Raw genomic sequence first — 71,604 nt, 5'->3', positions numbered from 1 at the left:
ATTGACTATTAATGACCGGGGGCTAATAATTTTGGACGTTTCATTTTTGCCCTTTCTTGTAAACGGCAATAAGGGATTTAGCTAAAGAAGGGTGGGATGGTTGTTTTTTTTTGTTTTGTTTTGTTTCTAGACCAAATTTAAGGTTCCATCAGATCTGTGACTGGTACATGCCTTTCTACCTTAACGACGCAAGATGACCAAAACATAACGGTGGTGGAGCCTAAGCCATGTCGGACAGTGCCATGTGTATTTTATTTGCATATTTGATTATGGAGGAATGTATGCGAGTGACTGGTGTCATTTTAAAATGTTCATCTTGAATCTGACTGCTCTAAACTTTGTGTGTGTGAACATGGAAACAAGGCCTTACTCATGTGCAGTATTGCCTATACGCAGTACATAATCCTGTGGCCTCTTTATAAGACATCAGACGAGATGCTTATTTTCCTAGCGTTTTATACGTAAGTAGAGTTTATGGTAAAGCAGTTACACAAACATAAACAACCTTTGCAGACAGAAGCTTAACACATTCCATAGTTATGATCTCATTTTACTGTGTCTTATGTACATGTATACGCAAATGTGCTTTTTACATAGAAAAAAGGACGACACAAACAAAGATAACTATGCATGAGCAATCTTTTTTTTTTTTTTTTAATTTGTTATTTAAAGCAATACAATCCTGGGAATTTGAGAAAAACCTAAACTTAATGAACGCTATTAATATTAAAAAGGAAAAACTGGGAAGCTATAAAAAAAAAAGAGGTTCAGTATGAAACTTGCCTTTGTGGGTTTGCTGAATGGTAATGTGGGGAGATAAAACTGGAAATGCCTGGATTTATTGGAGCATGTTGACTGGATATATAAGACAGAAACATGTAAAAATGTCTTGAAACATGACCATCTGCATACTGAAAATAAACCAGTTCATACCATTTCCTTGATCTGTTTGTTTTTTTTTCCCTTCAAATGATTTCTTTGTGCAGCAAACAGCTGGAAGTGTGAGTTTGAATAATAAGAGATCAGAAGGTGACCGTTAATGAGAGAAGAACCTCGCTGACCTCGTGATGGGGAGGAGACGTGTTAGACGTGTGCTCTCATCTCTGATTTGACAAAACATTGTGTTTGTGTGTTAAAACTCTGGGCACATATTTGGTTTGTGGAACTTTGTCAACAGCACTTTCTGCCCTTTCCCTTTGTCTAACTTTTTATTCTGATATTGAAAGTACCTTCCAGTTGTACTTTTCTCTCCCTATATTTCCCCTTTCTCCAAGAAAAGAATGAACCCTGCATGTCATTTTTGATTCTCTTTACTCTTTTAGCACATTTAAAGATGCATGTGTGTTTGCGTGTGTGTATGCGTGTGTATGTATGCGTATGTGTGTGTTTGCATGTGTGTTTGCGTGTGTGTATGTGTGTGCATATATATGGTGGAACATGTGGAACATCCTTAAAACAAGTTCCTGTTATCACTAACATTTTAGCAGCTGTAACAGTCTTGCCTTTACATCTCTAGAGCATCTCTCTCTTTTCTTTCATGCAGTTCCTAAGATAAAAATGCAGCTTGTCTTATCCGGAAACCTGAGATAACAAACTCCTCTGTCCTGATCAATCTCCTGTGGTTAAAAACGTCTAGTGGAGACTCCTTCCATAAATGTAAAATAAAACAAACATATAATAATTCTCCTTACCCAAATCTTCAATATATACAATTCTTATTTTCTTTGTTCAATATCAACACATTATTGTGTGCATTATTGTAGATGTGAAATGCCTAAAAGAGAATTATCTGTTACTATAGAAACTGTTTCTTTAGTTTAATGATTCGCATTACAGCTCTAGTGTCCGATTTGCTGCTATAGAAAATGAATCACCTTCTGACGAATCAGATAAACTAATTCAGTAGCACTCTGAATTAAAAAAAAATCTATAATAATCACGACCTAGTGTTTCAGACCATGTCAGCGATCCTCCATCGAGATGATGCTCGATGAGCTGAGGATAAGTGTTTGTGTTACATCAATCATTAGAGATAGATGACCGTTTTTTAATCCTTTGTGAACACAAAAGGAATTGAAAGTGTGTCCAGTATGATTAGAATCTGTGTCTGAAATGAAAAGATGGTTTATAGATCCTGCAGAGAGTGTACATAATCGTCTCAAAAGCAATCAAGTGTCAGACAGGCACGCTTTCGGAAAAACGCCACTCCTGTGCAATCAGCACACTTCAAAGAGACGAGAGCTTGGATGAATTACAATGAGCTCCGTCCTACAAAAGAGCTGCCGTCCCTTTGGCATGGCACACTTAGAAACCTTTTGCTCACAGATTGAGGTGCTTCTCAGTGATCAGGAGGAGATGAAGTAAAACATAAAGCTGGATTTGGCCCGTTTCCGACATTTTGCACTTTTATACACCGTGGACTGAAATGTGATTGGGGGATGGAGAGGGGTGTGCGAGATCTGAAGTGCAGTATGGTAATGGCTCTCATCTCATCCTTCTATTCTCCTTGTCCCCTACCCACTCTCTGTCTCCTCCTGCCCTGGTTTGAGTTACACGTTATTCAGGCTTTTAGTGGCAGATCACGGTGAGAAAAATCATCTTGACAGAGAAAACACACGCAGCAAGATGTACGGATTAATCAAAAACTTTCTAGGATGGAGGAAATTTTGATAGATTAATATCTGATCAGCAAACCTTGTGACAGACAACAAAGACAGGTGAGTCACTGAATCAGTCACCAAGTCTGTGTCTCAAGTCCATTTATTACACAAGAACTTAAGTCACCATTCGTTCTCAAAATGTAGATATTTTTTCAATTGTTGTATTAGTGACAATCAAAACCCAGGATTATCAAAGTTGTTTTGTAGATATTATTGAGCTCCTACAGTTCTGGCCATAGTTAAATGGTGATTTTTAACTATTTAATATACGTTTACTCCTAAAAATATGTTTATGACTAAAGTCAGTTCATTGGTAGTCAAACTTGTTCTCTACTAGTATGTTTTGTTGCTGGAAAGTTTCTATGGCAGCATTAAAGAGACAAAGTTTTATTGTGCTCATTTAAATAACGTTATTCATTCATTCATTTTCTACCGCTTATCCGAACTACCTCGGGTCACGGGGAGCCTGTGCCTATCTCAGGCATCATGGGGCATCAAGGCAGGATACACCCTGGACGGAGTGCCAACCCATCACAGGGCACACACACATTCTCATTCACTCACGCACTCCCACACTAGGGACAATTTTCCAGAGATGCCAATCAACCTACCATGCATGTCTTTGGACCGGGGGAGGAAACCGGAGTACCCGGAGGAAACCCCCGAGGCACGGGGAGAACATGCAAACTCCACACACACAAGGTGGAGGTGGGAATCGAACCCCCAACCCTGGAGGTGTGAGGCGAACGTGCTAACCACTAAGCCACCGTGCCCCCTAAATAACGTTATATAATGTTTTATTTATTTAATGTTAACGTATTATAATGTTAATAGAAACCAAGCTAAGAGGGAATGTAAAGTTGGTTTTGCTCTTAATGGGGTTTCTTGTCGTAAAATGCAAAGAACCTCTGATATATTCACTAATACTTGCATGTGTTAATTGATGAATATTGAACCCAACGTTCTAAAGCAGTGACTGAGTTACGATGCACACTGATGCTCTGCATTTCTCCAGACGGTTTAATCCCAATATCTTTTCCTTTTTGAGCATTGGTCAGACCACATCAGATTCAGAACGACTTTAATGGCCGGCAACAATTGCACCTAGGTGTCTGAGGTGTGCCGTCAAATCGGATCATTCATGCTATGTGAAGGCACAAGGAACCTAGAGTCTATCCCAGGGAACTCAGAGCACTAGGCAGGAGACACCCTAAACAACATGGCAACTCATCACAGGCCAACTATTCACACACACAACAAACAAGAGATGTATAAGATGCATGATTTTGGAATGGGGGAGAAAACGAGTACAACGAGGAAACCTCTGAATCATGGGCATAACATGCAAACTCCACACACACACAGGATGAAGGCAGGAATCACTCCCCATTGACTGCCAATATCTGATTAACTCAATTCAATTCAATTCAGAATTATTTGTATAGCACTTTTAACAATGGTTATTGTCTCAAAGCAGCTTTACAGAACATAAGAAATTTTGCAAAAAGTACAAAAAGTTTAACATTATACAAATATTTATACAAAAAAAATCAAGATTAATATTATATTTATATTAAAATGTGTTTGCATTTATCCCTAATGAACAAGCCTGAGGCGACTGTGGAAAGGAAAAACTCCCTTAGATGGAAGAGGAAGAAACCTTGAGAGGAACCAGACTCAAAAGGGAACCCAACACCATTAAGGTGACACTGGAGGGTGTGATTATAAACTGTTATTAACACCAGACAGTGTTATTATTAATAATCACCTTCCTACAGTCATATACACACTGACGATGCATTGATTAGGAGGTTGTTGTCCTCAGAGACCACATAGAGTTGGTAACTTCTCTTTGAATGGTCGTGATCTTCAGGAAGCGAAACACAACTGGATCTGATACAATCAATGGATGCTTTCAAATTAACATAGCTGCTGTTCATAATATTAACCAGAACTAAATAAATAAACTAAAATAATAATGTTAATTTACTGGAGCACACGGTTGTAGGATGTGTATACCTGGCTAAAGAGATATATGTTTAATCTACATAAACAGGAAGAGGGTGACATTTAGAGAGAGGCTTGTATGTAAGTAGCAGTAATTTGTAATCAATTCTAAACTGTTTGTCAGAATTAAGCCACAGCGATATCTGGTCTGTTTTCCCAGAGCATCTCAAATAAGAGAAGGACCACCAAACAATATGTGTTCTGTTGTACTCCTGAAGTCCATAGACATTGTGTCCATAGACATAAAAACTAATTTTTAGACTCTGGGGAAATTACTAATGCAAACATAAGCAAGCAGGAGCAAGGCAAACAGTCATGGTAACAAAAAATATGGGTCAGAAAAAAGGCAGGAGTGATAAATCTGACAAATGTGACAGTAATATCTAAAGGAGGAATGATGAGATACTGGGGAAATGAAGAGAAAAATGAAAACATTGATATGTGGGGATAAAAATATATATATTTCACATATCTTCCCTTTATTTCTACTTCTGATAGAAGATATTTTTCCTACATTACCCCTGAACTTTGGTATAAAGATCCACTGGAGTTTCTCATAGACGTTATTAGTGATCTAGTGGTTATTGAATGTTTTTTGAATGTAAACCAGGATGTTCCAGTGATTAAAATTTTAGTGAGGGGCACGCTGCAGAAATGTGCTACAGTTAATGTATCACACTGCAGAATATGTACTAGATCAAATTATTTCAAATCCCAGTTAGATATTGAGAATATAAATATTTTAGGTGGGGAGAGTTACTCAGTAGTTAGCATGGTCAGGGGTTTGATACCATGTGTGTGTGGATTTTGCATCTTCTCCTTATGCTTCAGGGATGTTCGGATTTGCTCCACAAGTCCGAACACATCTGTTATAGGATGATGGGCATCTCTGATCTCTGGCCATTGTGTGCGAACAAGTATGTGTGTGTGTGTGTGTGTGTGTGTGTGTGTGTGTGTGTGTGTGTGTGTGTGTGATTGTGCCCTTTGATGAGTCTGCACCTAATCCAGGGTGTCAACTGCTTTTTGCTCTGTCTCCTGGAATAGACTCCAGGCTATCTGCAGCCCTATGTAGGATAAGGGGTACAGAAAATGGATGGATGCTATGCCATTAATAGTTAATAATGAAGTTTACCTTTTAAACACTGGCATGTTTTTTCTGCATACTGACGATTTAGGAAATCAATGTTTCCACACTAAATTTGGTGTCTAGGAGGTAAATAAAAAAGAGTAACAAAAATCTAACCTTTCAAAACTGTCAAGGTCCAAACTTACTCTATACTTAGTCTAGTACTCTATAGTTACAGCCAAGATCATAAAGACTCTGTAAAGCACTACAAGACCAAACTCCGATTTTGAAACCAAATAAATAAATGGTATTTATTCCTGATGTAAAACTGCATAGTTCTGTTCCAGCATGACAGGACAAGTGCTGGAGGAGAGTGCAGATTTAAAAGCCCACAGGCTCTCGGTGAAGACCTCCATGGAGGACGATTCAGAGAGAGCAGACAGCACCCTGAGTCGGTGAGAATCACTCTGCTTTATCTAGATCATTTGGAAATACATTAATGTGACTAGTGTAGATCTCAAGCTTATAGCACAGGTCTGATTTTAATAGCACAAAAAATACACAATGTATACTGACTACAGCTTGTGTGTGTTAAAGCGGCCATTCTATATGTGATGACACATCCTCAGAGTTACAGAGGATGGCCACACTGGAGCCTTGTGGCCCAAACTCTCAGAATTCCTTCCGTGGACGTGGAGCCCTGTCGAGGTGAGAACCCTGCTCAGTTTGTGTGATTTCAGTGTTGCCTTCAATCAGGTGAAAAAGAAATCACTCTCAGGAACTTTATATTAGCATGTCTTATAACTGGTAAGCTGGTTTTGTTTAAAAGAAACAGAAATGCTCATGCTCATGTTTATTCTAGGTTAATATCATCTTTTATATGAACTTTAAAAAACCTTCACAAAGCAATATGCTAAAGTGTAACACTGTTATGCTCCAGGTTGGTGAGTATGGTAGTGACACTCCGAGAATGGGCTCATAAGAGTCTTCAGGAAGAGGAAGAAAGGCCAGACTCCTTTCTGGAGCGTTTCCGAGGGCCTGAACTTCGCATCACGCACAGCCGCATCAGCAGCAATCATCCTGATCCGCAAGACAGCAGCGTCAAAACCAAGTGAGAAACTTAGCTAGGCATCTCAGAAATAATCATCTTGCACTTTCTACCACCAGATAAAATACAAATACAGTGTACAGATGATATAAAAAAAAAAAAAAAAAATGATATACACTATATAAGTACATCCTCACCAGCCACTTTAATAGAAACACCTGTATTGTTCATGTAAAATCATGTAGAACTTCAGTTAACGTTCGCATCTGACGTCAGAATGGAGGAAAATGTGATCTTGGTGAATGTCTGAATGTAAATGCACTTAGTAATGTAATAAGGTAAATACTAGAAATGTTGTAGCTTTAAAAATGAACTAGCAGCTCACAGTGCAAAGGACAAAGACTAAATTGTATTTGATGTCCAGTTATTTGTAATTTAACTGTCTAGTGCACAATTTTGACTTTTAACTAGACTTCATTAAATAACAGTCATAAATTACGGTAATTTACCGTCATTAATGTCACAGCACGAGAATGCCTTTTTATTTTTAAATCAACCAAACTAACATTAAGCCACAGTATTGTGTCCTTGTTGTATTAGTCACACGCGCTCTTCTGAAACTTTATTTCATTAGGAGAAGGTCTATTAAATTTTATTGATTTCTTTGATGCAGTTCTTACAACACTGTACCAGTATGTTCAAGCCATGCACACTACTTCCATGTATAAAGTCACATAACACATAGCAATAGGCTTAGTAGGTAGCATGTCGCCTGGCGCATCTGGGGGTTAGGGGTTCGAGTTCCACCTCCACCCTTTGTGTTTGGAGTTGCATTTTCTCCCTGTGCTTCAGGGGTTTTCCTCCAGGTACTCCAGTTTCCTCCCAAAAACATGTGTTGTAGGCTGATTGGCATTTCTAAATGGTCTGTCCTGTGGGAACGGATCCAAGGTGTCCCCCACCATCGTGCCCCAAGTGGTTTTTGGTAGCTTCACCAATCAGATTCAAAACACTGATGCTTGCCCACAAAGCCAAAAATGGACCAGCTCAAGCTAACCGCAAAGCTCTTAATCACTCGCTCCCTTAGTTCTACTAGCACTGCTCGACTGGTCCCAATATCTCTCAGGGTAAGAGGTAGGTATACATCAAGACTCTTTTCTGTTCTGGCACCAAGGCAGTGGAATAAACTTCTCCTAGATGTCAGAACATCTTCAAATGACATGTGAAGACCTACCTCTTTCTGAAACACTTAAACTAGCACTTATTTTCCCTGTTTGTTCTATGTGTATATTAAAAAAAACCCTGAACCAAGTTTTAGGTTGATGGTATCCTAAGGCTGTAACCTAGAAACTTAAAAGCACTTTTGTTCGTCGCTCTGTATAAGGGCATCTGCCAAATGCCATAAATGTAAATATAAATGTAAAAGTTAGACTCCTGGTTATCTGCAGCCCTGTTTATGATAACAACAAATTGCCTTTAGTGACATGAATAATACAATTTCATTACAGGATGTTTTTTCTACTCTAGTCGAAAAACAATGGAGATATAAAGACTACACCAAAATGTAATGAACTTTGCCAGTACATAATAGTTCGATTTCTTTAAGTTTTATACATATAGCAGTTTAGCACCAGCTCCTAATTATAGTCCTGTGGACACATTGCACAATCAAGTGTCTTCCTGTGCTTATTAGCTATTCAACAAAACATGGTACAAGAAAAAAATGAACCTTACACAGCCTTTCTCTTTGTAAGTTACTACTGTATAGGACCTTTGGGGGAAAAATAATTACAATGGTGAAACATTCAGTGGCATTTTTGGAATTCGTCAACAGGAAGAAGTCAGACGTGTTCATTCTTGCGCCGGCCGATGACATGTACTACCACTGGCTGTTCGTCATTGCCGCAGCTGTACTCTACAACTGGTGCCTCCTGGTGGCAAGGTAAAGTGCACCATCCGTACTCTTTGTTTCTAATAACAGCTGCATTAATTATATGAGATTCATATCCAGACATCCAGCTGGTTCCTTGTTGAAAAAAAAAAAACGTTTTAATAATTGCAGATCTAATGAAGCCTAATTTAGACTCTTATTTTAATGATGATTTATGTAAATAACTGCAAATGTGCTGAGGGCACAGGGGCATTTCCCTCCTAGGGGCTCACATTTTAGCTATTCATATTTTAAACACAGGGCCTGCTTTGATGAACTTCAAACCAACAACTACATTCTGTGGCTGGTTTTGGATTACCTCTCTGATCTGGTCTATATTCTGGACACCTGTGTGAGGCTGAGAACAGGTCAGAAGCTTTGGTCAGCAATCAAATGTCTCTTAATAATGCATCAGTATAGAATAAACCAATGAACCAATGTGCTGTTATGGGAAAATAATCATCAACAGGGGAGTGGGAAGCAGCTAAGATATAACTGAATGTAACTATTTTTAATTATAGCATGCCCTGAAGTGTTTTATTCTTCTTATACCACATCATGTTGCTAATTTTCACATGTCAAAAAACATTTAACATTTATAGATACATTTAATACTGTGAAATGTCAAATAATTTGCTGAAAATGAGACCTAAAAACCCACAAAAACTACTTGAATTTTTCATACCTCTGAACATTACCTACGTACTGCCACTAGAGACTCCTTCCAAAACATATACACTGTTTAAATTAGTTTATTTGGAGCATCTGCTCTACAACTGCCTGTCTAGGTTCTAATTATAGAAAGGCTACTTATAATTACTCACTCTCACTCATTTTCTACCGCTTATCCGAACTAACTCGGGTCACGGGGAGCCTGTGCCTATCTCAGGCGTCATCAGGCGTCACTCTCATTCACTCAAACAATCACACACTACGGACAATTTTCCAGAGATGCCAATCAACCTACCATGCATGAAACCGGAGTACCCGGAGGAAACCCCCGAGGCACGGGGAGAACATGCAAACTCCACACACACAAGGCGGAGGCGGGAATCGAACCCCCAACCCTGGAGGTGTGAGGCGAACGTGCTAACCACTAAGCCACCGTGCCCCCCTACTTATAATTAAACGACTGGATTAATATGATTTACTAGAATCATTGTCCAGGCAAAAAAAAAACAAAAAAAAAACATGAACAATCAATATCAAGTATTTGACTTGAATGTGGTATAAGTTGGAACTTTAAGGAACGCCTTTATCTCTTTTACTTGCCTGAGATATTACTTTCCTTACTAACTAATACCTTTACATGAATGACTGCCACACTGCAGGTTTCCTGGAGCAGGGTCTTCTAGTGAAGGACCTCAAAAAGTTAAGACAGCGCTACATCAACACTCTCCAGTTTAAGCTAGACCTATTGTCCATCCTGCCTACAGATCTGGCCTACCTTGCTACAGGTATCCATGTTCCTGAGCTACGATTCAATCGCCTGATGCGCTTTTCTCGCATGTTTGAGTTTTTTGACCGCACTGAGACTCGCACCAGCTACCCAAACACGTTTCGCATAAGCAACCTGGTGCTCTACATCTTGGTTATCATCCACTGGAACGCCTGCATCTACTTTGCCATTTCCAAGTCTCTCGGCTTTGGGTCAGACCAATGGGTCTATCCCAACATCTCGCATCCGGAGTTTGGCACTCTGACTAGAAGTTACATTTACAGTCTCTACTGGTCTACACTGACACTCACCACCATTGGTGAAATGCCTGCACCGGAACGTGATGAGGAATATATCTTTGTGATCTTTGACTTTCTAGTAGGCGTCCTAATCTTTGCTACCATTGTAGGCAATGTGGGAGCTATGATATCCAACATGAATGCCACACGTGCCGAGTTCCAAGCTCGCATCGATGCCATCAAACACTACATGAAGTTTCGCAAGGTTAGCAAAGAGCTGGAAGCCCGGGTCATTAAATGGTTTGATTATCTTTGGACCAACAAGAAGACGATTGATGAGCAAGAAGTGCTCAAAAATCTTCCCAACAAACTGCGGGCTGAGATCGCAATCAACGTACATCTGGAAACCCTCAAGAAGGTGCGAATCTTTCAGGACTGTGAAGCAGGGCTGCTAGTGGAGCTTGTCCTAAAGCTGCGTCCTCAGGTCTTTAGCCCCGGTGACTACATTTGCCGTAAGGGTGACATTGGGAAAGAAATGTACATTATCAAGGAAGGCCGGTTAGCAGTGGTCGCTGATGACGGAGTTACTCAGTATGCTCTCTTGACATCCGGCAGCTGCTTTGGTGAGATCAGCATTCTTAACATCAAGGGAAGCAAAATGGGGAACCGTCGCACAGCCAACATCCGCAGCATTGGCTACTCGGACCTCTTCTGTCTCTCCAAGGATGACTTGATGGAAGCTGTGATGGAATATCCAGATGCCAAGAAGGTGCTGGAGGAGAGGGGCCGGGAGATCCTCCGGAAGGAGGGCCTGCTTGAGGAGCTGGGACTTGGGAGCCTTACAGGTGTACAAATGGAGGAAAAGGTGGAGCAACTTGAGGCCTCACTGGACACACTGCAGACCCGCTTTGCTCGGCTCCTGGGGGAGTACACCGCCACTCAACAGAGGCTCAAACAGAGGCTCACTGCCCTGGAGTGCAGGCTGCAGCGCTCTGGAAGCGGCTATCTCTCTGATGGCAATGAGAGCACTACTGACGGCGACGGCACTCACAGTGAAGTGAACATTCAGCTGTGACCACAACTGTTTCCCAATAAGCTGAGAAAAATAAAGCCAGTGAAAACATAGAAAAAGTGTACCATATGTTAGTAAGAGCATTTATTTTAGCTCAAATATAACCCGTTTTTCTATATTACTCGTTTGGGAATTCTTCAGTGAATTGTTTTAGCTACAGTTTTTAATATTCATGTTTATTTATCTGAGAGGAAATCACCAGCATTTGTAGGCTGTATAAACAATCTAAGATAAATGACAGATTTGATCATTTTTAGATGAATCTTTATCATTAGAATTAGCATTGCATACATTTTAATTCCTAAACAAATGAACAAAACAATGTAGCTTTCAAAGCAAACAGCTTTTACTACAGTAAAGCTCAGCCAACTTGCCATGTCAGCTAAACAATTCTTTATCATTTTTATTCTGATTTGCCTGTGTGTTCAGTGCGTATTTAACATTAAAATGTATTTCTCACTCACTCATCTTCTACCGCTTATCCGAACTACCTCGGGTCACGGGGAGCCTGTGCCTATCTCAGGCGTCATCTGGCATCAAGGCAGGATACACCCTGGACGGAGTGCCAACCCATCGCAGGGCACACACACACACTCTCATTCACTCACACACTATTTTTCCAGAGATGCCAATCAACCTACCATGCATGTCTTTGGACTGGGGGAGGAAACCGGAGTACCCAGAGGAAACCCCCAGGCACGGGGAGAACATGCAAACTCCACACACACAAGGCGGAGGCGGGAATTGAACCCCCAACCCTGAAGGTGTGAGGCGAACGTGCTAACCACTAAACCACCGTGCCCCCCAAATGTATTTCTCTACAGCATAATTTATTCTTGAAAACAATATATTTATGCTTTAATTACCAAACAATTTATGCTTTAATTACCCTTAAACATATTTCCTTGTATATTCTTTACATTTTGCTGTATGTTTGCTCTGTATGTATAAAATGATCATTTGGAGTGTCCTATAGACTGTTGTACTATTTAAGATTATGAATAATATGTCTTTTTTGTGTATTGATTTTTTCTTTATATTTATATTTTATACAATATGCACTAGTTATCAATGCTCTCTGTCTAAATAAATGCTTTAAAGGTTAAGCATAACATTTTAAGAGGAAGCCTATGTGCACATGCCAACAACCTGATTATTGATTTGTCATTTGAGAAAGAGTCAATTCTATGAGTCGACTCTTCTAGGGAGTTACTTTTGCTGTGCAGTTTCATCAAAACGCCTCCATAGAAACCATCCCCACGGTTGACTAATATGAATGGTGAGTGTGTTTGACTGATATACAGTACAGTATATTATGGGAGTAATAATCAGGATTAATTGAAATGAATCTTCTTAATGTAGCACAGACACCAGGCACAGGCTCGTCTGACCTAAAAACTCTCCCAAGTACATCTTCAGTACATCTACACATTAGACAATACAGAACGGATGCATGGAACAGATGCAGTTGTTTTTATCATATTCTTCTATAATGGAAAAAGACATAATGCATTTTTCTTTTTCATCACGTTGAGGGCTTTTGTAAAAGAAGCAATTTCTATATGACACGCATAAAACGTCAGTTTCACCTTCAAGGTCACGTTGTGTACATAAAATTTCCCCAGCAAAAGGATATTTTCAACCAAGAAGTCATCATTTGTCTACTGTTCTTTAGATAATGTCCTTCCTGGTGAAGTTTCCAACATGAGATACCTTTAGATAAAGCCATTCATGAATGTTGGACCATAAGGCATTCAGATACATACAATGAAAAAATAAATGTTCTGTGGTTTCCAAATCATCACAAAATATACATTTATTAAAATCAAATCCATTGAATCAAATGATTGATGGTCTCACACACTGCATCACAGATTATATAAATTTCTGTGTGGAGAATACAGAAGCATCTAGGAGGGTACGTTGTTTCTCCAATAAAAAACCCTGGGTGACCCCTGAGCTCAAAGACCTGATAAATAAGAAGAAGGCTGCTTTTACTTCAGGGGACAAAGTGGAGCATAAGAGAGCTCAGAAAGAACTCAAATATAAGATGAGGCGAGGCAAGGACAGCTTCAGGAGGAAACTGGAGGAGCGGTTATTGCAAAATGATGTCCAAGGTGTGTAGAGAGGACAGAAAAACATCTCAGGGCATGGACAGAGTGGCAAGAGAGAATCAGTAAATGGTGATTTGCTCTGGGAAAATGAGTTGAATCTGTTTTTCTCCCTCTCTATCCTACTCCAAACCAGCAGTACCAAAGATCGCATACCCCAGGGAGCTGAATCACTTCAGACCTATTACCTTAACCTCCCACCTGATGAAGACCATGGAGAGGATCATCCTCTGTCACCTCTGTTCCTAAGAGAGCACAGTACTCGACACACTGCTGTTTGACCTGGCACCAGCACCCGGTTCTTTTTGGTGGAAAAGGGGTAAATCTGCCATGGTGGAAAAGGGGCATGTGTGGACAATGCAGTGATCTACCTGCTGCACTGGGAACTGACTCACCTGGAGACCATAGGGAGCACTGTGAGAGTCTTATTCTTTGACTTCTCCAGTGCTTTCAACACGATACAGGCAGCACTGCTCCGTGGGAAGCTGGAGACTATATAGTGGGAATGAACAATAATGTTTGACTGGTGTGAGTTTAGCCACCTGCACGTGAACACCAGTAAGACAAAGGAGATGGTGACTGACCACCGAGAAGGAGAACACCACACTACACACCACACAGGGCTTGGAAATTGAGTTGGTGGATAGTTGAGACTACGGTCCTTTGGGGTGTGCAAGACATTATTAAGGACATTTTTCGATACAATTCTCTATGCCGTAGTCTGCTGGGTGTGAGGCAGTACTGAGCGGGATAGGAAGAGAATGAACAAGCTGGTTAGGAGAGCCAGCTCTGTCCTGGGCTACTCATTGGACTCTGTGGAGGAGGTGGGTGAGATTAGGATGTTAGCCAAGCTGACATCTAAAGAAACAACACCTCTCACCCCCCTGTATGGGACTGTGGAGACCCTGTGTAGCTCTTACAGCAGCAGACTACTACACCTGCAGAGTAGGAAGGAGCGCTACTGCAGGTCATTCATACCAGTGGCTGTCAGACTTTATAACACTGCAATACGGTGATGTTATTGTGTAATATTTTATAAATATATAATAATCTTTTTTTTTTTTTAAATATTTTTAATATTAAACTTTTTTCTTCCTATGTAAGTCTTTAATACCTGCACTTTAACTGTCTGTGAGCTGCTGTGATAAGTGAATTTCCCCACTGTGGTATGAATAAAGTTTAATCTTATCCCTATCTTATCTTATCTTATCTTATCTTATCTTATCTTATCTTATCTTATCTTATCTTATCTTATCTTATCTTATCTTATATACCTTATAGAAGGCAATGAATAAAACTATCAAATTAAACTCCTGAAATTGCATATCAGCAGGAGCTGAAGTGGCTGGTGCTATGGTGAAGTCAGAGCACACTCAAAACTGTGGAGATGATAGTGGACTTTAGGAAAGACCCCTCAACACTACACCCCCTCACAATATCCAACATCCATGTGTCATCTGTGGAGACCTTCAAGTTTGTGGGCACTACCATTTCCCCAAGACCTGAAATGGGATTGCAACATAAACACCATCATCAAAAAGGCCCAGCAGAAGATGTACTTTCTACACCAGGTAAGGAAGTACGGTCTGCCACAGGAGCTGCTGATGCTGTTCTACACTGCAGTCATTGAATCTGTCCTGTGTACATCTATCACCATCTGGTTTAGAGCAGCAACAAAACAGGACAGGAACAGACTGCAAAGCACAGTAAAAACAGCAGGAAAAATAATTGGTGCCCCCCTGCAGACTCCCCAGAACTTAGTATCAGTACGATACAAGAACAAGAAACGGGGCAGGAACAATCACTACTGACCCTTCACACCCTGGACACAACCTCTTTCAGCTCCTCCCTTCTGACAGGCGCTACAGAGCTTTGCTTACTAAAACTGCCAGACACAGGAACAGTTTCTTTCCCCAGACAATCACCCTGATCAACAACTCACCATAATTATATTCCCTGCTTCATATCTATAAGTACTGCATTATCAGAACTGCCTGTCATCACATCATCAGTATATGTTACACACACTACTGCTGCTGTATATTGTACAAAAGTTCTAAAGTAACTTCTTTATTGTACCCTGATGCACAATACTGTTATTTGCACTACCATGCACTCTCCCTCTTTATGTACATTACTGATCTGTCATATATTCTGTATTCATATTTAATACTTAAATACTAAATATCTAATATTTAATACTCGTACTGTCTATATTTTCTGTCTATTGTTTTTGTCTTGTATAATCCAAGCTAAATGTATAGTGTTATTTACGTCTGTACTTTTGAGCATCAACAACAGCTGGAACCAAATTCTTTGTCCGTGTCAGCACACTTGGCCAATAAATTCTGATTCTTAACTTCTATTAGCTGTCTGTAATCTAAAAGTTCAAACACTAAACGAATCGAATAGGATTTGTCTAAAGACAAACTACCTATTGCTTTATCCTTATTTACTGCTTTAACTCATCAGAAGTAATATTAGCATCACACAGCACTACAAAAGCATCATCTATAAGGGGAATACAATCTTTAATATGGTTATATCAATAACAGAATAATTATTATTTTATGGATTCTTTCAACTGGGCTATCTAAATGGTTTAGCTCCTATGTATCTAACCAGTCTTCTGCAATCCTTCACGCTCTTTTTTCTGGTAGTTTCCAGAATAAAAGTCTACTAAAGGCGGTAGTGTGTTTTTGTTTTTTAGCTCTTAAACTCTGGAACAGCCTTCCTGACAGTGTTCGGGGCTCAAATACACTCTCCCAGTTTAAATGTAGATTAAACACATATTTAATATTTACATTATTTAGATTAACTAGTAAAATAGTTTTATCTTTAACTATTTCTCTTTAGCCAGGCATACACATAATACATCCTACAACCATGTGCTCCAGTAGACAAACATTATTATTAACATTCTGGTTAATATTATGTTTCCACTCGCTTCTCTTTTTCTACCCACCCTGAAGGCATCCATTGATTGTATCAGATCCAGTTGTATTTCGCTTCCTGAAGATCGCGACCATTCAAAGAGACGTTACCAACTCTATGTGGTCTCTGAGGACAACAACCTCCTAATCAATACATTGTCAGAGTGTATATGACTGTAGAAAGGTGATTATTCGTAATAACACTGTCTGGTGTTAATAACAGTTTATAATCACACCCTCCAGTGTCACCTAAATGGTGTTGGGTTCCTTTTTGAGTCTGGTTCCTCTCAAGGTTTCTTCCTCTTCCATCTAAGGGAGTTTTTCCTCTCCACAGTCACCTCAGGCTTGTTCATTACGGATAAATGCAAACACATTTAAATATATGTTCCAATATTAATCTTGATTTTTTTTTTTTGTATAAATATTTGTATAATGTTAAACTTTTTGTACTTTTTGCAAAATGTCTTATGATCTGTAAAGCTGCTTTCAGACAATGTCCATTGTTACAAATAAATTTGAATAATAATAATAATAATAATAATAGTGACTTAATTAAGTTATTGTAGAAAGAGACACCTTCCTAAGTGACTGAAGCTTTATTCTTAATGATCTGTATATCTATAGAAAAATTATCAACATCATCTATCCAATAAGAAAAGATCCTGTGCTTTAAATAAATCTACCCTAAATGATGTAATACGCCTGTGTCACCAAAAAGACGTGAATAAATCGTTTACACTCTCAAACATGTGCGTGTAAACTATTGCAACTATGGCAACGCTATGTTTTCGAACAGGCACTTCAGTTGACCACATGAACTAGTCTTCGGGGTCCTTGTTTGACAGCCGGCGCTAAGATTTGACGTGTTTGTTTTCCGCGCTCTGCTCGTATTGGGATGGCGCTGCGTTTCTTCTGAGGTAACTTCAGGCTCTTAAAACAAAACAAATATTAATTTGGATTTAATCTCATGACGTTATATTTTATTTACATGGAAAATAAGCTGTGCTAGAAGGGTTATTTATTAATACTTAGCTACAGAGAGCCAGCATTATCTTAATAATAGCTTTCGGGTTGAAGCTAATTGCTAAAGCTAAACATGTCGGTGCTAATGAGCTAATGGACTTTGAAGTTCTAACGCGCGCGAGGCGTTAAGGTTGTGTTTATATTTGTGTGTGTGTGTGTGTGTGTGTGTGTGTGTGTGTGTGTGTGTGTGTGTGAGAGAGAGAGTGAGAGAGAGAGAGAGAGAGTGTGAGTGAGAGTGAGAGTGAGTGAGTGAGTGAGTGTGCGTGCGCGCGCGTGTCTGTCTGTGTCTGTGTGTGTGTGTGTGTGTGTGTGTGTGTGTCTGTCTGTCTGTCTGTCTGTCTGTCTGTCTGTCTGTCTGTCTGTCTGTCTGTGTGTGTGTGTGTGTGTGTGTGTGTGTGACTTTGGACCCCTGAACAAGGCCCTTTAACTCTTAATTACTCAGCTGTATAAACTGAAATATAAATGTAAGTCAGTGTGGATATAAAGGTGTCTGATAATAATGTAAACATGACTTCTGTGGGATGTGATGGTCTAATGCTGAAGGTCTTGGAGGTCTGAGACATCTAGAGATGTTCCAGCTCCAGTTAGACTCTTCTATACTAAAGAGGAGACACCAACCCCATGTGGTCAAGAACAACAATCTCCTCATCAATACAACATTTATCAGACTGTATATTTATAATCACACACTCCAGTGTCACCCACATGAGGATGAGGTTCCCCTTTGAGTCTGGTTCCTCTTAAGGTTTCTTCCTTTACCATCTAAGGGAGTTTTTCCTCCCCACAGTCACCTGAGTCACCTCAGACTTGCTCATTGGGGATAAATACAAATACATTTAAATATATCTAATATTCATCTTGTATTTTGTCTGTTGGACCCCTGAGCAAGGCCCTTAACCCTTAATTACTCAGTTGTATAAATTGAATTAAATGGTAAGTCACTCTGAATAAAGGCGTCTGCTAAATGACAGAACTGTAATGTAAATGTAATGCAGATTTGTCAATTCTGAGTATAATCACTTGCTTGATAAGATGCTTTTGTTATTTTATTTTATCTCAGTATTAAAGGGTCTTGAGAGAGAAACCATGTCATTCAGCTTTGGACAAGCTGCTCCTGGGGGAGGCTTTAGCTTCGGAGCCCCAAAAACCACAGCATCAGTCACTGCAGCCCCTGGATTCTCCCTGCAGGCGAGCAGTCCTGCACCAGGAGGATTCAGTTTCGGTGCGGTGCCTCAGCAGCCATCCCAGACTCCAGCAGGGACGTCTCAAATAGCAGGGCTTCTTGCACAGACCACCACAAGCGCTGGAGCCCCACAGGGTGGATTCAGCTTTGGTGCATCAGCACAGAGCAGCACTACTGGTGGAGGGTTTAATTTTGGGCAAGTGAATTTACAGGCACATCGTGTCAGTGATGTCTTGAATGATTAAACCTGTTTTTGAGATATACTTAAATATGTTCTCAATTCATTTCTCCTTCCAGCGGTGCTCCAAAACTTGGTCTCAGCCTGACTCCAAGCTCTCAGCCGGCCACTTCAGCAATGACTCTGGGAGGCCTGGTGAATTCCACCACCTCAGCCAGTGGTACAGGCTTCATGTTCGGAGGCCTCGCACCTCAGACTACAGCTCCAACCCAGCAGTCCACAGGAGGCTTTGGCTTTCCTGGGGCCAAGGTCCAAGCTCCTGCTGCAACATTAGCACAGAGCACTCCGTCTTTCTCGCTGGGAGGCCAAAGCATGGGTAAGTCAGCTTAGTACAGCCAGGCTAAAGGATTCTGCACTGATACAGAAATGTTGCCTGACATCTGTGCAAGCAAAAACATGGACACTTCATTAAGATTGGGAAATTTCTTTCATTACTCATTGGTAATTACTTTGATATGGATTAAATAGATTTATTATTCTAATTCGTTTGAACGAGTCTTACAATGTTATCACACTATTCAGCACAACCCTGGGGAAGGGGCCTATATTAATATCTTATTTTTATTAATTTTATTTTATTTATTTATTTTTTTCTCAGTTTGTGTTTTTCTCAGTTTGGGGCTTCCATTTCTGCCTTCAAAACTGAAATAATTCAAACACTTATGGCAAAGTTTCCCTGCTCTATAATTCACTACATGGTCTTTTTTTTTTTTTTTTTTTTTTTTTTTAATGAAAGCATGATGGAATTACTTTAAGGGTGGAAATAGTATTCATTAAAATGCAGTGTTTCAGAGGTCATACTGGAGTGAAAATTCATATTGTAAGCTATTAAAAAAGCTCTATATTTTCCGGAGGCCTAAAGTAATAGTTTTGTAATTGTAGCACAATACAGTCTGAAATAGAATCGGTTTGTCCCTCAGGACAAGTACTACTTTGGGTAATGATGTTTTTTTTTGGATGGCCATACACCTACAAAACCTAATCATTTCTGCTGAAACTTCCAGGTCTCACACTGGGAGCTGTTGCTCCAGCTGCTGCAGCCACCACTACAGGGATTAACTTTGGGATCAAGCCTGCAGGTGAGGGCATGGCTTTAGATTTCATTCAGTGCAATATAAAAGATCAAGAAAGGAAAGTTTGAGATTGAATTTTCTTTATTTTTTTCCCCCAGCTACTCCAGTTCCTGCTAGTACTGTTGCTGCTGTTGCTGCTGCGGCTGCTGCTGTTGCTAGCCAAGCTGCCCCTGGCCAAGCTGCCCCTGGCCAAGCTGCCCCTGGCCAAGCTGCCCCAGGCCAAGTTGCCCCTGGCCAAGTTGCCCCAATATCTTCTCTGTTTTCTTCCCCAATCCCCTCAGCAGCTTCTACAGGCTTCACGTGTAAGTATGTGTTCTGGACAGACTTTTACACTGAAGGCTACACATCATATATTACAGCTAAGTCAATATGAGTGCATGTGTCAGTTACTAAATCAAGCTTGAGACTTTAGATTTTATTTATTTGTTTATTTATTTATTTATTTATTTGCCAGTGGGCGGCTCTATAACTGCAGCAGCTCCGGTAGCGTCTTCTGCAGCTACAGTCTCCACTGGCTTGACGCTCAAACCGCTAGGAGCTGCTGTGACCGCAGGTAATGTTAGTGTTACAGCACCACCTCTGAGGATGATTGCTCTGTGACCACAGACACACAACTTGCTTACTTTGGTGTGGTGACCAAAGTGCTGCTTGTGCTAGAAGAACAACACCATCCACCACTCATTATTATTATTATTAGTGCTTGTAATAATATACTTGCCCTGTTGGTACCATAATTCTTGCTGTTTCTGTTCACTTCTCCTATCTATCTATACATCGCTTTCACCAAGATCTACAAAGCTTTGCCATGTTGGCTCACCTTTACATAATGTAGTTTACGAGACTCGACCAGATGAGACCATTTGCAATTCAAATCAAATCAGAGCTCTGCCACCTTCATGCAACAGTCAGCCACTGACACTGATGTAAAAGTAAAGTTAACTTGAATCATTACTGGGTCACTACAATCACTTTAATCACTCTTACTGCTCTCTAATCTGTCATTTCCTCTTCGCTCAGTGATGTCGGAAAGACGTTCTTTATAATAATGCAGGTTACGTTTTGAACTGTAGATAGATAGATGCTTACTTACTCACTCACATACTCATTTTCTTACTTACTCACCGACTTACTTTTATCGGTCCTGGAGAAAATTCAAGCATCCTGTAGCAACATACAGAAAAACAGCATTATCACAACGCACTAAACCCCCAAACTAATTCTCAGCAATTAAACTATAAGCAACAGACATTTTTCCTCAAGACCGTACAGATTCAAATCTCAACCTATGTAAGTTACATGATGATAAATAATTTCAAATAAAACAAACCAATAAAACGAACAATCTCTTTCTTTTAGCTGCAGCTACTACAGCAGCCACCACAAGCTTTTCTCTGGGCCTGAAACCTGCCGCCTCCACTGCACCGGCCGCTTCTACAGCCGTGTCCACCGCTGCAATCAGGTTTGCTCCAAAGCACATCATGTAGTAATTACAGATACATGTACAAGATTAGGATGGTGTGAACTCTAAAGGATTCCGATAGCACTGTTTTAGGCATTGCAGCATTTTTAATTGTACTGGTTTGTTTAACGTTGTTTGAGTGTGTTCACTCAGTGCTGCACCGGTGATGTCATATGCTCAGCTGGAGTCCCTGATCAACAAGTGGAGCTCAGAGTTGGAGGATCAAGAAAGACACTTTCTGCAGCAGGCCACGCAGGTCAACGCCTGGGACCGCATGCTGGTGGAGAACGGAGAAAAGGTACTGCAAAAGAACTGCTAGCTTTCTGTGGCACATTCTGTGTCCGAGCTCAAACCACTTAACATTGCAGTACACTGCTACGAGTCATCACTCAAAAAATCTGCGTCAACCCCTTATTTGTTTCTCCTCACTCACCGACAGTTGTGTTTAGTGTTGTCAATGCTCCAATATTAAGTGATTTATGGAAGCTCATGTGTGGGGTTGCCAGGTTTTTTTTTTTTTTTTAATAGATTCCCACCCCATAGATGTTTTTTCTAGAAAAGATGTTTCTTTTCTTTGTCACTATATTCAGGTTGAACGTTAACACTGGTGCACATTTTTGATTTCTGAGACTCAGGGATTATCTAGTTGGCAGCACTGCTCACAGATGCAGTACATTTGCATTACATTTACAGCACTTGGCAGACGCCTTTATCCAGAGAGTCGTACTAGGAATCGTATTCATCGACAGAGACTTAAAAGCAGGAACACTAGTTCACCAGCTTACAGACTTAGCTTACCATCAGCCTAATACTCTGTTCAGGGTTTTTGCTACAGGAACCAGAACCTAAACACTGAACTACTATTGTATAGTAGTATGTATAGTAGTATAGTAGTAGTATTAGTAGTATATAGTAGTATTTAAATGTATATGTTTTCTTTTCATGAAAGTCATGAAAATCCTGGGTCAGGGACTAAAAGTACTGTAGAGAATCTGTTGCGAAACCCAGACATTATATATTATTTATTAAAAAATAAGCAAGCCAACACATCCAGAAATGAAGACTAATTATTTTGCTATAACAAAATAAATGCAACCATATAAATGGAGTAATAATAATTATTAAAAATAAATAATTAATAAGTCTCAGCTGACCGAGAATTTAGCACTGGCTTGTGAGGGGAAGGATGTTTAAGACCTGTATGATTTTTCTGGTTTATTGTTTGTCGGTCTTCCTCAGTATTTTGACCTGATCATGTGCTGTTACACTGCTAAAGATTTATTTATTTATTTATTTGGCCATAGTTGTCAAAATAACTTCCACTTGTGCTTTTCAGCTTTTACTTTCGTTGCTCATTTCGAGTCAAAATCACGTGTCTGAATATCTTAAAGAGACAGATGGCAGCTCTGTCCACAAGCATGTGCTAATTAAAGTGTAACCATGCACATAGGCTGATTCTAACTTGGACAAGTAAACACACAAGTTCTGACTCGCTTAAAGCTGGGGTGTACGATGTTCGAAAGCCAATGTTTACATTTGAAATCACTAAAACAAACACGCCCCTAACCCAAATGGGTCCCACCCCTGTATTGATAGCTCCGCCCACACATACATATGTAACCCAGGCAACTAATGGAAAGAAATGTGTCTTTATCATAGCTGAAGGGAAGAACAATACGATTGCAGATAAACAAACAAGCAAAAATGACACACAAACATAATCATGCAAAGGACGGCATATATTAGTTCTGTGAAACAAAGCAAAACCAACGTTACTCACCTATCGAGAAGGAAAAAAGCGACCTTGGAGTCCCATTGCAGGCCTTCCTGCTCCTTCAGGTCTCTCCAGAGCTGGAAAGATGACCCTATATTTACACAGGTCCTGCTTCTTGCCTTATTGTAAGCCTTTTTTCGCTTTTTGATTATATCCACCATGTCAATCTTTCAATCGCTTTTGGCTAACGTCAAACATGCGCACTGAACTCTCTCTCCGCCCATATTGACAAGACACGCCCCTTTCTGCTCATTGGCTACACGTTTGTTTTGTTTGTTGGCCCGACTCCGTTTTCTGAAGCATTTCTCAAACATTGTGCACCCCACCTTTAAAATAATAATATAAATAAACAGAATATATTTGAACTAAAAGGTATCACATTATAGCTTTTAACGTGAAGTCTGCTGTTTTAGATTACATCCCTTCACAAGGACATGGAGAAAGTTAAACTGGACCAAAGAAGGTAAGATTGCTTGAGTTTGCATATTTGGTCCTTTCTGACATATCTGTAGACAGGTTTTATATCTGAGGTTCTTTTTTTTTGTGTGTGTCAGGCTCGATCAGGAACTGGACTTTATTCTGTCCCAGCAAAAGGAGCTGGAGGATCTTCTCACGCCATTGGAGGAGTCGGTGAAGGAGCAAACCGGAACCATCTATATGCAGAATGCTGATGAGGAGCGAGAGAGAACGTAAACAGCTCCCTCACTTAAAGATGCTTTCATTGCTTTGCCTACATGCAGATGAAATGGGAAACGAAAGTTGTTGTTTTTTTTGTGCTCTACTAACTCTCTGTGCTCTTCTTCTATAGCACTGTGTCCATCTTGTTTTGTATGTACATTGTAGTCTGATCACTGATTACTTCAGGATAGCAGATTTTGAATGGAATGTTTTCCAGGGTTAAAAGTTCATCACTAATCTGATGAAGGGAAAATTAACAGTCATGTTATTTTATTGTATATATATTTTAAGGCAGGTTATGTTTAATTAGGGAAAGTGGAGCTCAGTGAATAAGGTGTTGTTCCACTGATCCAAAGGTTGTGAGATTGAATCCTACTACCACCAAACTGCCACTGCTGGGATCTTGAGCAAGGCATTTATTCCTTCATTTGCTCAGATGTATAAACGATATAAGTCAGTTTCTGGCTGCCAAATACCCTGAATGTAAATAACTGTTTTGTTTCTAGTTCAGATTAGAGGGCAGAACAGCAGCAGTATCATCCAGCTAACTCTTTCAGCAAGGAGTAGGGACAGATGTTGATCAGGCTTGTTTTAAAATTTAGGATTTAGTTAAAAGCAAAAAAACAAAACAAAACACATAAGTACCCATATTATTCATAAATAAGGAAAGCAAAGTGTTTAATTACAGTTTGTCCTTGGTGAGATTGTCATTTATTTATTTAGCTTGTAATGACTTAAACTGTTTAATAAGTGCTACATTACTGATAATCTCCTACATTGTTTAATATGTGTCTGTTTACAAAATCTCTTGAATAATCTGATATATAAAGCTTAATAGTTTGCATACAAAATAAACCCATTTTCATGCATCTGCTTCTTTTTAAAATGCTTCTATTTTTGAAGGTATAAGTTGGCAGAAAATGTTGATGCTCAGCTGAAGAGAATGTCCCAAGATCTGAAGGAGATTATTGAGCACCTCAACACATCCAACAGGCTGGCTGACACAAGTGACCCTGTAAGAATCGTACTCTCATCCTGCACTTCATAAAACACACTGCTGTTATTTCAGTCCATACGGTTTAGATTGATTGTCACTGCAAGAGTGGGACCGTTTAGTTAAGAAGCGGCTGATTTTAAACGAACACGTAAGAGGAAGGTGTTAGTGTTTTTTAACTTCCTGTCAGCTCAGAGCTAACGCCAGTCTGTTCATCTCTTATCTCTCTCATCAACAAGGTGTTTCATCTTGCTGATCCTCTGCATACAGGATAGTTTTCTTATTTCAGTTTCAGAAATACTCGAAATAACCTATCTGGCACAACCAGCCATCGCATGGTGAAAGTTTTTCCCCTCATTTTGAACGTTAACTGAAGTTCTTGACTAAAAAAACAACATATAGAAATGTGGTTGCTGTTTGACCTTTTTGAAACCTTTTTCACATCAGGGTAGTTACTGTCATGGTTGGGTTAAATTTCCCCTTTTAATTAACTTGAGTTTTATTTAAAATTATGATTATTTTTTTTAATAAATTTCCCATTTGTCCCGTCTTAACATTTCAGCTCCAGCAAATCTGCAAAATCCTCAATGCACACATGGACTCTCTGCAGTGGGTCGAGCAAAACTCTGGTCAGTATCTTGCTAGTTTTTATGCCCTACCATTTTGAGTGCTTTTTAATTTAAGTGCTTTGGAATGAAATACTTTGTTTGGTGTCCCTAATGACTTTTTTTCAATAAACAGTTCTGCTTCAGAGGCGTGTGGAGGAGGTGTCCAAGCTGTGTGAAAGTCGCAGTAGGGAGCAGGAGAAGAGCTTTCGTCTAAGTTTCCAATGAAACAGGGCGTTGTATTGTAAATGAAACTTGTTGTTTTGCTAATTCTATTTGAATAAAGAAGTGTACTTTTTACTTTCAACACATTTTTCTCTGAGCTTTTTTTTTTTAATTTTAATTTAATGAGATAAATAAATATTTGGCCAAATTCCGTAAAGATGTCAACACATTTAGCTTATTTACTGTCCAGTGACACCCAAATGAGGATTGGCTCCCTTCTGAGCCCGGTTCCTCTAAATCAGCGGTGTCCAATCTTATCCGCAAATGGCCACACCAGATTCCACCTGTTTAATCAGTTGTTCTTGGCTTTTAATAGACTCTGGTGTGGCTTCTGCTTGGTTGGAATAAAAACCTGCACCCACACTGACCCTTTCTGGATAAGATTGGACACCTTTGCTCTAAATGTTTCTTCCTCATATCTTCTCCGGGAGTTTTTCCTTGCTGCCATCGCCTCAGGCTTGCTCATTAGGGATAGATATAATTATAGTATTTAAAGTTAAGTTAATCTTTTTTAAATTCATTTGAAACTTTAATTGTATATTTTCATTTGTTTATTTTTATCCTTATTTTTACTTCTTATTATTATATATTTATTTCTTTTTCTCTCTCTTCTGTTTCCATACTATATAAAGCTGCTTTGAGACAATGGGAAACTTTTAAAAGCTCTCTACAAATAAATAGAATTGAATAGAATAGAAAAGACACAGTAAGAAATACAGCTTAGTGAAATGAATCATGCTGGACTAAAGGACCATAAAATAAATAATTGGTTCCGTTTATATGATCATTCTGAAACAATAAGGAGGTTAGTTATAGGTACAAGTTGATTCACTTCACTTAATGGATGTGAATCTTCACACTGTTTTGGGACTGAACCAGGTTGAGTCGCTGATATTCATCAACCAATGAGATTCACTTCCTGGTTTGAGCGGAACGAGCCAATCAGCGTGTCTCTCGCTGTCGGAAAACATGGCGCCTCGCTTTGTTTGATTTCTCTGGTAGCTTTCGCTTTTTTCTTTTCCTCCGTTTTTCCACTTTTACCGCTAAAACCAGCGTCATTTTTCTTGACGTCGGAGATGCTAAGAAACCGCGTGTTCCTTACTGTAAGGAAATGAGCACGGAAAACGGCAGGTATGTGCGTCCATCAGTGGTGTTAATGTGTTCGCTTTATATTACAGTGTGAACACAAACCCGGCGCGGTCCAAACGCACACAAATTAGGCCCCAAACTCACATCGTCACGCTGTATAACGTGTTAAACACGCAGCTTACGCCTGTTTTTACCGAATAACACACGGACATAAGTCAGTCGTGACGAGAAATTCACTGGGGCGCCGTTTAAACGTGCAAACACACCGAAACGCGTCTGTTTTTAGCGTCGAATCCGCTTTTTTTTTAATTAACGGAAATCTTCCAATGCGTGTAAACAAGCCGAATGGCTGATTATTTAAACACAAAAAGATAAATAACCTGTTAAAAGCGACACAACGAAAAAAAGCTAAGCGGAGTGACGCCGCATCGCGTTCATAATTAGGATTAAACTAATAATACTAATAATACGCGCTTTTGCGTTACAGGTAACAGATCGAATCGGTGTTATTTTAGCGCGTTTGTTTGTTGTAAAAGCGCCCACGGTTATTAAACGGGATAAACGGCGGTGTTGGTGTCCAGCGCCCTGATTAACGCAGTCTGCGCCATTTTAGTGCGCCAGAGTCGTCCGGCAAGATGGCGCTCTTGCTTTGTGTCCTCAGCTCTCAGGGTATGAGCTGCTACAGCGGCGTGTGATTCAGTACACACGTCAAAAACAAACTAGACGTCTAACGCTAACGGAGGGAACGTTTACATTTATTATTGGTGAGGTGTGCGTGCGTGCGTGCGTGCGTGTGTGTGTGTGTGTGTGTGTTGCACAGTAATACAATATAATCCAGTGTAAATCCGGCGGTATTCAGCATCTGTCGTGTAAAGAGCAGAATTATTATTATTATTATTATTATTACACACCGCATGAATGGCGACTGAATCTCGATTTTCAGTTTTTTTTTAAACAGACAGACATCAAAGGCCTTTTTCATGGAAAAAAAAAACCCAACAATTTTTTTTTTCTTTTTTTTTAGCATTTTTTCATTCACTTTAAAAAAATTTTGTTTTTTATCCCTGGTGCTGATTGACACGTCACGCGTCCCGTTAAGTGATGATAACGAGTTCTTTATTATTACACACGGACCGGTTGTGAACACATTAGCCGGCTAGCTTCCGTTTGCTAGTTTGTTTCTTTGCGTGTTTCACACGACGATTAAACCCGGACGGAGCAGTAAAATCGGTGTGATATACTTTTAAAAGCAGCTTCTTAAATGTTTCTCAGCGTTTGCTGTGTGATTCTTTTACCGGTTACCTTCAGTCTGTATTTATAACTAGTGCTAACTGTCTGAGAGGCCGCTGTGCGTTCCGAGGTGAAGTGCACTAGATGGGGCGCAAAAAACCACTTCTCATGCATGAATATAGGGCGCTTATGAAGGCAGTAGGCAGCTATTTGAGAAATGGCCCGAATGCTCTCGGTCTTTCACATGTATCTGTAGAAGCAGTTAAAATGGAAGCAAGTGCTTTATATAATGACCTATGACTTTTTATTAGGTACTTAAAGTCAACAAGAAAGTGGTGTTAAGGCATAATTTAGATTTTTTTTAATGAACATTTATTTAAAATAACAAAATTATTACCACATCAGAAGGTAGAGAGTTCGAATCCCTCGTCGACCAAACTGTTGGGCCCCTGTGCAAGGCCCTTATTAACCCTCAATTGTTCAGATGTATAAAAATGAGAATGTAATACGTGTACCTCAATGTGCGTTTTTTTTTGTTTGTTTGTTTGTTTGTTTTTCTGTGTTTCACATACTGACTATCATAATTCAATTCCCATTAATGTTGGTATTTACACTTTTTTATCCCTTTATCCTTGTAACTGTTTAAATCCAGCAAGCTGACTGCACTGGTGACAAAACTTCATGAGTTCTTGGATCATTCTTCAGAGGAAGAAACTGCTGCATCCCAAGTTAATGATACCTCCAGTGGTAAGACTTGCTAGTGTTACAGGTTCACGACAGCATTGCTGTGTTACTTAGATAAAATGTGTGCTTTTGGTTGTATTTTGGAAAACTGCTATGTCTGGGGGTCATGTTTCATACATCGTACGTGTCACGATGTCTCGGGTGAGGACGATCATGCTGCATTCACACGCAGTGATTTTTATTTTTTTGTCTCTGCCTGTTCCCAGTTGCTGTATACTATGAAAACTATTCATACCTGCACATGAGTGTGTTCTGTAGAAGGCACTGAAGCACGAACCACACCAGAATTTCTCAAATTGCTGATTTTATGGGGAGTTTTAAACACGTGTGTCGCCATAACTGATCCGCAGTTGTGTCTAATACAAAGTAAATACTTTAACTACACCGCCGTTACTAAGTTGATGTTTACTTCACCTAAACTGGTTTAGTATTTGTGATCCTGCAGGATTAAGCTGGTCATTATACTGAACTTCTAACAGCCACTGACAGGTAAAGTGAACGTTGATTTTCTCAGAAATATGGCACCTGTCAAGGGTGGCAGTGAATTAGGCAGCAAGTGAACAGTCAGTTCTTAAAGTTATTTTGTTGGATGCAGGAAAAATGGGCAAGCATTTGGTCTTTATCACACCGGTGGCCATGTTAACAGCTTTAGAGCATTGACGCTGTAGGCAGAGGCCTTTGATCAAAATAAATTTGGCAATATTAAGAATTTTCTATATAAGTATTAAAAAAAAAGCATTTAAGTGATGTCTTTTTCACACAGTCGCTGTAAGACATTTAGCAGTGTGAAAAAAGAGAAAAAAAATTTCCACCTTGTTGCCAGGTTTTTAAACCACCCCCCCCCCCCCCCAACCACATAAGCAGGTCTACCATAAGTTGAAGATTAATTCTATCATTAAGCCTCATGAAGTGATTTCCTCCAACATGCAGTAATTTTAACATTGTTTGCATTTAAAATCCAGAACTACAAACGCAGAAGTATAAACCAGGCTTGTTACTGCCGCAATATCTAGAATCAGAACAGTATTCGCTTAAAATTAAAATTAAAAATTTGTTTAAAATATGGTTTGTTCAGCATGCGTGTGTTCATGTTGTCTTTCTATTCTCTTCCCACTTCAGGTAAAATGGCCTCCAGTGACTCAAACATCAACGATGAAATAATGGAAAAGGTTCAGGTGACAGTTTTATTCTGTTTCTTTTAAAAGTAGCTGCTCACACCAAAGTTAAAAAAACAAACAACCTTTTCTTCATGATAGTGTTGATTACGTTCAACTTAAAGGTTTATTCTACATCGCCCACGTGAATTACTTGACTGTGGTTTTTAAAAAGATGAATTGTGTCTTACAGCCCGGTTGTTCCAGTGAAGTACCGAAGGCCACAGCACGCTCAAAAAGGTGAGTCTTGTTCGAACCTCTTTCACAGTATAAACCCGGCTCAAACCTGCAGCTACACGGTGCATCGCAGATCGGATCGGATCGCCGCTTGTTTAGACTGAGACCAGATCAAAAAGATTTTGAACAGATTGAACACTCCAGAACCAACACCGATGGTACTGTTGGGTTGAGTGAAATGGTGGGCCGTGCTTTTATACTGTCACAATGGGGTAGTGTGATGTGGCAAGATTTGGTTCTCACTTAGGTACAACAGATTTGGATTTGATTAATTGATCAGCTGTTTCTTTGTCATTTTCTTGACTATTTATTTATTTATGTATGTATGTCAATTTTTGTTGCACTGAATCTGTAGTTATTTAACCGTAGTGCAAAATGATAAAAATGGTTATGATGTTTGCACAGTGTAGACTCAAGCAACTCGATTCTATTTCTGATATTCCCCCTTAATTGCAGGAAGCCTGCGGTTGTAACGAAGCACACCGCTGTAAATGAGCCCGATTCTGCAGACGAATGTGAGCAAGATTCCGTCGCCGGGAATCCCAATGATGCCACGATTGAAATGGAAGAGATACCAGAAGGTACCTGCTCTGTCAAACCTCCAAGTAAGATGTTTAGTCTACTGTAGGCATGTGCGTTTACTTACTGCCCCGTGTCTGGTTTGTGCAAAGATGTAGTTATCGTGAAGCCAGAACCCGTCAACAATGAAGGAAAAGATGAATTCAAAGGCCCCGAGTTCCGGACCAAAGGAGGGAGCAAAGTCAAAGAAGAGAGTCAGAGGAGGCGTCCTGGTGAGGCACTGTTCCAAACATGTGTTTTGTGGGTTTTATTTCCTCCTCTTTTGCTTTATTTGTTTTTCTGTCTTTTGCCCAGATGAGCACTTTGAAGAGATCAGGTGTTCGAGAGTTAATTGCACTGCTTGCGGGCAACAAGTCAATCATTTCCAGAGGGACTCTGTGTATCAGCATCCTATACTCAAAGTTCTTCTCTGCAAAGTAAATATCACAGAGTATAACTCCAAGCATCAGCATGTCTGTGACGTTCAAGCTGAGCGTCTGGGATTAACACTTTGTTTCCCTTTCAGTCCTGTTTCAAGTATTACATGAGTGACGACATAAGCAAGGATGATGACGGAATGGACGAACAGTGCAGGTAAGCCTGCAGAACCGCTTGTGACTTGAACACGTAGTGCTCAGGGAAACACGAACTAGCCTGAAAGTGCACACCTGTCAGTGTGGATACGTGTTGGTAGTGCTGTAAGGTGAGTCAACTAGCGCTAGTGTGGCCATTAGCAAAACAAGGTTATACTGTGTCTTAAAACGGTAAATTATGCACACACTACTTTTTTTAAGCAAGTTTTTATACATCTAATATAAAATGAGTAATTGCCCTAAGCAGGCATCAGAATGCCTGGTGGGTTTGAGAGTGTTGGCGGCTCTTTTAGTGGCTCTTTCACACTGGCAGTTTAGTTTGAATCACCCAAGCAAATGGGAAGTGCAGCACAGTGCCAAACTTGAGGCTGGAGCTGATTCCCGTGACCGCAGCTTGCACCCTGGTCTGCACATGTTTAGGAAGTAGCCTGCACTTACTGTGCATAATTGCACCAAAGAAATTCCACCAAGAATACGGTGAGTCATGTTGCGTTCTCTGATGAATGTAAATGCACAATAGAAGCAAGTGAATCTGAAAGCCATTGTTATCCCAGTTCATTTAGCTTCATGTGTTCTCAACATGTTCACGTGGGATTCCTCCAGCTTCTCCCGTTTCCTCTGGTACCTAATAAGCTCAAAACCAATAAATAATGTTTGCTTTACAGGTAAGCGTCAGTCTGTTTGCTGTGTATTGCTGACCAAATTTAAAAGTAAGACGTCTTTGTTTATTAATCCTAATAACCCCATTTTTATCATCTTTTAGGTGGTGCGCTGAAGGAGGTAATCTCCTTTGTTGTGACTACTGCAGCAATGCATTTTGCAAAACATGTATTCTCCGTAACCTTGGAAGGAAGGAGCTCTCTGGAATCATGAACGACGACGATAAGTGGCGTTGCTACGTGTGCCTGCCCGAGCCCCTCCACGACCTCGCCACAGCTTGTGAGAAAGTTCTGAGAAATCTGGAATGTATGAAAAAGCCAAAGGGAGAGCAGGACAAACCAAAACGGGACGGCATGAAGCACAAACAGGGAAAGGTTAAAAATACAGCGTTAAACGGAAAGGACGTGAATTCTGACGGATCAGGGACGCTAACCTTTTCCTACAAAAAGCTAAAGGTTCCAAAAGAACTGATCAAAAAGACAAAGAAGCTGATTGAGACCACAAACGGCTTGAACAGCACTTTTGTGCAGTTTATCCAGCAGGAGCCGGTTTACCTGGGCGATAACATCGTCCGGCACAGGCATTTGAAAGCCTTCAGATCTGTTTTGGCTGACTTGAAAAAGGTCCACGTGACTTTGGAGGAGGCGCTAGATGAAGAGTTCAGAGACCTTGAGGTCCAGAACGGAGAGGGGAACGGGGTGGCAAATAATGTACCTGTAGCCATCTCCGTCCCAAACTCTGAACCTGCTGACCAGAGTAAAGATCTGGATGATGAGGTGGTTCAAGATGACACCACAGATCAGGTTCCAGCATCTTTAGAGGACGATGCGGATGAGGAGAACGTAGTTACGGCCGATATAGAAATGACTGAAGAAGTTGTTGAACCTGTAGTAGAAAATCCAGAGGATGGGTTTATTGAAAGCGAAGCTAATGCAGAGATTGTTAAGAATGAACCTGACTGTAAAGATGATGCTTCAGCAGCTGGTGAAGCCTCTCTCGACAAAGACATCGTGTCTATTCCACCATCTGTTCCTGAGGAGCTCTTCGAGATGGTCGAGAGTCTTTCAGATTGTGTAAAACAAGAGAGTGAAAAGGATTCGGTTGATACAGACAGCACGTCAAGTAAGACCTCGCTGTCTGAAAGTAAGTGTACAGAATCCGGTAAAAGGTCTTCAAAGGTGAATAAAAAACTCGTCGTAAAGCTCACCCCAATTCCTCTGAAAATTACCATTAAGAAAGACGAAAGCAAGTCAAAAGAGAAGGATGGTGCTCTGTCACCAGACGAAAGCAGACGTTCCCCCAGGATGAAGACCACTCCTCTTCGCAAATCATCTGAAGGGAGGAGTAAGAGTCGGTCCAAGGGTAAGAGAGCGAACAACGAAGACTGCAACGCTTCACAGATTCCAGTCAGCGCCGATCTGTCGGACTCGGACTCTGACGAAGTCCCCGAGGTGCTGCGGCAGGTAGAAGGCATGGAGGCAAGTTCAGAAGAACCGGACACGGAGCCTAACGGCAAGGCCGTGGGCAACAATGCAGCTAAAAAGTCGGCCGAAGAACCGTCCGAAAAGAGTGTGAAGCGCAAGCTCCTTGCATCTTCCTCAGATTCAGATGATGTGAAGGCATCGACAGCAAAGAAACACGCTTCCAAAAAAAAGAAGTGTAGAGAATCCGATTCATCTAATCACGACTCAGAACTTGAGAAGGAGATCAAGAGTTTAAGTAAGCTCAGCACCACAAAGAAATCATCTAAACGAGGCAAGAAGCAGGCGAATGAGGGCAAGAAGGAGGAGAAGGAGGGTGAGGAGGAGAGTGAGGGCGAGGAGGAGGAGGAGGGCGGCGAGGGCAAGAAGAAGAATAAGAAGAAGAAAAAGGTGGAGGAGACCAAAAAGGAGGGGAAAAAAGGTCCAAAGAGATCTTTCGAGAGGAAACGGAGGTCACAGAAAAGCAAAGAAAACGCTGCAAGAGATTCATCCTCCAGTGATGAAGAGGAAGAGCAGGCAGCAGACTCTGGAGAGGATAGCAGTGACCAGCAGAAGATAAAGCCTATTCTTGAGTCTGCCATGCCCCATACGGATGCTTTCCTTCAGTCATCAGGTCAGAATAACGATCAGTTTTTTTTAGTCTTTGCTTAAGAGTAGAGTAGATTTGAGTAGATTGTTGATGTCTCAAGAAGAACGTCTTTAACAATGAAGGGCAAACGGTATGTTTTAAAATGAGTATTTTGCAAAATGTACTAGGTTTACTGCTAAAGTTTGATTAAAAAATTTACAGACAAAGGTCTTTCAGCGCATATGCACACATCACTGTTGTCTTTACTAAACACTGATCTAAGACTTTTTGCTTTAGGTTTATTAGATGAACGAGATGATAAGAATCCCAGCTTTCATTTCCTGATATTTACATCTAGTGGTGTTTAACAACCGTGTTGAAGAACGTGGCAGCTTTTGTAGAAGACCACACAGTTTAGGTGAACTGATGGTCTTCAATAAATAACACTTAGTATTTGGTTGCATATATCTCGCGATAACTACGGCAAGCTAGTGATGCACTGACCTATCTAAAATCGTTGCATTCTTCTTTCTGTTTCCTTTTCAGGAAGCAAAATGCTGCTCGGTTGATTTTTAGGTCTGGTGACTGACTTTTCTAGTCTAAAACCTTTCAGATTTGTTGTCACCAGTGTGTTTTTTTTTGGGTGATTGTCTTGCTGCTAGTGTCATGGCAGCAGATCCTTTCTTTCCTCACATTTTTCTCTTTCCATTGCTTTATAGATTCATTTGGTTTTCGAAATGTCGTGGCTCATTCCTGTGTTACTTTTTTTTAATTCTGAGTCTTGCTGATGAACAAGCTGTATCTTGTGCTATAGATTTTATATTTCTGCGTGTGAAGTTTTCTTTAAACAGCGGATCGTGATACACTGACTTGCTAAACGTTTTGAGACGCCCCTCTAAATCGTTGAATTCAGGTTTTCCAATCACTTCCATGGCCACAGGTGAATAAAACCAAGCACTGTTCAACTGTTAGTGGTATTATAACAAATTGGGAGCAACAGCAACTCAGCCACGAAGTTGTAGGCCATGTAAAATCACAGAGCAGCGTCAGCAGGTTGGCAACTTTCTGTAGAGTCAGTAGCTACAGACCTCCAAACTTCACGTGGCCTTCAGATTAGCTCAAGAACGGAGTGTAGAGAGCTTCATGTCATGTGATCCCATGGCCGAGAATCTGCATCCAAGCCTTACATCACTAGGTACAATACAAAGTGCCAGGTGCAGTGGTGTAAAACACGCCGCACCAGACTCGAGCAGTGGAGACGTGTTCTCTGAAGTGACGACTCGCGCTTCTCTGTCTGGCAATCTGATGGACGAGTCTGGCTTTGGTGGTTGCCAGAAGAACTCTACTTGTGCTGTATTGTGCCAAGTGTAAAGTTTGGTGGAGGTGTGGGGTTGTTTTACTGGGATTGGGCTTGGACCCTTAGTTCCAGTGAGAGGAACTATTAATGCTTTAGCATACAAGACATTTTGGACAATTTCATGCTCCCAGATTTGTGTGAACAGTTTGGGTGTCTCTCCTTCCTGTTCCAACATGACTGCACACCAGCACACAAAACAAGGTCCATAAAGACTGTGAGTTCTGTGTGGAGGAACTTGACTGGCCTCAACATAATAGAACACCTTTTGGGATGAATTAGAGCGGAGACTCACAAATGTGCTTCTAGAGGAATGGTTGAAAATTCCCATAAACACACACTTTACGTTGGGGAAAGCCTTTTAGCAGTATGCAGTACAAGTTTACCTTTTGCAGATTTTACTGACAGCTGTCATCAACCGCTGTTTTTGTTTTTTTTTGTTGGCTGACCTGTTGGGTGTCTGCTTGTTAAGTCTACCAGTGGTTTCCAAATTGTTGTATTGGTTATGCCTGCTGCTTGCACCTTGCACCTCTTTTCCCAGCTTCAGAATGGCTCAATTTATAGCACAGACAGCTCTCTGGTCTTTTATTTGATTTATCCTCCAAAAAAATAAAAAAAAACCCACAGTACTATGTGCTCCAATAGTTTTGATCACCTTAAAGTGGGTGGGTTCATCAAAAGCTGCCATGTAGATGTAAACCTAAGGAAATAAAAGCTGAAATTCTGCTCCATCATCTCATATTCAGCTTTCTGTCACAAACCCAAACGTGTTCAACTTTTAATTAAAACAACAAAAAATTGGCCTTTCCCTTTGTGTACTTGTAGAGATTATGTACATATAAATATATATAAATGTGTTTGTTATTTTTGAACCCTGACCATAGCATGGTTACAAGCTTCTTAACATACCTCAGTGATGGACACAGGGACTTTTATACAGCAGAGCAAGTCAGCCTCATGTACATTCATGGGTGTATAAATCCCTCTTCCTAGGTCAGTGTACTGTACATTTAACAGCAATGATTTCTTCATCGAAGCAATTTTTTTAAGGAAATGTCCAGCTCAGCAAAAATGAAAATAACCCACGCAAGAGCATACTTTTTTTTTTAAGATGCTTCAGAGCATAATGGGTTTTATGCATCCTTGCTAAAATTCAACCCTTGTGCTATTATTGCTATTGCTTATATATTCTTGTCACTTCTTCCCTTTTTCCCGACTCCAGTGAAACGGAAATTTTCACTCTTTCTATTTCTTGACAGAATGCGACAGATTTGAACTTAGCACCTCATTCTTGTTTGTTCTCATGTATCACCATGACAGCATGATGCTTCCAAGTCCTACATTATATCAGCTTTCTTTTGGTTGTAATGGTTTTTACGTGCACTGGTTTTCCTTCAAACCCGTCATGTTTTCTGACGCTAATGGCTTATTTATATCTTGCACAGGAGATGAAGCTCAAGCGAAGCAGGAACCCTCCCAGATTGTCGATGATGACGACGACCCTGAGAATAGGTAGGAATAACGTTTCCCTTTTAACTGGTTCCATTCAAACCCCATGTTTCCAGTGTGGACTTTTAAGCCATTTCCACACCTGAGTCAATTAAAGAGAGAATCGCTTCTTAAATCAACATGCCACAAGCTCGTAAGATCCTAAGTGCTATTTATTTCCAGATGTGCATTTACAAAGCCCTTTCAATATAAAAACAAGTAACCCTGCTTGTTCATGTGATTATGATGAACATGTAGTTCGATTTTGGTGAGCTTGGACACCACAGTCTTGTTCCTGGCTGACAAGTGTGGAGACCTGACGTGGTCTTCTGCTGTCGTAGCTCCTCCACCTCAAGGTTCCACATGCTGTGTATTTTGAGGATTCGGTCGATACACGCTTCCACCAGACAGTCAGTCTGTCACAAACAGCCAGGGAAGGATCAGCGATACAGATCCTATTTTTCCCTAATATTTGATAAGAACGTTTAACTAGGGTTGCAAAGGGGCGGAAAGTTTCCAGTAAATTTCTGGAAACTTTCCATGGGAACATAATCTGGGGAATTTTGGAAATTTATAGGAATTATTTGGAAATATAGGGAAATTTATATAAACTATATCATGTACAAACAAACATTTTGTTTGGTCATAAGCAGACATGCATGCAAGGTTATACAAATTTTAAAAATGACATCTTGACTGATTTATTTGTAAGTAGAACTTTTAATTATTATTTCATTGAGTAACACAAAATCAAAATAAACATTATGCTATAAAAGGTTTTTTTAATTTTAGGGGGAGTGTGTGTGTGGGAGGTCATCAAATTATCTGTGAATGTGGTAACACTCCTAATTTACTGGAGTAAATTAAACTAAACTTAAGTTTAGGTATTGGGTACTATTAAGAATGTAGAATAAGGTAATGCAGAATAAGGCATTAATATATGCTTAATAAGTACTAATAAATAGCCAATATTCTGCCCGGATGTTAAATGACCCTAAAATAAAGTGTTACTGTGCATGTTATGGAAGAATGCAAGTACATGCAGGGGGTTTGGCCTCAATGGCCCTCCAGTAATCAGTGTGCTGTGTGCAAGTGACCGAGGAATGCAGGGTACAAATTCAACTTAAACTGCATTAAATCTTGTTGTTTTAAACAAAATTATGCTGCAAGATTTTTTTAAACTACATTTAAGTTCCTTGTTGTAGGCAACTCTTAATTTTTTTTTTAAATTCCCAGTTTATTTCCAAATATTCTTGTTAATTCCCGTTAATTCCCATGGAAAGTTTCCAGCCTTGAAAATTCCCGGACTTTTGCAACCCTACGTTTAACTGAAGCCCCTGACCTGTATGTGACTAATGATATAATGTGTTGCTGCTGCCACACGATTGGCTCGGTGAATAATTGTATGGATGATTATATGTGTATACGCTTCACATGTGAGGAGTGCTCTATATCTGTAAATCATAGAGGAGATAACATGATCAGAAGCAGGGGTGGGTGATATGGCAAATGTTCATGGACACCTTTTTCTGGGAACCCCATATGTGTTTCCCCAAAGCTGGAAGTAGACAGTTTTCTCCTTGCATTTCACTTCCCTGGGATTAAGAGGCTCATACATTTCCGTCATGACACTGTCCTTCTGCCCAAAGTGAGCTTGACATGAAGTTCTGGTTTGCCAAGTTTGGAGTGGAAGAGCTCCATATTCCGTACACATGCACACGCAGTTTGTAATACAAAGTAAAATTTATCAATTGAAAAGAGACTAAAATCCTGCTGATACCCTGGTATTAACTACCCAGTATTCTACCCTATGACCAACCTTTTTAAATCTCAGTAGCACAAAATGGCATTTGTTTCCTGAATTCCTGATTTCCATTTTCATTCTTTTTTTGAAGAATTGCAAAGAAGATGCTATTAGCTCAGATCAAAGCCAATTACTCGTCAGGGGATGACAGCTCTTCAGAAGACGAAGACTGCAAAAAGGACAAAGAGGAAAGCTCTTCAACAAAAGCGAAGAATGATGGTAGCTCCGAGGGTGAAGGTACGGGTCCTGATGGTAAAGAACTAAAGCAAGCTGTGTAAGAGCATGCACTGTGGATTTGTTTGGAAGCTAATTGACGCTATTGTCTTGTTTAAAGTGTGATTTATGTCTCAAGCTGCTCGAACTTCCATGAACGTCCAAGCTCGGTTTGTAGAAGCTTCTAGAAGATTTTGGCGAAGATTGTTCGGCAGTTTCGGGAAAACCTGTCCGCCATCTGACTATAATGTACTTTTGACACAGCATGTTTAAGAAACTATAGATCTAATTGTGTTATTTATAAAGCTGACCTTTTTTTCTATATGCTTTCTTCAGCGATCACATTAGATGAATAAGGAGACAGTTAACAGATATCAAACATGGCAGCAAAACTGCCTGGTTGATTAAAGGCTAGTATAAATATAATAAAGGCTAGAATTTTACATGCTTATTATTATAATGTATCCCACTGTGCTGATTGGTCAGAAGGAGTTGATTTGAATGTAATCACAGGTGTGTAATAATATATGTATATTAGTTATTTACCATGCTATCTAAAAATATAATCACCTATATGCTGACATTTTATTAAAGCAAATCAGTAATGAAGACATGTTTACATCATAGTTTTCTGCTGGATTCTGGGCCAACGTGGCATTTTTGATAATGAATGCCGACACAGACGTGACACAATAGTGCAGAATTTTTAGCCCTAACCCTTAATCATCTGTTATAAGATGGTTAGCAGAATGGGAAGAATGTTAAAATAACAAATGTACTGAAACAAATCCTGTAGATGGGGAAAAATATGCAGCTACCCCAATAAATCTAGACAAGTGTTCCATTTAGTGACGGCAGCAGAGCCACCAAAATGTTTATATTGCAACACTCCTATGGCTGCAAAACGAATTTTTGGTCTGAATTTAAAATGCTAAAGTTTTTCTTGTGATTTGAGATGCGTGCAAAAGAAAAACACATCCCAGTTCAGGAAAATAAAGATCAGAATGGGTTTTTTCAAGGCTATGCAAATGCATTCATCCTTTATAGATCAGCTTTAAAAGCTTGTGCTCATGTCTTCTTTCCCCTGACAGAAGAGGAAGAGGACTCGGACTCTGGGTCGGAAGTGGACGTGAAAAAGGCCGGGCGAAGACACAAGCTGCTTCGTAAGAAGCTGACCCTAAGCGAGGGCGAGTCTGATAATGACAAACCTGCCAAGAGCAATAAAGAGGCCAAGAGAAGAGGAAGACGAAAAGGTCAGAGTTGATCAAACCTTACACATGTACTTTGTCAAAAATCCAAGTCGTGTCATTGATTAGCTTCACACTCACAATGTTAATTTGCAAATCAAGCTTGTAATAACATGTTTTCTCACAGTTTAGAGGCCTGTGTATTAAAATTGTAGGTCATATGTGCTCTCTCTTCATATTATTGTGTGTTATGCTGATACTTCTGTTTATTTTTTATTTTTGCAGTGAGCAGTGATGACTCTGATTCAGACTTTAAACGCTCAGGCTCTGGTTCTCCGAGCGAGTCAGCGATGAGTGCCTCAGTGAGTGAGGATGACGACGACGATGATGACGACAGCAAAAGTAACAAGCGGCGAACGCGGTGAGAGATTTCAGCCTCAACTATGTAGATTTAATCAGTTTCTTACAAGACCAAGTCTTTTGTTCTGGTTGTTCCAGTTAAAATTCCCTTGCCAGATTTGATCGATTACAATTATCAAATGTACCACGCCATATAAATTTATTTCCTGTTTCTTTTTTCCCCTCCTTTGCTAAATGTGATGAACGCACTCTTGTAGGTCCTCAAAAAAAGCTGAAAAAGATAGTGAGAGGAGTTACCAGAAGGAGAAAAAGAAAAAGCGACGGCGGATTAAGGTTCAGGACGATTCTTCCAGCAACAAGGTACCGTGTGGCTGTTGGTGAGCCGAGCTGTGTGTTTTATCCACATGCTCGACTGTGGCTTATTTTTATTTTTTTCTCCCTACAGAGTGCAGAGGAAGAGGGTGAGGAAGATGATGATGATGATGGGGATGATAAAGGTACACCAAAGGGCCGCAAGAAGATTCGCAAGATCCTAAAAGACGACAAGCTGCGCTCCGAGACCCAGAATGCTCTAAAAGAGGAAGAAGAGAGGCGTAAACGAATTGCTGAAAAAGAGCGCCTGAGAGAAAAACTACGAGAGGTGAATAGACAGAGAATGCAGACTTATGGGTAGCGGTGGTTTTGGATATAGATTATATGACCAAGTTCAAATGCCACCTCCACCAAGTCTCTTAACCCTGCAGCACTCAGCTGTGGTTTCAATGCTGATAGTTTTTTTTAATCATCTTTGTGGGGAACTTGATCAGATTCAATTACATTTGAAAGTAGACGCCTGAACGTGTTTTGGGGTGTTTGGTTGTCACATGTACCTAATGGCACTCACTCTTGCTCGTTTAGACAATAGTGGTGGAGGAATCCTCGCAGGTCACCTGTCCCATTACTACTAAACTGGTCTTGGATGAGGACGAAGAGACCAAGGAGCCACTCGTCCAAGTTCACAGAAACATGGTGACAAAGCTGAAGCCCCATCAGGTGGACGGTGAGTCAGAATCTCCCAGATAGGTCACTTATGTCCTGTGTGCTACGACTATTCTTCATCTGGATGCTGGAAATGTGTACAAACCTAAACACATCTTAACACTGCCGACTGAAATGTGTTTGAGTGTATTGAGTGTAAAGCAAAGGCTTGTAACCATGCTATGGTATTTATTATAGTTAGCCAGAACTGTATCTGTTTTTCGGAATATCCAATAGTTGTGTATGGTGATTGTTTCCATCTGTTTCACGTCTGCAGGTGTGCAGTTCATTTGGGATTGCTGTTGTGAGTCTGTTAAAAAGACTAAGACTTCATCTGGCTCAGGCTGTATCCTCGCACACTGCATGGGTCTGGGCAAAACCCTTCAGGTACAGTAACGTGGCCTGCTTCATCATGCTTCGTTCTCTATATTGGTTAGGGAATGTAGGGGGTTTCCTTTAGCTCCCCTTGAAAGTGACCTCAGAAAGCGTATCAAATTGAAGCAGTTGTTGTGAGAAGAACAAAAAGGCCTTCTCAGGCATTACAGTGCTCCTTATTCACCCTAGATTTCTCTTAGTCACTATTCAGAGGTAGAGGAGTGCAGAACAACTAGAACAAATTGCAGAACAAATAGAGGATTCATAGTAAAAGTGGCAGTTAAAAACATCCTGGTAACGTTTTAACGTAAAGGCTCGTTTAATTCAAATCAAATGTTGTGACACATACATACAGGGTACGACATGCAGTGAAATGCTTTTTGCATCTGTCCAGTATATAAGCATAAAAAAAGGAATGCAATTTAGGATAAAAGAAACAAAAGGAGAGGGATAAATAAAGTATAAACCATATAAATAAAGAATATAAAATATGAAAATATATTCCATAAAGTAGAAAAGATTATGTATATACATATACATAAATATACATGTACATAAATGTGTATGGTTTTTAAAGATTGTCCTTAAAGTGTCCATGTACAGTAAGGTGTGTGTGTGTGTGTATAGTGTATAAAGTGGCACTGTGCTTTGCAAGCCCAGAGTTAAAGTGTTAGTGCAAAAAAGGTGTGCATAAAAACAGTGAAGATGGAGAGAGAGGTCCAATTAAGGTGACTCCGATTAAGGAAAGAAAATTCACATGCGCCGGTACACAGATGTGTAGTTCTGTGCAACAGCTTCTCTGCATGTTCAACTTAAATAACCTTCTGTTCTTGCAGGTTATTCTCTCACATCGTAAAGACCATGCTTACTGATACTGCTATGTGCTCGCATGTTCCATCCTCGCTCTCATTAAAGATGTTCAGCTGGGCTGTTTCGGAGGTTTAGCAGTCACTGGGCACAGACAGACCTAGCACATGTACACAAACCATCTATTTCATTTCACACTGCTTTTAACCCACAGGACTTTTGGGTTTGTACAAACACGTCTCCGAGGGGAAGCGTTGCTCTAAGGGGAAAGTCCCTCAGATCATGTAGGCTGTAGGTAATGTTATTCAGTATGTTAAGTAATTGAATCTGTCAGCAAGAATCCAGTTTAAGAAAATAGATCAGCATTGTTCCCTTGCTAAAAGCAGCAGCCGTCTAAACTCTAACAGCCAAGAAAAATGACGTGTGGCGGGATGGATGCCGTCTCCTCAGAGGGTGGGAACGTTGCTTAACCGACATTTGCATAACGTGTAGTGTCTCAGTACTTTGTGTCACATCAGGTGATGCATCATCTGCACCTTCAGCAAAGTTCTTTCCAATAACAGTTTTTATTATTTTACCAAGAAGGTTTATTATCATTTTTCAGCAAGACCGCTATGATTTATTCTTACAAAGCAGTTAGGTATCGAAATGCTTTGTGGTGTAATCACTCTTTAGGCTATTGTGCTCTCGAATCAAAGACCGTAAAAGCAGTTCAATCTGCAGTGGGGTTTAGGGCATTTGGATGGATGCACATTTTATCCTTCATCCTGTAGCTTCAGTCTGCAGTCTCATCTGCAGGAAATACTAATAAAACTCATTATTCCCATGATTTTTTTTTTTTATGTCTCTGATTTTTAGATGTTCATCCAAATGATGATCTTTGTTGGGGTTAATACTCGCCTTATCTTATTGGTCTTCGTGTACAGACAAAACATCATCAGAAGGCCACCTTTAAATTTCCAGTAAACCTTTTGGTAGCTCAGTTATTCATGAAAATCATCAATGGGGTAATTTCAAGATCACATGCAGTTAAGACAATTTGCTGTTAAATCAATTGGTCCAAGTGAAGTGTGAAAGGATTTGCAGACTGTGGTGGACGTCCAAATGAGAGCAATGCTGCAAGTTGTGAGCTACATCACTGGGTCAGCTGTTCTTCTTTTCTCCTGCAGGTGGTGACGTTTCTCCACACTGTGCTTCTGTGCGAGAAACTCAACTTCTCAACAGCTTTGGTGGTGTGTCCCCTTAACACCGTACTCAACTGGCTAAACGAGTTTGAGAAGTGGCAGGAGGGCTTGAAAGACGAGGAAAGCTTAGAGGTATAGATGTGGTGTTGTGTAAAGCACTGACTTCCCCATTATATCTGGTTTCCTGACCGTCACGACAGGGTGCACACACTTAAATAGCTGTTTAAAATCTGTCAGATGTGAAATCAATAGTTATTAGCTATTTTTGTGAAATCAACAAATGTGAAATCTGTTTTTGTATGAGCTATTAAGCTCAGTTTAGTGTGTGTGTGTGAGATTTATGAAGATCCTATTGTGTGAATTTTAGGTGCATTATTTAAAATATATATATATTTTTTTATTATTATTATTTTTTTTTTTGCTATTTAGTTCCTAACCAACACATTTATAGGATGTGACACATTCAGTTTAATTGAGTAGTCAAATATAAATAATCATTAATACAATGATTAATGTTGGTGGGCTGTGATTTCCAGCACCTGGATATATTTCAACTATTTAGTGTCTGACTTTTTTAGTTCCTCTTTTTATTCACATTTTTAATCTAACAATGAAACGAATCGATTGGTCTTAGTTTTAATCGTGTGTTCTAAAATGACCGTCAGACCTTCATCAGTAAATGATATTTCTTTTTAAGAAATTTTAATTAATTTCTTATAACTACTATTTAAAAAGATATCCGAATCCTGTACTAGGTATTTGTGGTTGTGTGTGCATCAGGTGACCGAGCTGGCCACGGTGAAGAGGCCCCAAGAGCGATCGTACGCCCTGCAGCGTTGGCATGAAGACGGTGGCGTCATGATCATCGGTTATGAAATGTACCGCAACTTAACGCAAGGCCGCAACATCAAGAGCAAAAAGCTTAAAGAGACGTTCCAAAAGACCCTCGTTAACCCAGGTGAAGTAGTATGTCTCATCACTGGGTCTGTACAGGAACACTACTGTGGACATGTCACACTTAGTCTGAATGCGAGCGTCTGTGGCTCGGCTGCTCTACGTTACCCCCCAAGTGTGAATGAGTGTTTGACTGCATGTGTTTATCAGCGATGGACCGGTATCCTGTCCATGAACTATTCCTGCATTGTGCTCAGTGTTTTGTGGACTAACACTGGATACACCACACCTCTGACTAGGATACCAAAGCAGTTACTGAAGATAAATGAATGAATAATATTTACGTACTCTGTGTTTATTTTTCTTGACACTAGTTTTACAAGTTCACCTGACCTTGAACCCCAGGCCTCCATTTTTGAAGGTGGATCAGAGATCTGTTCCCTGGATCCACCCCGAGTTAACAAACAGCTTGAAGGCTATAAAAAAGCAAAAGGGGGAAAACAACCCATGACTATGCTGATGTTACACACCAGGTTTTGGGTGGATTGTAACCCGACCCTCATTCTGGCCATGTTTTAATTTCCTCTGAAATGTCCAATTGCAGGTCCAGACTTTGTTATTTGCGACGAGGGCCACGTGTTGAAGAACGAAGCCTCGGCCGTGTCAAAAGCCATGAACTCCATTAAAACTCGGCGAAGAGTTGTTCTGACCGGAACTCCGCTTCAGAACAACCTGATTGAGTGTGAGTGACTGCATTTCTTATTGTAATTCAAATTCTTCCCTTTCATATGGGAATGTCGGGTCGCCACGAAGATTATCAAATGAAAGCCTGTACAACTGGGCTTCTGACTTGTAGCTGTAGTTCAGTGGTGTTTCTCCCACTCTGCCACTCCTCTGTCCCCTGTCGACCAACTGCAGACATATCAAATGTAAATATTTTTAGCGTCTACAGATTTAAAGTACTTTTTAAGCTCTAGCTTTAGACCTAGACACAGCTCAAGGGTTTTAGTCTAAATGATGAAAGTATTTACTTTTCTGTTTTGTTTATTTTCTTCCTCTCAGACCACTGCATGGTAAATTTTATCAAAGAAAACTTACTGGGCTCAGTGAAAGAGTTCAGGAACCGTTTTATCAACCCCATTCAAAACGGCCAGTGCGCCGACTCCACGCTGGTCGACGTGCGGATCATGAAGAAGCGAGCGCACATTCTTTATGAGATGCTGGCAGGCTGTGTTCAAGTAAGCCTGTGGTTCTTACTTCACTCTGATTTTACTGCCTATTCGTTGACTGAACAGTCTACAGTTAAAGGTGGGATGCATGATGTTTGAAAAATGCTTCAGAAAACTGAGTCGGGCCGACTAACAAAACAAACGTGTAGCCAATAAGCAGAAAGGGGCGTGTCTTCTCAATATGCATCGGAGAGAGTGTTCAGTTCGCATGTGTGACATTAGCAGAAAGTGATTGAAACATTGACATGGCGGATACCTGCCGTTACCTCTGCCTCGGGTTTTAGGTGTTGAACGTCATATTCCGCGTGAAACGGAGTTAAACCTTTCACGGTACAACACGCAGTACTACAAAAACACATTTGAACTGTATTACCATAGTATTACTCATTGAGTTTATTTACTGATAAAAATATCCCCCCCGTCCAGCTGCCCCAGCAGGTTCCGCCATAATAGTTGCCTGGGTTACTTATGTATGTGTGGCTTTCAAACATTGTGCACCCCACCTTTTAAAGGCCATATTCCTTAAAGGTAGGGTCTCCGATGTTTGAAAGTCAATGTTGACACACAAAATCACCAAAACAAACACGCCCCTAACCCAGGTGGGTCCCACCCCTGTATTGATGGCTCCGCCCACACATACATACGTAACCCAGGCAACTAATGGAAAGAAATGTCTATCGTAGCTGAAGGGAAGAACAATACGATTGCAGATAAACAAACAAGCAAAAATGACACACAAACATAATCATGTAAAGGACGGCATATATTAGTTCTGTGTAACAAAGCAAAACCAACGTTACTCACCTATCGAAAAGGAAAAAAGCGACCTCGGCGTCTTAAGTAAAGTTGGCCGCATATTCACAGATTGGAGTTTCCCGAGTCAATAACTCCTGAGCTAAACGCTGTTACTCGCAAAATTTGTGTAGTAACAGCGTTTGTCTCAGGAGTTATTGACTCGGGAAACTCCAATCTGTGAATATGCGGCCAACTTCCTGCTCCTCCAGTTCTCTCCAGCGCTGGAAAGCTGATCCTATATGAACACGGGTCCTACTTCTTGCCTTATTGTAAGCCTTTCTTCGCTTTCTTTCTTTGTTTTTATCCTCCATGTCAATGTTAAAACCGCTTTCTGCTAATGTCACACATGCGCACTGAACACTCTCTCCGCCCATATCGACAAGACACGCCCCTTTCTGCTCACTGACTACACGTTTGTTTTGATTTTTGTTTAGTTTTTAGGTTTTCTGAAGCATTTCTCAAACATCGGAGACCCTACCTTTAAGTGTAAATAACAACTGATTTGATTTCTGATTTGAGTTTTGCTTTAAAATAATTCAGGATTTGAAAAGATTTCCTCCAGAATTGTTTGACATATTGTCCAGCAGGCAGCTATACTTGCTTGTCCTAGTTGCCAGAACCTCTGCTATGTCCAGCCCTACATTTTGTGTCACTGTGTGTGTGTGTGTGTGTCCCTCTTATATTTTGCTTTGTAATCTGTTTCAGAGAAGAGACTACACTGCACTTACTAAGTTCCTGCCACCTAAACATGAGTATGTGCTGGCGGTGCGGATGACTCCTGTGCAGTGCAAGCTGTACAGATACTATCTGGAGCACTTTACAGGTAAGGACCGTCCAGCGTGTCTGTTTATGACCAGGTTGTCTGAGTTTCCCACTACCTAATAGACAGAAAGTGGAACTAAATATCAATGTCTCTTGAGGAGCTCCTGAACAAATGTGCTGTCATTTCTAAAAAACCTGAGATGTAGAAGATAATTAGCTAAGGCAGGTTGAGAACCTGTGTCAGACACACTGTTGGGTTACATTATATAATAACTTGGATTTCACTACTTAAAGTAGATCTGCATCTGGGGGATTGCATGGCAGCTGGTGTGGATCTGCCTATCCAGACAAATTCCCACATCCTTTTTTTTTCCTCTCCTAATGAAGAGTTTTGGCCGGGTTTTTCAGCAGGTGTCTTGTTACGCCAGCTGGACGCTGTGGCACTGCATTTTTTGGTATAGTGTACTTTATGATCGTTCCCAAGCAGGACTGACCTCCAGGTTTTAAATCAGACTTCATTTATTGGTCGGGTTCAAACTCGCTTTAATTCACTCACATTCTCAATATTTCTTTTTGTCAGTATGAGTTAAGTGGTTATATAATTAAAGCTTTTTGGAGCTGTATGTTTGGCCAAAAATAATCTCTGCATTTGTTTTAATAGAGACTACTTTCACAAACAGAACCGTACGTCTCCCAAAGTCAAGAACATCTGGGAAGGGTCATGCTGGTCACAGTAAACTATCAGTATTACCACTGATGGAGTTTTTTTTTTTTTTTTGGAAACACTCGGTTTTTACAGTCTCTTTTGAATATTGAGAAGAACGTGATTATTGCAGTACACTCTCATTCTTCTCTATCTGTCTATCAGTGGACGGATAGATTGATTAAAACCTTATGGTCAGGTTTTTTATGTCCATGCAAGTTTATAATGTAGTTAACTGTACATGACCAATAAAATCTTAATTATAGAAAAGAGGGAAAAGGCAAGGAGTTAAATTTAAACTCCAGATCTTGCTCCAGAATTAAGATTAAAAAAAAAAAAAATCAGCCTCTAGTAACATTTTATTAATCCACCTAACAAACGAAAGATCTTATGTGCACATTTTGTTTGACCAGAAATCTAACTGACTGGACAAAAAAGGTTGTAGCTAAGGTAATTTAATAAGGTATGCTGAGCTAGCCGAGCGCATTAATACAGACTGTATCCTGTGTCTGTTTAACCACAACTGTGTGTAGTAAGCAGGAAAGCTATATGACTGGCAGGAAACGGCTCGTTTTCGTCAGCCTTTCGAAATTTCTGAATTCCTGATACAGAAAAGTCTGTCATCTGCTGATGCTAATTAATCCAACCAGTACAAATCATTCTGCAGTCCAGCTGGTTGTGTCTCGGTGCCCGAACGGGTCGCGCTAGATACAGCATCCACAAAACATGGCAATTCACATTTGGTAGTTCAGCTTCATGTTGTGCAGTCACAACTCAAACTGTTTCTTTTACCGAGCAGGTGTCGGTTCTGCCCTGGAGGGGGGAAGAGGCCGTGCAGGCACAAAGCTTTTCCAGGATTTCCAGATGCTCAGCAGAATCTGGACGCATCCTTGGTGTCTCCAGCTGGACTATATCAGTAAGGAAAACAAGGTAAACGAACAAAGGCACACAACTGGCGAGCTGCAGTATTCTCTTCCTTCATCAGCACTAAAACAAACCCAGGGGAACGCTGGAGTTTCCTCACAGTCATCACTTTCTGTGCAGTCAGTCATGCCGAGCACAACAGCCTGGTTTTAGCCGTGTGTGTGTCCAATTGATGTAACTAGAAGGCAAGTTTTATCTTTGCTTTGTTGCACTGGCTTATAATCAAAACACTAACCCGGGGCTGACTGCTACTGGCTAAAATCATAAAAATAATCAATTTTCTAAATATTAAAATTATTACAACATAGCATTTATATTTAGTTTTTTTAGCACCATCATTTTGTTAGAAATGGCCCTGTTTAACTTGTCTAATTAACGAGCCTTTATATATTTATAAATCTTTTCATTAAAATAAGATGGGTGATTTAACATCGAATACTCTACACAGCTTTTAGAATCCTAACAGATAATTAAGTCAGGGCGTCTGTCAGACGTTAGCGAACCGTTTTCACTAGATTTTTTTTACCAAGAAATCGAGGAGCACACCCTAAATGACTGGATATCACAAGCTAATGACATTACCCAACCTCTAACTTGTCACTGAACCGAACACGCACAAAAACACATGCTTCCCGGTTACCAGGAGAAAGCGATGGCAAAACAAACACGCAGACCGCACCCGATTGGTTCAAAGCTTCGGCATTTGCAACCCAGCTCCCCCTCTTTGTCTGCGTAGTTGTGTCGGTACTTTGAATTGACGTTGTACAGGCATTTACGTTCCTAGCCCAGTTCTGTTAAATCAGCCTCCTTAAAGGAGCTCCACTCCAGTCATTATTGCCTGTCTGCTATTTTTCACACTTCTTGTTTTTCCGTGACAAAACGTCAACACTGGCTGCCCCAAAAATCTATAGACCAGCGCCGACCAGCACAGACGCCACCTGATTGTGAATTGGGGCTGGAATCAGGGTAAAAAAATCTGGCTTTAGTTATCTTAATTGAGCGGCTGTTTTCTATGCTATATTTAAACACCGACTCTGTTAAACACGGTCAGATAAATAAACAGCATGCAGCCAAATACCTTCTAGAAACTGGGTGCTCGTAATTTACTGTTGCAGAATGAACGCAAAACTGCTGTCTAACATCAGCGATCCACATCAGTTCTATCCCAGTCACTCTTGTTTTGTTAAACTAAGGAAGAGTTGAACTTAAAATGCGTGTAGTGTGTTTGAATAATCTAGTTACAGTGTTGTGATGGTTTATGGTTTGTCTGTGCTGCGTGCTTTAGGAGTTGTACAGCATTTAGCTGTCTATTAAAAATGATTTGGAAGAGTAGGGAATATCACACAACTTTGGGGGTATGATGTTGTAGGGCGGTACGATGTAAACGGAGTGGTGTGTCCCAGTAGAAGCCTAGTTATTGTTACTCTTTTTTTAAATACCAGCACATCATGAAGTATGTTATTCCTTTCGTACCACTGCAATACGCCAGCGATAATTAGATAGCTGGCCATGTTAGTGCCATTTCTCAAAGCCCCCCAGTTCTGTAGATTTTCCTGTTTTAGTTTTTTTCTTGACAATGTCAGCCAAAAGTAGTAACCAAAATGTCTTCACACAGAGAATGTCCCCATATGAAAATTATAGACAGTTTAAAATTGTTAGAGTTGTTAAAGGAAGTACATTTTTCAGTTGAACACATGTCAGAGCTGATTCAAGAATTCATCAGCAGCATGGTGTAATAATAATGAATGACTTTTTAGCATAATTGATTGTCTAATTATTTACTTTTGTACGCAAACACTTTAGATGCACAAATCATTCAGCTGCTGATTGATAAACTAAAATGTGATTTGATCTAAACAGGGTTACTTTGATGAGGACAGCATGGATGAATTCATTGCATCCGAAACGGAGGAGTCATCGATGAGCCTGTCCTCTGAAGACGAGAAACCAAAAAGGTGAAAACTCCTATTTAATCTCTCTGCGTGTTTTTCCTTTTAGTCCTCACTAGGCTGAAACATGTCTTCTAAACAAACCGAATGCAGGAAGAAGAAACGGGGGAAAGGCAAAGGCGAGAGCTCCGACAAGTCCGACAGCGACGACGTGGAGGTGATTAAGGAGTGGAACACGAGCTCCCGTGGAGGAAACCCAGAGGGGCGGAATAGAGCCGAGCCTGTAGAAGAAGGTAAGTTTGATTTGATTGACTGAACTTTTCATTTATATGTCCTGCTTTGTTTTTCTGCCCAAAATATATTGACTTTATATTGACCAAGCAGCTGACGCATTGATTGATTGTGAATAAGAGAGTATTATTTGAATGCTTCTGATCCATGCAGGTTCATGTTTACAAGACTAGAATTGCCAATTGTTTTGCTAACATTGTTCTATTCCTTGTGTCTGTGTGTTTCTCTCTCACTCTCTAGTTCGTCCCAGCAACTCAGGCCCTGGTAGCCCTTCTCCAGACTGGTACAAGGAGTTTGTGAGCGAATCGGACGCTGAGATTCTGGAACACTCCGGAAAGATCATGCTTTTGTTTGAAATCCTGCGCATGGCAGAAGATGTGGAAGATAAAGTGTAAGCAATGATTCGGCTGATGTTTCCTCAAAGCTGCCATGTCATTAGTTCTGATGCATTGTTTAACCGAATGCTCTGCGTTTTCAGGTTGGTGTTCAGTCAGTCACTCATTTCATTGGACCTCATTGAGGATTTCCTGGAGTTAGCAGGCCGTGCCAAAGAGGAGGGAAAACCCTCTCCTTACAAAGGTAGGTAGTTGATTGGCACTTTTGAAAATCTCCACAAATGCTTAGACTGGATGAATTGATCGCAAATAAACTGAAGTGCTGCTTCTGTGTCATTGACTTGGCTGATTTCTTTGCCACTGAAGCTTAGAGGAACGTGTTTGTGTGTGTGTGCTGGATTTTTAAATGTTTTGCTCTGTATGTTTAAGCACACTGAACATTAACCACTGCAGTTGATGCAGTTTTCGACCCCTGGTCAACCAGACAGTAGCTTGACTAAACGAGCTGTCTCTTTAATGGAGCCTGCACTCAGTGGCACATTTGTTGGCAATGAGCTGTATGTTATGAATGCCTCATTACACATTAATAGGAAAGATTGAGTTACTTTTCAGTATATTGTTCATTTTAACAGAGACATATTCAGAGTGTAGTTGTATTATATGCTTTTTAATGGTCGAACTTGTTTGTTCATCTTACGACCCAGAACACTGGTCAAGCAAACATCACCACTCATTCTTTCCTTCTTATGTTTAATGACCAAGTTAAAAAGGTTGGTGGTCAAATTTAGGAGCCCATCTTCTACTTTTAGTGCACATCTGACACGGATCTAAGTTAAAAGGTCTCAGTTTCACACACATCCTACACATTTGGACCCAAAGCCTCTGGCATAAGGTCATTTTCCTAATTAAACTCCAGCAGCTGTTTTTGCTTTAATTTTGAAAATGATTAGACCTTGACTTTTTTTTTTTCTCTCCCTCCCCAAAAAATGTTTGCTTAAGGCTTTGTAATTCGTAATGAAAAGATCACAGAGATGTAATTGGAAACATACTGTAATGTTAGTTATGAACACTCTCACAGGGGGAGGTAGTAATATTAAAGGCCAAACATGAGTACCCTCCACTCAGCCACCTATCTGTGTGCGTTCTTTACCTAAGCTCTACATGAATGCAGCTGGCTCATCAGGAATTATCACGCTGCTTCCAACACACTGGATTTGTTATGACTGGATAGGCTTGTTTGTTCTCTCTGAGAAACCTTAAGCAGCACAAGGCACTGGCAGCTTGTTATTTTGTTAAGGTGCTTGTACAACGTGAATCAGCATTGACTGGCTATAATGTTTTCTCTTGAAGGTGAGGGCAAGTGGTTCAGAAACATCGACTACTACCGTCTGGACGGTTCTACTAACGCCATGACTAGGAAGAAATGGGCCGAAGAATTCAATGACACCAGCAACGTTCGGTAAATGAGGAATCCATTGCTTTTTATCCTCAAGGGGAAAAGGTTGATATGGCTTTGTATGCATCATAAAACATGCCTTAAAATGCATCATATGTTACATATGTGCCCTAACTAACTACAAGCACAATTTCCTTTGGGCTACTTTGTATGCAGGCCTAGAAAAAGACTGATGTGTTCAGTCTCAGATGATATCAACTTCTGTATTTGCTACCATCAGCTAAAATGAACCAAAATTCTTATTATTAAGAGAATAGATTCAGATTTTTGTATGTTTGAGGAAACCCTGACAAGGTTCTGTGTAAAATCCCTGGTTTTCCTTTACATGAACGGTTACAGATCAAACCCCTTTAGATAGCTAGATTTCGTTCCAAATCATTAATACTTCAAATATCAAACAATTCCATGCTTATCTTGCCCCTATTATATATAAGCTTCATATTAAGTTGAAGCAGGTATTTGTAATAAGCTGATGACTTAAAAGGAAGAAGCAGAAAAACCCACTAAACTAAAACTGCATTGCTGAGCTTGACACGAGAACATATTCCGGCAAAGACATTTATGCCGGAATTTATACTTTAGTCATTTCTTAGCCCATCCTCTTTCAATGAGTTGTAAGCGCTTCTCTCTCTCTCTCTCTCTCTCTCTCTCTCTCTCTCTCTCTCTCTCTTTTTTTTTTCTGTTCAGGGGTCGTCTTTTTCTCATCTCTACAAGAGCTGGCTCTCTAGGAATCAACCTAGTGGCAGCAAATCGCGTCATTATCTTTGATGCCTCATGGAACCCGTCTTATGACATTCAGAGTATTTTCAGGGTGTACCGCTTCGGCCAGCTGAAAACCGTATACGTCTACAGGTTTTTGGCTCAGGTGAGGAATAAATCACCTAAAGGTTTTTTTCAGACTCTTGTTGAAGTGCCAATTGTATACAGGAACATTAATGCTCTCCACTGATTTAATAGGAGTGATTTAAAAGATCATTAGTTCATATCCCAAAGGTGTCACAGTCATCTATGGCTGAGCAAAGACACCAAAACTGGTTATAGAAATATGTATACTCAATCTCGTGCTAGTCACAGCGACGGTAACCAGTTATGAACACTCGTGAGCTGATGGAGGAACAATAGGAGCACTACAAACCCTCTTCCTCATCCAAGTGTGTTACACTGCCCTGTGACACAGCATGAGCAGCAGTTTGTAAAGATTTAGTTGGCTTTATAGAAAACCTGAAGGTTTTAGCCTTTTCCCTCCCCATTTAGTAGTTGGATGATGGGGTGGATGGGACCTGACAGGTGACAAGACTGGGGAGAGATAAGGGAAAATCTAGAGATCTGGAATGTGGTCTATTGCTAGCTAGGATAGTTGAATTGAACCATCTAGTATCAAAGTGCAATCATGCAATTAGTCTGTTTTACAATAGGGAACCATGGAGGACAAGATTTACGACAGGCAGGTGACCAAACAGTCCCTGTCGTACCGTGTGGTGGACCAGCAACAGATTGAGCGCCACTTCACTATGAATGAACTGACTGAACTCTACACATTTGAGCCAGACCTGCTGGATGACCCATCGGAAAAGAAAAGCAAGAGGTCCACACCCATGTTACCCAAGGTAAGTGGCACGTTTACTGCATTCCCATGCTTCCTGCCAACTACATAGTGCACATAGGATGCTGCAGAACTAGCACCTGCAATTATTTGAACGTGTATCTTTTTCTTATTATCAAGTCACACAAGTTTAATGCTCCAAAGCCTGTTTTGTGGGTACATGCTGCCTTTGAACTTTACAGGGGGTGATAAACTGTGTTTACTCATGTGGCTTGGCTCCAAAGCATTTATTGTGCTTCAAGGGGTAGTGGTAAATGGTAGGGGGGGTGAGATGTTTTAGTGTTAGCTTTGTCCCGATCGTTTCTTTTTTTTTTCTTTTCTTTTCTTTTTTTTTTTTGCGCACTTTGGCACAGGTGCGCTGTCACAGGAAAGAGCCCCTGCAGTGTTTACAAGAATCCATTGGGCTTAGGTAGTGTGTCCAGCCGTACACACAAAACGAGCAGCTGCAGAGAGAAATGCCTCTGTTTACGTGTATTTACCAGAAAGCGTTTATATTGCAAAACTGATGCTGTTGGAGACTAATTGGAGACAAAGAAATCCAGTGCAGATCTATCGAAATGTGTCCAAATGCACAGCTGCACAGATATTTGTTAGTCTGTTTACTGTTATTTACCACAGACGTTTTATCTAAGTATCAAAGTAGACCCCCACTGACAGCAGTGCATTAAAGAGTAAGCCTGAATTCTTTTTGAGGTCTGTTTTGCTTTGTTGTTTAAGCTTTTCAGATGCCTTAGGTTGATAACGCAAGTTATGGAATGAAAAATCTTTTCTGCTGACAAATGCATTACCTTACATTTACATTTTGTACGTGTATGTAAAAATACATTACATCATAATGTAATGCCTCAAGACGTAGCAGTTTGATGGCTCTATCAGGAGATCACAATATTGATTCTTGATGCTGGGGCCTTTTTTTGTCTATGTAGAATATAAAATATTCTGGCACCATTTTTTTTCTTGTTGATATGGTTTTATTGATTTGCTGTTGAAGCAACACTTGATAAATGGTTGTCAATAGAAGCATATTTTACCCCGTTTCCATATTGCCTACATCTCAGTTGTTGTCATTAAAATCCTCTAATTCCTTAAGTCCTTTCATTTTTCTTTCTTTCTTGATTAACTAACCGTTAAGCTCAGATGGTTTCTGAGCTCTCAAGAGATGACTACATTTGGCCATATGTGCACCAGAATGCAACAAGTCAGCTGTTATGGATGGAATCTGCTGGCTGCAATAGTATGAAGATGAGTCAGTTATCCCTCAAAGCCTTTAGTCCTATCTCTATTTCGCAGTATGCCATGGCCAAGTTTATAGAACAGAGAAAATATTTTTAAACTTGGCAGAACTGGCTTTTCATGACCCTGCAAAAATATACCCTTCTCTTAAAAGTTTGTGTTTTTCATTTAGCATTTTCACTACTTAATTAGATGTATCTGGAAATATCTGGAAGTGTGTCAGCAATTGATTGACACACATGAATGCTTGGTATGTGATATTCCTTTCCCTCCTCCCCCAAATTCAAACTTTGTGTGATTTAGCAATGGCAGCTACAGTACTACCCCACATCGCTGCCCTAGGTATTTCTGGGAAATTTCACCCCCTACCCCATCCAGGCAGTGCACACATCCTGCTCAGTCAGCCCTCCTGCCTCTGAATGTGGCCTGGAGCAGCTCTGACCTCCCTTCCCCTCACCCAAACAAGCCTGCCATCATGAAGGCCATCTGTTTAAAGCTGATTCACCGCTTTGTCTCTGAAGTTTTCAAAGGAGCACCGTAAACATTGCTTCCCCCTTCTTCTTTTTTCATGATGAATGGTCATTATTCAAAACACCCCTTCAGGATGCCCTTGCACTCTTTAGAGAAACTAATTGGAGACAAAGGAAGCTTGCAGACTTCCACCATAATGACAAAGAAGCGCACCGTGGCCCAGACACGAGAGCCACCCAGCTTGGGGTCTGGAGCAGCCTCAGGCCTTACTGCAGCACTTTTATGTACCTGGACTCCGGGGTTGAGCCAACTGACAGTGTAGGGTGGGGCCTGGCCTATCTTCTCGGTGGTTCATTGGTGGGAACCTAGTAATTTGCTACTGTTCTAAGTTCCCTGCTGACTGGGCCTCACCAAGCAAAGGGCCAGATTTCAACTGAGGATAATTAGCTGCAGGAACCAGTCTTAATAAGCCTTCACAGATGTTTCTTACCAGAGCTCCACCTCCCCCACACTAACAGCTTTTACATTTTAGACCTTACCCTAAAATTCATGCAAAGTGTGATGTATGGTGTTTGTTGGAGTTTCTGACTTCAGTGCCACTCTGATTTTGGCACAGACACCCAAGTGCCTTTCACTGCTGGACATCAGCCATTCAACACTATTTGAAAGATGGTAGAGGCTGCCGAGATGGAAGGCGGACGTCAGGCGTCATGCCAAATGTGAAGTGCTCAGCTTGTGGGAGACTGTTTATAATAGGGCAATAAGGTTATGTGTATAATTTGTGTGCAGCTGTTTTGACTGGCTAAGGTCAGGTATTACAAATATCTCAAGCCCTTACATTCCACCAGACAAACCTCCTGCCCCCAGAGCCCAGGCTTGCTGTGCTTCATGCACCTGCAGGTCAAATGCAGTGTCTACTGAAATCAGACGGATCTGGCATATCGGTAGATCCATCCTTATTGTTTTGTATGCTTTTGTTGTATAGTTATCTGAAAGCTCATATGGATGTCAATTCCTTCTAATCATTTACATGTTTGATGTTTTCTAGAAGACAACATATTTAAACAAAAGACCAAGAGTTGCTTTTTCTCTCTCAATTTTTCTGTGAAGTTCAATGAATAAGAAATCCAACATAGAATAACAGATACAACATACATTCAGGAAGCAGTTCAGCTCTGTGTTATATTCACATCGAATGTTGACGATAGTAGTAGCATGATAGCATGGTGCCAGTGAGCTCGGCTGCCATCACGTCTGATCCGACCACGCTTTGTGTTTGTTCATTTTCTGCACTGGTAAACACATTAACCTGGTTTTCTTTACATGAAAGACATCACGGTCGCAGCCGTACTCTTATTTCTTTTGGTCTACAATTCGCTTACTTAAACCCGGACCCCAGCTGGACGAGTGAAATCCCGATGAGCAACAAACTATGAGACCTGAAGAAAAGGCCACGTGGGAAATGAGCCGGAGTCAGGAACATCCTGAGGGAACGTGCACATTGAACCCCTGCCTAGCATTCTGTTAACAAACATCTAGTCTCTGGAGAAAAAGCTTGACGACTTCGGGGCCAGTGTAAATTTCCAGAGGGACATTCGTTCTGTAACCTTCTCTGCTTCACCGAGACATGGCTGAACCCAGTAGTACTGGCCCACGCTATCCAACTGGCCAGGTTCTTCTCAGATTACCGCGTGGACAGCACAATTGCGTCGTGGAAATCAAGGTGTGGTGAAGTGTGTCTGATTATAAACAACCGCACGCTCCTGCTCTCCCAACCTGTAGCTCTTGACCATTAAATGTCATCCTTTCTACCTCCCTCTGGAATTTAGCTCGGTCATAGTCAGTGTATTCCACCTCAGGCAGACACGGCTCTCACTCTGTCAAACACAGCATCATGACGCTGTGCTCATTGTGGAGAGTGACATGAACCGTTTGGAAATATTCCTCACGCCTGCATATGAACAAATTCTAAAGCAGGATGGATCAATCAGTGGCCGCTCTGCAGAACGCTGAGGATGACCCAGATTGGAAGGTCGCGGAGCTCTGAGATCCTTCTCCGCTGCCTACAACGTGGGGCTCGCCACTTGGAACATGGACAAAAACAAAGCTCCGTCCTACAGCGTGCGCAGAACAATGAAAGAGGCAAAGCGGCACCACAGAAGGAAACTAGAATCACAGCTCTAGTACGGTGGTTCTAGGAGTCTGTGGCAGGGGCTAAGAACTATAACGGACTACAAAAACACCATGCATATTGATGAGCTAAATAGTTTCTACACTCACTTTGAAGCAGCAGATAACAGCACTAGGAGTGCTAATAGCATAAAGCAACATGAATGTGGAGAGTGCCAGAGCAGATAAAACACTCATCATCTTGGAGCATGATGTGAGGTAAGTGTTATGGGGAGTGAATACAAGGAAGGCAGCAGGACCAGATGGCATCCCAGGATGGGTTTTGAAAGCATGCGCTGACCAGTTAGTGCCGGTATTCAGAGATATTCAGCCTCTCCCTAGAACTGTCTACAATCCCCAAGCATCAAAGACTACAGGCCTGTAGCCCTGACCTCCAAAGTGAAGTGCTTTGAAAGACTGGCCAGAGACTTCATCAATACTTCACTACCCTGAACCCACTGAAGTTTGCATACCTACTTGTTCCAACTGCTCCACCGTGGGCGCAATGGCACACCTCAATCACACAGCTCTTATTCACTTGGACATCAGGAAGGGGAATTATGTTAAAATGCTGTTTTGTAGACTACAGTTCAGCATTCAACTTCATACTCCCCTCTAATTTGGAGGTCTTGGGACTTAACTGAACCCTGACTAACTTCCTGTCTAACAGAACAGGTGGGCAAACATCTCTCATCCTCTCTTACTCAGCACTAATGCCCCCAGGGTTGTGTTCTGTGCACCCAGCTGTACTCACTGTACACATACGACTGCATGGCCAATTCCGACTTCACCACCATCAAGTTTGCTGAAGACACAGTTGTTGTGGGCATGATGTCCAACAATGAGAGGGTGTACCTAGAGGAGATTAAAAACCTAGAGAACTGTCTACTCCTGAACGTCAGCAATACAAGGCAGTTGATCGTTCCTTTCCTGCTTTGTGCTGTTCCATTACCAACCACACATTATCAATGGGAGCCCAGTGCTTCTACACCTTTAAGGCGAACACACACAGAATGAGTAGCTTCTTCCCACAGACTATTCGGGCCCTCAAAGTGGTAAACACCTAGAGCCTGGACCCCTTTCTGGACTGCTCAAATCTGCACAACTACCACTACTGTAGTTGGCCATTTGCACATTGCACACTTGCACTACATGCACATCCTGCACTTAAACATTTATATATGTCCATATACTGTTTCCTTTATGTCCGTATTCATGCACATCACTGCATCACTCTGCCTCTTGCTGATTACATTTTCTTTCCCTGATTATATTTTTACATTATATTTTGTTGTCTATTATATTTTTCTGATAACTTCAATGCTTTCTTCGATATACATATACTTGATCTTTATTACTACTTCTATTGTATTCACCTGTGCCTTAACTTTTATTCTTTTTTTCTTTTTTGTTCTTTTCACTAATATTGGCTATTTCTAGGACAGTCATACAAAGCATTTCACACAGTTGCACTGTGTGATTGTGTATGTGACAAAATTTGAACGATCGGTGTAGCTTTAGCACCTTGTCTATTTGAGCAGAGCATATAGAAGAGGAGATGCGAGAGAAACCGATAAAGCACTGCTGCATCAATCTAGGTAGAGATAAAATAATGGCTAATCTCACTGGCACTAGCAGATATTTGAACAGCATTGTGTGAAATGTAGGAAACTTGTAACCAAAGTAAAAATAGCCAACTCAATTTTAGATTTTAAATTTTAATTTTCTAAAGCTCATTATCCATGGATTTATATTTATTTATTTATTAATTTATTTGGTTATTTATTATTTCGTTGTTTTTTTTTTTTTTTTAAGGGCTACCAAAGATTTTCTTTTTGATAAGAGGTTTGCGAATGTTATTTACGACCGCATACACATGGCCAGACACGTTGGCATAACGTTCTCCATCTGCCTGCTGTGTCTGTTTACCATACAGTGTGCTGTCTAGGCTGCAGATGTATTGTAGTGATACTTGAATTCTTAGTGGAAAATTTATATTCCCTGGATAGTTCATTACACTAGTACCAGTAGTGAACAATAAATCCAGTCATAAACTGTGCTTCTGTACTAGACTAGTACAGTGCAGAGTGATTTTCTTTCAGTGCAAAACATACTTACAGAAAGTTAAGAGTCTGTATAGCAGTTAGTGATTGTGTACGTAAGGGGGCACTACCATTTTTCACTTTATTTCTCTCAGCACTCCACTTTTCTGTGGGAGCAATTTAGTTTCTGATTTTTTAGTGAGAGATATGGCATCTTGTGAGATACATATGAAGATACAGAAACATGTGTGAATCATTTGATGGTTAAAAAAAAAACCTCAGGGGTCAAGACACTGGGCAGAAATATCTGAAACACTACTTATTGGAAGTAAATACAAAGCAGTATACTTGAGATATAAACACGGGAAGAAATAGTCCTCGTCCTTTGAACTTTGAAGCTTTGAGTTTCTTTTAAAACACCATCAGGATTTATTTGGGATTTCATTACAACTTTTTGTGGTCTTGTCTGCCAGATCCTTTAAACAATTCCCTGAATGAACACAAAAGTTTAAGAAAAACTAGCCAGTTTTTTTTTTTTTTTTTTTTTTTGTGTAGCACTGATTCAGATGGTGCTACAGATGTTGCTCATCACACACCTTTTACAAGGGTCTTTCAGGCCTTCTTTGTTTCGATAAGCCTGTCTAAAAAGAAAAAAGAGATCATCTTAAATAAAGACTGGCTAAGGACCGAGTGAAACACAATGCCGCTAGCGCTATCGATTTGCGCCAGCTGTAAATGTTCATATACCACGCATGTTTGCATGGACTGAATTTGGGCTTGGACTGTGAATTTGGGCTCAGACGGTTCTTCAACCTCGAGTTTATAATGGTCTCCGCTAGTCTTTGTCTCTGCATGTTTTAATCTAGCTTGAGCAGTTATTTTTGTTTATATATGGCTGCAGTATCATTTTGAATTAGTATTGTTTTAAATTTACTTTAATACACAAATTACACTAGTGCCCTAATCAGGTTGTCAGGTAAATGATCAATTGTTATACTAGCTTTGCAGCACAAACTAACTACTGGCTGTGTTTATTGACTGGTTTCTCTCCTTTCCAAGCATGAATTTACACCATTAATGTCCCTCAGTAATTTATTGAGAGGACAGGATAAAATGAAACTAGAGATAAAGCAAGCTTTTTTTCATTGTTGCAAGTCATGCCTTAAATTGGAACTAATTGCAGGTGGGAACTGAGCTTTGTCCCATATGATCGGTTAGAGGAATCATTCTTTAGTGATTTGGATTTGTCAGGGTTTTTTTTTTTTTACTGCAAGTTTAATTTGCATAACATTAACACATTTTGCTTGTTGCTTTGTCACAAATTTTTTAGTTTTGAGATTTGTTTGTAAATGAATGAAAATGATTGCTGGAGTGCGCCACCTCAGCCCTGAAGATGCAGTTACTAAGGATGTAACAAGTAATTGAATGCTTTATGTTCATGTTAACGAAGCTTTGTTCCTCAAGCTTCATATCTGACATGCCCACATGAAACACCTAATCTGTTCAGTTCAAGTACATCTCTAATAAAGACTACACAATGTAGTGAGGCCAAATCATTTGGCGTTAATTACATTATCTTTTTTAAAGTTTGTTTATTTTTTTCTGTCTCCCACATTTTGAAAGTACGAGCATGCTCTGACTTGTACAGGTTGGCACCAATGCCTTTTAGCATCTAGAACCAGCACAGAAAGCTTCCCAGAGTGTGAACCTCATGTAGCTCTCTGAGGAGTATTGCGTTGATTCAAAAAGCATACTGTTCACCTGGGACCGTCCTTGTCTCCCAATTTCACCCACTTTTTTGCCATTCCTGTGGGACCTCCTTCTCCCACAAAATCAGGTGGCTTTATTTCATTTTCCTTTTAAGATTTTGTCCACCCCACCCCCCTTATTTTCTTTCTTGGAGGTAAAACGATAGCATTTGCTTAAGCCGTCTTTATACAAAGGAATAGCCCATGGTAAAGGCAGCATTTATGGTCATTAGTGACTCTGCTTGAGATGCACATGTTGGGCAGGTTGACGAGACAGCCTGGACCACCCGGGAAGCTCCAGCTCAGAGATTAATCAGGAATCCCAGCATTGTGAGCTCTCTCCCAGACAGCGCCACTGTCATTTGACCCCTTCAGATCTGTGACCCATTTACTGGCTCAGCAATGAAGAGTGTTCATTTAAACCCGGGCTCTTGCGCTGCCTCTGGGCTACAGTGTAGAGCAAGCAGTGTTTCAGACCTGTTCAGAAGAGATGTAAGCAACAGATTAATCATCAAATTGCTTTCTTGCTGGGAAAACATCCCCCCTTTTCACGAGGAACTCTTCTTTTACTGTGAATGTTGAGTAATGTAAACACACCTTCAAGATTTGTTTTCGATGTTTTTGTGAAACCTGGGAGATGGTTAGAGAGGTCTTAAAGCTTTGATAGTGCAGTGGAGGAGGGGGTTCAAGATTCTGACATGTTTTAATTAGTAACTCAGGCTTGACTGAATGTGCAGTCATGATTTCTGGCTGTGGAGGTTATGGGCTGGGCCTTTACTGATTACTTACTTTTGCCACATGTTTTTATTTTTCAGCCATCAGGCCCACTTTAGCCAAATGACTTGATGTGGAGGAATCTGTAGCTCTGCAGTGCATTACTTTGCTGTGGCGTAATGCAGAAAACATGGCAGTGTTATTTTTACCTGTCTGAGCCCAGATATCTTTAGGTTTTGTTTTTCCATAAATAGACCTTGATCTAAGGTTTTTATTTTTTTCCCCGTTTTCTTTTCCTCAGTTACCTTCTCAGTAAAAGATCTAGTTCAAGTTTGTTGCATAATGTTTTCGATTGGTTTGCTTATCATCTACTAATAATTTGTGTGCTGGATTTTCTTTTTATGACAAGTATTTATTAGATATGTTTGCCATTGCCATATAGGAAGGGTCCACTTAATGCGAAGACAACAAAAGAGATTAAACATTAGCGGTGAAGAGTAATATAAACCATATTCTTTGGCTGGAAATTCGGATTCACTCAGGTATTGTCTTCATTGACGCCGTTGTCAGGGAAACCTGTACTGCAAAAAAAGCCACAATTTGTTTAAAAACACTTTTGAGTGTTGGACTGCTGACCTTGCAGCTTTCAAAATTAGTCCTGCAACCCAGCTGCTACATTTCAATCTGTAATTTGTGATTGGATTAGGATGATTTCCTGTCTCTGATTAAAAGTTTTTGATTACATTAAATAAACTGACCTACAAGTAAAAGTCTGTTTTTGCTGGTTGCTAATTGGGCCGTGTGTGTGTGTTCTAGATGACTGTGCACAGGCTTAAGTAGTTCAGAGCAGAAACTACAGTAATCACAGAAAGTCCTTCTTGCCTGAAGGATCGTTTTTCACCTAAATGTAAGGGTCCTGTGTGTGTTGCAGTAGTGCCTCACGTGTCCTCTCCCCTTTTTTCGCAGGACCCTGTTCTGGCCGAGCTGCTTCAGAACTTCAAAGATCAGATTGTGGGTTACCACGAGCATGACTCCCTACTTGATCACAAAGAGGAGGAGGCTTTGAGTGAGGAGGAACGTAAAGCCGCCTGGGCTGAGTACGAGGCAGAGAAGAAGGTAAGCCGACTCTTCATCCATAATGACTTGTCTGGTCTACGACACATCTAGGTATGCCAAAGTTTATAAGATCTCTCTCTTAAAAGGCACTCTTAAACGTGAAATAACGAACCCTGGGTCCTTCTAAACCACAGGTAAAGATTTCACACTGCTCAGAATTAACCCAGGGTTAAGTCAATTCTGTTTCACACTGTACATTCCTAAGCTCTTGGTTAAACATTATTTTCATATTTACGATGTCAGCAACCACTGTGTGTGACCAGTTCAAATAAATAAATTGTCTTGCACTTACAGTTCAGTAAGAAACAATGTTGGCACAAATCCTCCTCGACCATTTTAATGGCCTCCTGAGATGCTCAAATGCACAAAGACAAGGAAAGAAACTTTTCGCCTACTGTTTACACAACATGTAGGGTTTCAAAACATGTGATATGATTCACATACTGTTCAGTTTCTGATCGGATGTCTGTTGCCAAGTATCCAGCCATAACATCGTTCATATATCATCGATCGTTTTACACAGAAACGTGGGGTTAAAGACGCAAAAGCGGTGCTAACCCTGTTTCTGAGCCTGCTTTGTTAACCCCAGCTAAAAATGACAACTGTGACATTTCTCTTTTGAATAGTATTCATGGTAGATCATTGGCTCTACCTCCTCCTGGCTTTGCAGCAGCCTGAGGTCCACATTCTTTTTGATTATTAAACATTTATTCTTTCATTTTTCTGGATATATATTGAACATACTGATTTAATAATTTACAGTGGTGCATATTTTACATTACATCAGAGGGCGTGAATAATGGCTGTGTGCTAGTGCAGGACTTCAGATACAGCTTCTGGCTCTTGTTTGCAGCACCTTTACTAATGGCTCTGGATGTAGCACTTGTTAGTAAACCAGTCAAAAAAGGAATGTTCTGGTCTATAAATAACACCTTTGCTCGATCTTAGATAGGGTAATACTTTAAAAAAAAGAAAAAAGAAAGAAAGAAGGAAAAAAAAAGTGAGGTCAGTTGAGTTTCTCTGGTAATGTTAATGTGGATAATCGGTCACTGATAAGGTTTGACTGAATATAGTAAAGAGAATAAACATCCATCAAGCTTTGGATTGAGTCGCACATTGGCCTTTTTCTTTGAGATGTTTCAGAGCCTTGCATGGCTATGTTGAAAGTAGGAAGTGTATACAAGGTACACCATGTAAGAATCAGAATTAATACCACAAGAATGATCCCAATCTTCAGTAGTCAGCCTAGATGTCTGATTAGCAGTGAAGGTAGATCTATGGATAATTAAGTCTGTAGCTGCCCTGTTGATGGGCAGTTAAATCCAGGGATATTATGTCCAGAAGTGCTAACTGTGCCGCTTCTATGCCATTGCAGCGCCGATCTGATTGCAATATGATCTGATGGTAATCAGTGTAGCTTTTTGAGCAGCTGGACATGGGAAACATTAGCAGCACCATTCAAGTGCACCCAAACCTTATTTCTGCCTCTTACTGCAAACACGGCACCTGGAGAAATATGTCCTTGTATGAAATCAAAAGCTGAAACGCTCCACTTTTCCACTGGTGTTGGTGTTTTACGCTGCCAGGGAGACGCTGCTGCCAAACGTTATGCTGACATGCACACTCATTAGTGTATAGGAGGTTTTGTACACAAGTTTAATTGTTCTTGGGTAATTAATTTTCTTTTTTTTAATCTTTTTTGTTTAATGCTGAGTCCCAAGTATCACACATCTTGTTTTAAGGCATTTATTTTAATGCGACTTAAAAGGCTGATGTTTGTTGTCACTTTTAACTAGAGACGACTATGTAGAACCAGGCATTTCATGAGAAATTGAATAGTGTTTTTAAGTGTGATTGCATGAGTTTGTAAGGAATATAAGGAAAAAAACATGATGAGGCGTGCAGGTATAGAAAGAGAATTGATTACAAATTGGCATAATGAGCCTCAGCATGGAGTTACTGTCGCATAGAAGCAAGTGTTTTGTTTTTGAACATTTTATGGGGATGAAAACATCAAGGAAACAGCAGTTTGTGCTTCATGAAGAGCGAATAAACGTCTCCTTTACAGAAAACTGAACAGAGAAGTTTAATTTTGATTAACACACTTGTGTCAGAGCTCTGCTCTAACAAAAGACTAAATGCACTTGATCAGACCAGATTTTAGAATTTTTTAGAGGGTTGGGAAGCTTTTGTGCCTTGTTACATTATAAAAGGCTTAAAATGTTGTTAGTGTCCTTTGTTACTCTTCAGGTAAACGCACTCTGGGGTGTTGACCCAAATCTAGTCTATAATTAAGCTACAATAATAACTCTTTTAAGTTGTTGTTTTTAATGATTTATATATTAAAATGGCTTTTTTCATGGTGCTGTTAGTGAAATATATTGTGTACTATATATTTTGTAATGTAAGCAACACCGTTTACATTACGTTTACAATTACGGGTCAGCTGTGCTGTCCCCTCGACTGCTGCAGCACACCTGCTCTGGCACACATCTGGGAGAGCTGTCATTCAACATCAGTGTGTGTTTATGAAAAGCGCACACACACACACCACGAGAATGTAAGGGAGTAAACAGCACTCATGTGCTCCAAGGGCTCAGTCACTCTCAGACCCTGACCTTTTGTTGAGCAAGACGCACGGTAATCGTTCACCCCGGCATTTTTCAAACGCACATTCTGAGCCGGTGATCGCCGTCTGCCGGCTGCAGTAGAAAGCCGTGACCGTTATTGTTAGCCGCAGATGGCGGACACATCATGCAGGTGGAAAGTGAAGTCGGAACGAAAGTGTGCTTTGATTAACGCATATTAAAAAGAGTGATTCATTTTGACATGTTAAACACGTCTGCAGAGCATTTTTAGTTTCGTTCTTTAGAGGATTTGTAGTGGCATCTTTAAGATATTTCAGCGCACGTCTGAAGGGCGTCATCCATTAGACTCAATGGAAGTACATACTGGCATTCATCTCTTAGGGTAATTGAAACCTCTTTATGCACGGACAGAGAGGACAGTTGGTCCAGCTATTTCAATCTGGAACAGCCATGCATTAATCTATTTTTAAATATTTTTTAATCAGTGTCTTCTACTTACAACGAGTGGTCTCAGAACTATCGACTCCGCTAGCCATCATGTGATTAATAACGGTTAGGCTGACAAAACTGTATATTACATAAACACCCAATAATTTTCCCTCACTTCTTAACATTCCAGTGATACCAGAAGCTTGGTTCTTTTTTTTCTTTTTTTTTTAATAAATTAGGATTGGTGAAATTGACATTTAGTGCATGTCCTCCATACTAACAGAATGGGATATTTTTGATTTTGTTCCAGGGTCTCTCTATGCGCTTCAACCAGCCGGCATATCCTAATGTAGGCATCGGAGGATCAAACTACTTCCCCTTCAATGTGGCAGCTCTGGCCTCCATGTCCAACCAGCAGCTGGAGGTTGGTAGCAAGTGCTGCATTCACACTTTACATGCCACAGTTCCTCAGCTAATTTGATGCGGGTCCCCGGTCACTCAGCAGTTGGCGCAGGTCTGTGCCAACTGCTATTTATGGATGCCTTCATTGCCATTGTGTTATTGAATGCATTCTATGTTCAGTCAGATTATAAACAGCACACAGTGTCTGTCATTGGACCTCGTATATCAAGCTGGATATGAGTATATTTATCCATTAATTATTGGCAGGAGCATTTACACAAGAAATGTAATATTCAAGAAAATCTAGTTAATTCCTGGGGAAAGCTGCAGTGCAGTGCAAAATTCCACTTCATAATAAAGGTCTGCTGTTTGATGAATAGAATAAATTGTGGTTCTTCAGTTTAAGCCAAAAAGCGTTGATTGATGAATTGTCTGCTTCCCTTTTCTTCACAATTCTACGTTGAAGGACCTGATCAACCAGGGACGACAGAAGGTGGTGGAAGCCACCAATGCCCTGAAAGCTTTGCCCCGGGAGCCACTTGAAGATGTCATTGGCCAGGTGGTAAGTAATGGGTTTGAGAGCTGCCAGTAAAACAATTAACAACTAAATGTTGCTATTATTTACAATTATTCAGCCAATTTTTCTAGTAAAGAAAACACGATGGGGATGCTGTTACATGGCGACGGAGATTATTTTTCAGTAGCTGTAATGTGCTCAAGTGTTCTTATACAACATAAGGCTTAAATAGCAGCGTTTCATGTTACAAAGAAACTTCAAAGCAGGCGGAAATCTTAGTTCTGGCCTTACCTCTGACTGTTCAGACTCAGACTGAAGGCTAAATAGCTGTCTTTTCACAAAAGCTCTCACCATATCAGCAATAGAAGCAATAAATATTAGAACAAGTGCACTAATTATAAACCTGTGATGCGTTGCAGCTAGCATAGCCGCTGTTACTGAAAAGTAATGAACAATTTCTGAGCAGTCAGTGGTGTTGTATAAATTTATTGCATTTCAGGTTCACTGAAAACCACCTTTTACAGTCCCATGATTTAACAGTAATTAAAGATAAACAGATTAACAGATAAAGCCCAAATTACTAGCGATTCCTGTTCTGCTATTAGTCTTTAGAGGAATGTTTTGGGCCAGGCAGGTTGCTCTTCATGTGCACACTTTAGTTCTGCTTGGCTGTAGAGTAAGTACATCAAAGACATTAGATGTTTTCTCCATGTTTATGGATACGCCACAAATATGGTTTATACGCGAGAGGCTGTGCATGTGTCTTCAGAGAACTCTGACTAACAGGTGGCTTTGTGTTTGGCAGTGGAAGGAGAATCCCAGTCTGTCAGAGGCCCAGGTGCAGGGCATGGCTCTGGCCAGACAGGCAGCCATCGACATGGAGCTGAAACACAGAGAGGCCGTGTACCGAGACATTCTCAATAAGCAACAGACGGTAATCTCTGTTCTATATACGGTCTACTTCTTTCTCATTTATTTTTACTCATTTTTACCGTAAAGCTCTGCTAGTCGTTCTCAATCTGGGTAACATACGGCACTCAGAAGGGCCAGGTGTTTACTTTTCATATTGTTCAGAGCATTTCACAACAATATGACTATGACTGCTGTTTGGGTTACGAGATTGGGTTAGATTTGATATAAAGGTTGGGTTCAGTTTAAAGTATGTTGAGTTATGAAGAGCTAATGGTTAATTCATGTCTATTTAAACCCTAGCTGAAGATTAGTTAACTCCTCTCTCTTTGACGTTCCTAATAGTGAGTTGACCTGCTAAGGGAGCACCAGTTTGCATTTTCACATCAGATTCCTACACGTGTAATAGAATGCAAAAAAAAGTCGAATATAAAGTATATTTTTTAAAACAATTTTTACCAATTCTGGCGTCAGCACAGCCTATTCTTGTGAATCGCTTTTGTATCACTTTTGTCAAACTAATTTTGCTGCCTTATTTCTATCTTCTCCACAGCTGATGATGTACGTGCAAAAGGTGATCACCAATCGCAAGGTTCATGAACAGCAGATGGCGCTTGCCAGGCAGGGGATGCTGATGAACCAGCTGGCCATTCAGAATGGCATGGCCGGCGGAATGAGTCAGATGGACCTGCTGGGCCTGTACCAACAGCTGGGTGCCCTCCAGGGTCTGCCAACCCCCCAGATCGGCAAAAACCCAGGGCCCTCAAAGGGCCTATAGATGCCCTCATTAAAATGGTGCCCTTTTTTTGGCCAGCTCTTGTGTGGGCTTCCCAAAAATAACCAGCTCGGGACCCTTTTTGCCTCTTTTGAGCTCTTGTGTAGAAATCTGGCACAGATATCTAGAAGACTTTGGCAGTATGGTTTGTAATTCTCTGTATATACAGCCTTAGTGTTTAAGTTTTATTCTTTTTTTTTTTCTCTCAAAATATTTAAAATATTCTCCCAAAATGCTTTTAAGCATTGCATTGTTCTTTTCCCCTTAAATAAGGGCTGTGCATTATTTGAATTCTTTTTTTTTTTTTTTTTTTTTATACAGGTCAAGAAAAAAAAACAAAGAACTTGCAAACTCTGTGGACCATTGTGTTGTTCATTACATATGTACTAAGTGATCTAGAAGAATTGTATTAGGTACCGCATAATATCTGTCTACTAGTGGATGATCAGTGGTGCTGTGAAAGCCCAGTGCCCGATACACACACTGTTTTAAACACCTTTATCAAAGGAGGGAAAAAAAAGATGCAGTGATGGCCTTACATCAACAGTTTGTTATTTTCAAACACACTGAACAGACTCTTCTTTTCTATTATGCTTTTAGGCTTTTACACTCGTCGTTGCTTAAATTGTAATGGAATGCCTGTGGTGTTAAAATTGCTTGCCAGATTCCCTGGACTTTTGTATCTTCTAATTCCTTGTTGTAAAGTGATGCCTAGCATAGTGTTGTACTGTTCATTTGTTTTGTTCCTCTCGTCTTAGCGGGTTCTTGCCTCTCTGAGATGACCGGTTGTGCTCATGTAATTTAAAGGCAAATTTGAATGGTTAGGCTGCATCTATCATACAATGCTATCTAACCATACTAGGCTGGCCCTCAGGCTACCATACTCTACTTTTAGCACATTTAAAAATGGCATAGACATTTCTAATTGGATTCTAGTTTGCACAGGGCACATTTCGGAAACGTAGATCAACTTTTCATTTTTCTCACAACAATCTCATGTTAGCAAATATACCCACTTGTTTTGCCATTTATCTGATCTATTTACTAGAATAAGTATTTAATATTACATTTAAATAAAGTGACCAAAAGGGTGATTTGCATTTAGTGGTGTCATTCGTGTCATTAAGTCTATATTTATTTATCATTTTGTTCTTCAGATTACAAGGTTTGCCTTGTTTGGTGGTTCAGATGAAGTAATTTGGCGCTAATCTCAAGAGCCGTCAGTTCAGTTGAGAAATTCTTTCAAGTCACCAGAAGGCATTCAGTTTGGTGATATTTCTCATATGTTCATGATTTCTTATGGCTGTTGGGTGACATAGGTGTGATAATCCATGCGCTGTCTAAACCTGTGAAAAATACTATGTCCTTCACGTGTCTTTCACATGTTTGTCATTGACTAACTCAGAACTCAACTTAGACTCTTGACTACAGACTTGTGAAATTTGCACTCTGACCAAAAGCCTAATAAAATAGGACCACCAAGTTAGCAGAGTAAATGAATATAACAGTTCTGTTTTCAGCCTTATATGTGTATGTTAGTCTGTCAGTTCTGCATGGTATTGAGCTACTCGGATCCCAGCAGTAATTAATGTACCACACTGGGGGACAAAATGTAGAACTTGAATTAGTGTTGCTGGTTTTTCTAGCACAGTTGAGAGTAAGAAATGTTCAATCAAAAAATTGGTTATCCTTCTTACGGAAAATCAGAAAAGGTATCTAAAAGGCCTGGTGGGTTTTTTTTTTTTTCTCCAAAC

General features: G+C 40.4%; 3 protein-coding genes across 10 annotated transcripts; all 3 read left to right on the top strand.

The window, feature by feature from the left end:
• The first annotated feature begins 6,081 nt into the window (after positions 1-6,081).
• cnga2a (cyclic nucleotide gated channel subunit alpha 2a) lies at positions 6,082-11,460 on the top strand. The gene is made up of 6 exons (XM_060885436.1): positions 6,082-6,188; positions 6,331-6,441; positions 6,674-6,844; positions 8,613-8,720; positions 8,970-9,076; positions 10,040-11,460. The coding sequence occupies exons 1-6, from the start codon at positions 6,082-6,084 to the stop codon at positions 11,458-11,460; spliced, it is 2,025 nt and encodes a 674-aa protein (XP_060741419.1).
• Positions 11,461-17,305: 5,845 nt separating this feature from the next.
• On the top strand, positions 17,306-25,835 carry nup62l (nucleoporin 62 like). Its single transcript, XM_060885558.1, has 13 exons — positions 17,306-17,418; positions 18,585-18,903; positions 19,005-19,261; positions 19,950-20,024; positions 20,117-20,320; positions 20,473-20,571; positions 21,375-21,477; positions 21,631-21,775; positions 23,665-23,714; positions 23,806-23,940; positions 24,833-24,944; positions 25,486-25,552; positions 25,665-25,835. The coding sequence occupies exons 2-13, from the start codon at positions 18,611-18,613 to the stop codon at positions 25,754-25,756; spliced, it is 1,632 nt and encodes a 543-aa protein (XP_060741541.1). The 5' UTR covers positions 17,306-17,418; positions 18,585-18,610; the 3' UTR covers positions 25,757-25,835.
• Positions 25,836-26,714: 879 nt separating this feature from the next.
• Positions 26,715-70,950, top strand: atrx (ATRX chromatin remodeler). Of its 8 annotated transcripts, none has more exons than XM_060885842.1 (36): positions 27,431-27,606; positions 28,725-28,819; positions 29,262-29,305; positions 29,936-29,985; positions 30,164-30,210; positions 30,664-30,788; positions 30,879-30,998; positions 31,081-31,202; positions 31,292-31,359; positions 32,122-34,112; positions 36,867-36,933; positions 38,805-38,950; positions 40,018-40,179; positions 40,399-40,534; positions 40,731-40,833; positions 40,919-41,113; positions 41,371-41,512; positions 41,768-41,877; positions 43,842-43,988; positions 44,637-44,814; positions 45,355-45,492; positions 45,813-45,988; positions 47,480-47,597; positions 49,039-49,169; positions 51,024-51,118; positions 51,206-51,345; positions 51,584-51,734; positions 51,822-51,922; positions 53,029-53,137; positions 53,822-53,999; positions 54,550-54,741; positions 64,081-64,230; positions 67,558-67,671; positions 68,116-68,211; positions 68,972-69,100; positions 69,629-70,950. In XM_060885842.1, the coding sequence occupies exons 4-36, from the start codon at positions 29,941-29,943 to the stop codon at positions 69,851-69,853; spliced, it is 6,147 nt and encodes a 2,048-aa protein (XP_060741825.1). In that variant the 5' UTR covers positions 27,431-27,606; positions 28,725-28,819; positions 29,262-29,305; positions 29,936-29,940; the 3' UTR covers positions 69,854-70,950. The 8 variants fall into 8 exon arrangements, with proteins under 8 accessions (XP_060741821.1, XP_060741820.1, XP_060741826.1 ...); XM_060885840.1 differs by having other exon boundaries at positions 29,936-29,991; XM_060885838.1 differs by lacking the exons at positions 27,431-27,606; positions 29,262-29,305 and adding an exon at positions 26,715-26,884.
• Positions 70,951-71,604: the final 654 nt, after the last annotated feature.

This window comes from Tachysurus vachellii, chromosome 13 (genome assembly GCF_030014155.1).
Source record: "Tachysurus vachellii isolate PV-2020 chromosome 13, HZAU_Pvac_v1, whole genome shotgun sequence".
Lineage (NCBI taxonomy): Eukaryota > Metazoa > Chordata > Actinopteri > Siluriformes > Bagridae > Tachysurus > Tachysurus vachellii.
Note: the sequence above shows the minus strand (reverse complement) of the source record. Positions and strands in the feature narration are given on the sequence as shown.

Bases quoted from the DNA above. Each gene is read 5' to 3' on its own strand.
- cnga2a (XM_060885436.1), top strand. From the start codon at position 6,082: ATGACAGGACAAGTGCTGGAGGAGAGTGCAGATTTAAAAGCCCACAGG. The intron at 6,442-6,673 runs GTGAGAACCCTG...GTTATGCTCCAG, and splicing joins GGACGTGGAGCCCTGTCGAG to GTTGGTGAGTATGGTAGTGA. The intron at 9,077-10,039 runs GTCAGAAGCTTT...GCCACACTGCAG, and splicing joins CTGTGTGAGGCTGAGAACAG to GTTTCCTGGAGCAGGGTCTT.
- nup62l (XM_060885558.1), top strand. From the start codon at position 18,611: ATGTCATTCAGCTTTGGACAAGCTGCTCCTGGGGGAGGCTTTAGCTTC. The intron at 20,025-20,116 runs GTGAGGGCATGG...TTTTTCCCCCAG, and splicing joins CTTTGGGATCAAGCCTGCAG to CTACTCCAGTTCCTGCTAGT. The intron at 25,553-25,664 runs GTCAGTATCTTG...TTCAATAAACAG, and splicing joins GTGGGTCGAGCAAAACTCTG to TTCTGCTTCAGAGGCGTGTG.
- atrx (XM_060885837.1), top strand. From the start codon at position 26,865: ATGAGCACGGAAAACGGCAG. The intron at 29,992-30,163 runs GTGACAGTTTTA...TGTGTCTTACAG, and splicing joins AAATAATGGAAAAGGTTCAG to CCCGGTTGTTCCAGTGAAGT. The intron at 51,119-51,205 runs GTGAAAACTCCT...AACCGAATGCAG, and splicing joins GAAGACGAGAAACCAAAAAG to GAAGAAGAAACGGGGGAAAG.